The sequence below is a fragment of the Tachypleus tridentatus genome, chromosome 2, assembly GCF_004210375.1.
Source record: "Tachypleus tridentatus isolate NWPU-2018 chromosome 2, ASM421037v1, whole genome shotgun sequence".
Taxonomy (NCBI): Eukaryota; Metazoa; Arthropoda; class Merostomata; order Xiphosura; family Limulidae; genus Tachypleus; species Tachypleus tridentatus.
The window spans coordinates 155,983,782-156,055,870 of NC_134826.1; the positions used below are offsets into that span (position 1 = coordinate 155,983,782).

General features: G+C 34.0%; 3 protein-coding genes across 4 annotated transcripts in view; 1 reads left to right on the plus strand and 2 right to left on the minus strand.

The window, feature by feature from the left end:
* LOC143245437 (heat shock 70 kDa protein 4L-like) overlaps positions 1-4,779 on the plus strand; it is a 57,666-nt gene extending 52,887 nt beyond the window's left edge. The window contains 1 exon segment of the mRNA XM_076491801.1: positions 978-4,779. Within this exon segment, the coding sequence (XP_076347916.1) occupies positions 978-1,127 (150 nt within the window). The 3' untranslated portion in view covers positions 1,128-4,779.
* A 19,269-nt stretch (positions 4,780-24,048) lies between these two features.
* LOC143245438 (uncharacterized) lies at positions 24,049-46,072 on the minus strand. Of its 2 annotated transcripts, none has more exons than XM_076491803.1 (3): positions 46,023-46,072; positions 26,351-26,446; positions 24,049-25,891 (listed from the first exon to the last, which is right to left on the minus strand). In XM_076491803.1, exon 3 carries the CDS (start codon positions 25,841-25,843, stop codon positions 24,704-24,706), a length of 1,140 nt encoding a protein of 379 aa, XP_076347918.1. In that variant the 5' UTR covers positions 25,844-25,891; positions 26,351-26,446; positions 46,023-46,072; the 3' UTR covers positions 24,049-24,703. The 2 variants fall into 2 exon arrangements, with proteins under 2 accessions (XP_076347918.1, XP_076347917.1); XM_076491802.1 differs by lacking the exon at positions 46,023-46,072 and adding an exon at positions 30,194-30,336.
* LOC143245439 (uncharacterized) lies at positions 45,955-55,250 on the minus strand. Its single transcript, XM_076491804.1, has 3 exons — positions 54,199-55,250; positions 51,188-51,247; positions 45,955-46,319 (listed from the first exon to the last, which is right to left on the minus strand). Exons 1-3 carry the CDS (start codon positions 54,962-54,964, stop codon positions 46,132-46,134), a joined length of 1,014 nt encoding a protein of 337 aa, XP_076347919.1. The 5' UTR covers positions 54,965-55,250; the 3' UTR covers positions 45,955-46,131.
* Between the last annotated feature and the right edge of the window lie 16,839 nt (positions 55,251-72,089).

Genomic DNA, 72,089 nt, shown 5'->3' on the forward strand with positions numbered 1-72,089 from the left:
TGTTGATCCTTGCTGTATTCTTCTTCTGTCCAGTACGTCGTGTTGATTCTTGCTGTATTCTTCTTCTGTCCAGTACGTCGTGTTGATTCTTGCTGTATTCTTCTTCTACCTAGTACGTCATGTTGATTCTTGCTGTATTCTTCTTCTACCTAGTACGTCATGTTGATTCTTGCTGTATTTTTCTTCTACCTAGTACGTCATGTTGATTCTTGCTGTGTTCTTCTTCTGTCCAGTACGTCGTGTTGATTCTTGCTGTGTTCTTCTTCTGTCCAGTACGTCGTGTTGATTCTTGCTGTGTTCTTTTTCTGTCCAGTACGTCATGTTGATTCTTGCTGTGTTCTTCTTCTGTCCAGTACGTCGTGTTGATTCTTGCTGTGTTCTTCTTCTGTCCAGTACGTCGTGTTGATTCTTGCTGTGTTCTTTTTTTCTGTCCAGTACGTCGTGTTGATTCTTGCTGTGTTCTTTTTCTGTCCAGTACGTCGTGTTGATTCTTGCTGTGTTCTTCTTCTGTCCAGTACGTCGTGTTGATTTTTGCCGTGCTCTACTTCTGTCCAGTACGTCGTGTTAATTCTTGCCGTGCTCTTCTTCTGTCCAGTACGTCGTGTTAATTCTTGCCGTGCTCTTCTTCTGTCCAGTACGTCGTGTTGATTCTTGCCGTGCTCTTCTTCTGTCCGGTACGTCGTGTTGATTCTTGCCGTGCTCTTCTTCTGTCCAGTACGTCGTGTTGATTCTTGCCGTGCTCTTCTTCTGTCCAGTACGTCGTGTTGATTCTTGCCGTGCTCTTCTTCTGTCCAGTACGTCGTGTTGATTTTTACTACCTCTCTCTCCATTCATATATTCTAGATGTTATTGAGTCACAAACTCTTAACACTATATTTATTTAAGGGATTAAAGACAATTTGTTTGAGTACTTTCACAGAAGTCCTTGTTTTGTTATATTATTATTTAACGTAATAGACAATGTGTTTATTTTTTAGCTGTTTGAGAACACTGTTAAACCTATTCTCACCAAACCTAAACCAAAAGTGGAACCTCCTCCAGAAGAGAAGAGTGGTAGTGGTGAAGGGCAGGAACAGAAAACTGATGTTCAACAACCTTCCAGTCAAGAAAATATGGACACTAATTAAATCAAAATTAGAGCTTATGTGAATTACTGTACATATGTTCCATTTCTGCTGTGCTTTTCACGATCTTTAGATGCTGGATAGTAATGTTTCTATGGTGCAAATTATTTTTGTTCGTTATTATTATACATAATTAATTTAAGCTTGACAATATCAACTGTATTAGTAGTAGAAGTATTATCTAACTATACAAGTGTTTCTTAGTAGATCATATTAAACAGATAACAGTTTCACTGAATTGTCTCTTAAAATTTCACACTGAGTTGTCAGTATTCTGGACTTTGGGCCTTTTATTTGTGGTTGTTTATCACAAAGAAAGTAATAATATGACACTTTGTATTTTGTGGTTATGGATGCTTTTTTAAGGAGACAGTCAAATTAGGGATGGCTAGTGGAAATAGTCCTTGAATAGCTTTGTGCAGGTGTCTGAAAATTTCAGTTTATACAGCTAAGAACAGTTTAATTTTCAAATTGAACAGTACAGTTGAAACAGGTGAGAAAGGTTAGGTTAGTAGAACTGGTGTGATACTGATTGAAACATCTCAAACCCTCAGTAAGTCTGCAGGCTTACAGTGTTAGAACCAGTTTTCTTCAACTATAACAAACCGTAACATCCTGTTAAACATATTAGATATTAGAACAAGAGAGTAGAACCACCTCCTAGCTATACCATTTTAACTCAAAGCTTTCTGATTAATTTGTGTATCACCTTAATGAAAATTAAACATTGGTTAGTTAGACCTACCATGAAACTACTACTCTTGAAGATATACTGTCAGCAGAGCCTGGTGCATGTTATTGAAGATTCCAGGTTTGATTGTCTGTTTTTTTAATAGTATCTTTAAATATTTTTTGGTTCAGTATCTGCTTCAGATTGTAGATTAATATCTGTAATCCTTTATGGTTATAAGAAGAATGTAACATTTATGTGAATTATCCAACTAATCTTCCAGTACACAAATGTTCACCATAGAAATGAAGACTGACTTAATAAAAATGTCTGCCATGTATTGATATTCATAAGAAATTAACTCATACAGGTATGGATTATTGACAGTATAACTGTTATGGAAAAGGTTGTGTGAGAAAATTATTGTTATATAATAAGACGTTTTGGCTGATTGGTTTTAACTAGCCCTGTGTTGTCAAAAGGTGTAAAACTACTTGTTCTCAAAATCCTTGTAACAAAAGGTTTTAATTGGTTTCAATTTTTAGTTTAAGAAACCATTGATGTATTTACATCGTTATCTCTCAGTAATCTTGAAAATATTGGACATTGAAATAATGTCTGTACTTTAAGAACGTTTAGTATTAAAATGTAACAGATTATATAATGAATTTCTTTACTTTCTTGGAGGTGACTACACTGTGTTCACAAAAAATTAATTAGACAACAAATTATTTACTAAATGTTTAAGATCCCAACAGGTGGATGGTAAAATAAAACGTGTTCTTGTTGATGGACTTTGTATTTGTCATCAGATAAGAAAGGTCACTAATAACTTTTACTTTTCCATAATAATCTCTTCGTGATACCCATTCCTGGTGAATAAATACATCTTTACACCATGGTGTTTCCTAACTTAAGGCATGTTGTAGCATGGTCTGGTTACACCATGGTGTTTCCTAACTTAAGGCACGTTGTAGCATGGTCTGGTTACACCATGGTGTTTCCTAACTTAAGGCACGTTGTAGCATGGTCTGGTTACACCATGGTGTTTCCTAACTTAAGGCACGTTGTAGCATGGTCTGGTTACACCATGGTGTTTCCTAACTTAAGGCACGTTGTAGCATGGTCTGGTTACACCATGGTGTTTCCTAACTTAAGGTGCGTTGTAGCATGTTCTGGTTACACCATGGTGTTTCCTAACTTAAGGTACGTTGTCGCATGGTCTGGTTACACCATGGTGTTTCCTAACTTGTAGCATGGTCTGGACACTTCTCATTACTTAATGAGATTTCTCGCTGGTTATATTTGATGGAAATAAAACACTAAATCTATCACACAAGCAAAATGTTAGACACTAAACAAACCATTAGAAATTATACCAAACTTTTCACATATGTGAAAAGGTGGACAGTAAACAAACTGATGGAAGTAACATAAAGCCTTCACAGAAACAAAACAAAGACAATGAACAAGCCAGTAAAAATAACCTTTCACACAAGACAAAGAAGTGATGTCTCTCTACCATACAATTCCAACATTGCCAATTTTAATATTGGAAAAATCTAAAATGTATATTGTTGCTTGGGTCCTGAAAAAATGCATCTTTGCCTAAAGTCCCATGCCAATTGTCTGAAATCCTAAAATTGTGTATTTTGTAGCATATCGACCCCATTATTAAAAATTACAGTTTTGGTGCTTTGTGACTTACCAAAAATAAACAAGTTTACCACTTTTGTTTGTGAATGTGTGGGACTGTATTGTTGAAACAAGTCCCATGTAAAGTGGCTAAAGTATGGTTGAAATAAGTAATTGATTCAAATCTCTACAAGTTTTTTGACAGTAGTTATTGTATTCTGGAATCGCCTATTTTTATTTTCAGCATTATTGACCCTATATTGTGTCAGAGAATTGGTTGTTTGGAACCAAAACTCTTGTTATAATTCATTGAACAGTTTTTGATGAACCTATAGACTGTCAGCAGACTTGAATGTAGATTGCATTATGTTCAGTCAGGTGGGCAAGCATATGGCCAAATGCTAAAATCAGGGTTCAGTTTTTTTCAGCCTACACAGCAGATAGTCCAGTGTAGCTTTGCTATAAGGAAAACACACACATTCAAGATTTAACTGTGGGCTTGGAGTGGTGAGGGCACTTGACTCGAGTTCTAAAGGTTGCAAATTCAAATCCACATCTTTTCCAACATGCTCTCCCTTTAAGCTGTGGGGCATTATAATGTGATGGTTAGTTCTTTTATTTGTTGGAAAAAACGTAGCATGAGGGTTGGTAGTAGGTGGTGATGACTAGCCTTTCACTGCTAGTAGAGATTGCCCTCGTAGCCTTGGGTGACACTCGAACAAACAAAACTTTACTTTTGAGTAAAAGATAAACAATAGAAAAGCATAAAGAAATAGTAATTCTAAACAACAGTACTCATTCTTAATGGATTTTGAAGAAACAAACAGTCAAGGTTTGGGAATCAATTTTACCTAAATATATGCACTTTCTTTTATGGATTTCAAATGCAATTTTCTTTAATATTAAAATTCTATAACCTTAGTATTTGGTAAACTATTTTTGTTTCCTTCATTTTATATGACAAACAAAGATCAACTTTGTCTTCTTATTGTAAACTTCCTAGATTTAACTCTTGAGTAGCCATGGATGTTATGGCTACTTGTAATTTTACTTTACTTCTGTACAGAAGACAAGCAATAGCAAAATAGAAACCTACAAATAAAATTGCCAAATGTGGAGGGTTATTTTCTCCATATTTGGACTACTTTTAATTGTCACACAAGAAAATCAAGTCCTAACACCCTGTTAAACAACATTGTTTTGCAGATTTTACCTTTGACAAATTATGTAATTTTGTTGCATAACAAAAACAAAACATTTTTATGTGCATTAACTTTCTTAACGTTGTGATTTCTATTTGTTATTGTTGTATAAAAATTAGAATCTCCAATAAATGACATTGCTATACAATCCAGTTTATTTCACTCAAACAGAGATAACAGTACAATGTGGCTCTTGCAAGTATAACAATTAGAGAGATGTTTCAGTCATAGAAAGTTAACTACTACACTGCATCTGTTGAGTGTATAACATTTAGAAAAATCATATCTTTCAGTCGTAGAACGTTAACTTCTACACTGAATATGTTGTCAGTATAACATTTAGAAAAACCATTTCATTCAGTCATAGTAAGTCAACTACTACACTGAATATGTTGTCAGTATAACATTTAGAAAAACCACTTCTTTCAGTTATACAAAGTTAACTACTACACTGAATATGTTGTCAGTATAACATTTAGAAAAACCACTTCCTTCAGTCATAGAAAGTTAACTACTACACTGAATATGTTGTCAGTATAACATTTAGAAAAACCACTTCCTTCAGTCATAGTAAGTTAACTACTACACTGAATATGTTGTCAGTGTAACATTTATAGAAACCACTTCATTCAGTCATAGTAAGTTAACTACTACACTGAATATGTTGTCAGTATAACGTTTAGAAAGACCACTTCCTTCAGTCATAGAAAGTTAACTACTACACTGAATATGTTGTCAGTATAACATTTATAGAAACCACTTCATTCAGTCATAGAAAGTTAACTACTACACTGAATATGTTGTCAGTATAACGTTTAGAAAGACCACTTCCTTCAGTCATAGAAAGTTAACTACTACACTGAATATGTTGTCAGTATAACATTTATAGAAACCACTTCATTCAGTCATAGTAAGTTAACTACTACACTGAATATGTTGTCAGTATAACATATATAGAAACCACTTCATTCAGTCATAGTAAGTTAATTACTACACTGAATATGTTGTCAGTATAACATTTAGAAAGACCACTTCATTCAGTTATACAAAGTTAACTACTACACTGAATATGTTGTCAGTATAACATTTAGAAAGACCACTTCTTTCAGTTATACAAAGTTAACTACTACACTGAATATGTTGTCAGTATAACATTTAGAAAGACCACTTCTTTCAGTTATACAAAGTTAACTATTCTACTACTGCTGTGAGTATAACATTTAGAAATACCACATCTTTCAGTTATACAAAGTTTACTACAATACATCTGTTGTGGGTATAACATTAAGAAATATCACTTCTGTCAGTCATGTGTTGTGAGTATAATTTTAGAAAGACAAGTTATTTCAGTCATAGAAAGTTAATTACAACACCAGGCTTTTGGGAGTATAACATTCAGAATGACCACCTTTTTCAGACATATAAGTTTAACTATTACACAGCATCTGTAGTGACAATAATATTTAGAAAACCTATTCTTTCAGTCATACAACGTCAACTATTTTAACTATTACACTACATCTCTTGTTAGTATAACATTTAGAAATACCATAACTTGGTAAGATATAGACAATCATTGTTTGTATCTAGGAGAGACACAGCTAATGCATAAAGCAAACATTGTTACTATATAGGACAAATAGAGTTAAAGTATAAAACAAACATTGTTAGTATATATGACAAATTGAGTTAGTGTATAAAAATTGTTAGTATATAGGAGAGACACAGCTAGTGTTTAAAACAAACATTGTTTATATGTAAGACATATTCAGTTAGTGTATCAAACAGATATTGTTAGTATATAGGAGAGACTGAGTTATGGTATAAGAGAAACATTGTTAGTATATAGGACAGTCAAATTAGTGTATAAAACAAACATTGTTATTATATGGGACAGACACAGTTAGTATATAAAAGAAGCATTGTTAATATATAGGACAGACTTAGGGTATAAAACAAACATTGTTTGTATATAGGAAAAACACAGCTGATGTATAAAACAAAGTGATTGTATATATTACAGACACAGTTAGTGTATAAAAGATACACTGCTAGTATATAAGACACATACAGTTATTGTATAAAACACAGTATGTTGGAGAGATACAGTTATTGTATAAAACAAACATTGTTTATATGTAAGACACATACAGTTTGTGTATGAAACAAATATTGTTAGTATATGGAACATAAAAATTAGTGTATAAAACAAAGACTAAGTATAAAGGACAGATCTAGCTAGTATATAAAACAAACATTGTTAGTACATATGACAGACACAGTTAGTGTATAAAACATACATCGTTATTATATAGGACAAACACATTTATTGTACAAAAGAAAGTTTGTTACTATACAGGACATATACTGTTAGTGTATAGGGCAGAAAACCTAGTATATAAAAGAAACATTGTTAGTTTACTAAACAAAAAGGTCTAGTGTACAGGACTGTAAAAGTTAGGGTGTTAGGGAAACATTGTTAGCGTAGAGGACTGAGAGAGTTATTATATAAAACATTTAGTGTACAGAACAGATACATGTAGTTTATATTGCAGACAATGTATTTAGTGTTTATAGTTAAAGTTGAGGCTATTATTGATTATGTCAACCCTTTGTTTAATAGAAGAACGAAGGATACATCGATTAATGTCCGACTTTATTAGGTTTAACTGAGGTAAATAATAACATCAGGAAGAAAGTTTTTAATTCAAGTTCTTTTTTTACGACGTAACAACAACCGATACTCGAATTTAGTTATAACCTCCAAACAACAAAAACAGTTTCACGTCACGAGTTCTAGGCCTTATTCAGGGCGAAATGTTTCAGGTGTATGGTTGATCTTCGTTACCCAGCCGCGTCTTGTGTATTCAGAGGTGCGGCATTGGAAATTATACACGTCCTCTATTGCTGATGGTTGGGCTGACTCCGTATTTATTTATTGTTTTGTTTGAAGTATATGGCTAGCATAAGCTAATTCATGAGTAACTAGGAATACTTCTAAAACAAATGTTAGGTGTCGCTATTCACGCACAATGGTAATACGGTTTAGTTAATTTGGTGAAGGAGAAGATATGCAGGCCTAGTTATAGTAGTTCTGAAGAAACAGAAGGTACTCAGACTTATTTCTGTTAATTGAATGAATACGTCTGGACTCACTTGTCACTGTTTTAATTAAACTAAAAATAATCATATTTAGTTATTATTATTTTAAGATAAATTTATTGTAATTAAGCATATTTGATCCTTGTTTGTATTCAGGGCTACATTACATGTTCTAATTCTAAACTGAAGATATTCAGGGTTAGGTTACTTGTTCTAACACTAAACTGAAGATATTCGGGGTTAAATTGCCCTTTTTTTTTCAGGCTTACTTAATCCTATCCTAACCAAAGAAAAAACTAGAAAGTTAACTCTTGAGATCATCTGACTTGAGAAAGACAAGTGTTGCAGCTTTAGGGTTTGGATTGGCAGGAAACATCTTTATTGACTTATTTTTAATCTAATTCATTTAGCATGTTTCCGTTAACCTTGATGCTACAACTTTAATTACATGTAAATTACAGACGTTGATGGGATACGGCACCTCTGTTGAATAGTTTTTGTCGTCTTTAGTTGGAACTACTTCCATTAACTAAGATTGTTGGATAATGACGTGTGGAATGTCAACAATGAGAACTTCGCATCCATCTGGTGCACTGGATCACAATTCTGACTTTGTTTATATAGTGTTTTACGTTTTCTGTCTGCAATCTATATTAACTGGTGTTTATATGCAAAAACGGCTCTTTTGGGTTGAGAAAATATTTTACATAGAAGAGCGAACAACGTTTCGACCTTCTATGTAAAATATTTTCTCAACCCAAAAGAGCCGTTTTTTGCATATAAATTTCTTAACAAGTGGGTTTCTCGACATCACTAACTGGTGATTCTTTCCTTAGCTTAGATAATACAAAATAAACGATTTTAGAGTTACACGTTTCGTTTTAATCTTAAATAAATAACACTCTGTCACATTAAATATGCCCGCCCTTTCAGCCGTGGGGGCATTATAATGTAACGATTAATCCCACTATTCGTTGGTAAAATAGTAGCTCAAGAGTTGTCGGTAAGTGGTGATGACTAGTTACCTTCCATCTAGTGTTACACTGCTAAATTAGGGACGGCTAGCGCAGATAGCCCTCGTGTAGCTTTGCGCGAAATTCAAAACAAACCAAACACCATGTGTGAAAGATTTAGACAAAGTAGCGAAGTTTCTAATAGTTCTACCGCCAGTGGGAAATCTGTAGGCTTACACCGAAGAAAAACAGTAAGATGTAGTAATCACGTGTAAGAAAACTGTCGGTAAGGTTAATATCGTATTAGAAGGTAAAAGTTTTGGTTTATTTCCTTATTTGACGCTTAAACCTTGGGTGAATTTTTCAGTTGTACTGTGTAACGTTTGTTTCCCATGTTGTCAAATTTAGGTTGGTTTCTATGTTTATAAAAGTTCTTACGTATTTCTCTACTCAACCCCAGAACTTTGGGTTCACTTTACTGTTGCAATGTAGAACTCGGGTATCCTTTTCCCGAAATTTCTGATGGTAAGGGAGGTGTAGGCTTGTTTTCGTCATCTGTTTATGTAGTTGTTCTGTCGCTAATAGTATAGAGACTGTTGATAACCAAACACATAACAAATACGGTTTTAACACAACAAAGTGTCAGATTATGTGCATTCCAATTTCAAACAAATTTTTGTTCTTGTTTTCTTTTAATTCACATGTTTTCGTTATTACTGGGTGTTTCATGATGGACTGAAAACTGTTTACAGAGGTAACTGAAACAATTATTTTATTGTAATTACCAGATTTAACGTAAAATATAAGTAGGCGTTGCTTCTATTGGTTGTGGGCTTTTCCTTATAAGGTACTCTCGAAACTAAAAAAAACACAACCAATATTATACTGTTCCATCAGTTCATTTACCGTGCAAGGGCGCTAGTGTCCATGAACTAACTTAGCCTAACACCTGTATAACTTCAGAATTTGCTTGCGAGAATTCTAGGTGAATAAAATTTTATGTGTTATAAAAAGTGTAATTTGTTGATCAGAGGAGAAGACCATGTGAATAACGTGAGGTGTGTATGACTCGGACCTGAAACTTATTATGTCATCGTTAATAATTTAGTTAGGTTAGGTTTTCGGTGCGACATCGAATACGTTTGAGGTTATTTTACGTAAGATTATATATATATATACTCTACTGTACATATATATATATATGTTACAACATTAAGGGCGTAGGTGAACAGGTCCAAAGCCTTCACTCCGCCCCCTACCCCAAATTTAACCATGGCTAATATATCATAACTACATTGTAATAGGGTGGAAAAATAAGAACTACACAGGTGGCTTCCTCCTTAGAAATTTTCTTGACAGGAAGTTCCGTTCACTTACTTATAATAACACCTTTTTTAAAGCGAACCACTTGGCCTTTCTGCTGCTAACGTGCTTTCAGATAAAATCACAGAAGATGACCTTTGTTCTGTTGTATTTAAGCTGGTTATCATGTGTTTTAACCTTGTTCAACTATCATGTATTGCACAGACTGTGGAACTTTTTGACGCAAGTCTATCCTGACATCCATGTTTCTGCATAAAGTATATTTCCAATACGTATTCTTCCTCGATGTCAAAACCATGTATCATGTTGCTTTTCACCATGAGACTGACTTTTAATTCTCTTGCTGGAACGTTGTGACCACATGCCACACACTAGTCCATCTTTTTGGTTCATCTTTGATGCCAATCGTTTTAAAGTTTCTGTTACGATACACTAGGCTTAATTTGTTAGACGACTGTTAAGGTTGTGTTTAGAAACTCTAGGCCTATTTCGTTAGGATTTATTTTTAACATGTTTAGAAAATCTAGGTCTATTCCGTTAGGATCCCTTTTTAACGTTGTGTTAAGATACCCTTAGGCCCTTCAACTATTTTTACTCATTTTTTTTTCATGTATCACGGTGTATGCTACCTGATGAAAGACTTCTGCTCAAAACATTGAAAGAAATAGTAAAAACCTTTTGTTCTAAACGTGTATTTTAACATTTTTGCACATTTTTACAATGTCTGTCTTCCCACAACAACACGATCTAGCCGTACCTAGTGCTTGTCGTGGTGAGAAACAACACGATCTAGCCGTACCTAGTGCTTGTCGTGGTGAGAAACACAACACGATCTAGCCGTATCTGGTGCTTGTCGTCGTGAGAAACACAACACGATCTAGCCGTATCTGGTGCTTGTCGTGGTGAGAAACACAACACGATCTAGCCGTACCTGGTGCTTGTCGTGGTGAGAAACACAACACGATCTAGCCATACCTAGTGCTTGTCGTGGTGAGAAACACAACACGATCTAGCCGTACCTGGTGCTTGTCGTGGTGAGAAACACAACACGATCTAGCCGTATCTGGTGCTTGTCGTGGTGAGAAACAACACGATCTATTCGTACCTGGTGCTTGTCGTGGTGAGAAACACAACACGATCTATCCGTACCTGGTGCTTGTCGTGGTGAGAAACATAACACGATCTAGCCGTACCTAGTGCTTGTCGTGGTGAGAAACACAAGACGATCTAGCCGTATCTGGTGCTTGTCGTGGTGAGAAACACAACACGATCTAGCCCTACCTGGTGCTTGTCGTGGTGAGAAACACAACACGATCTAGCCCTACCTGGTGCTTGTCGTGGTGAGAAACAACACGATCTAGCCGTACCTGGTGCTTGTCGTGGTGAGAAACACAACACGATCTAGCCGTATCTGGTGCTTGTCGTGGTGAGAAACACAACACGATCTAGCCGTACCTGGTGCTTGTCGTGGTGAGAAACAACACGATTGTGTCTTAAATGTGTGTCACAACAGGAACCGATAAAGGACGTACTTTATGTGTTATTATGTTTTAAGTGTCACTGTAGTAACCTGTGAAGGACGTACTTTATGTGTTATTATGTTTTAAGTGTCACTGTAGTAACCTGTGAAGGACGTACTTTATGTGTTATTATGTTTTAAGTGTCACTGTAGTAACCTGTGAAGGACGTACTTTATGTGTTATTATGTTTTAAGTGTCACTGTAGTAACCTGTGAAGGACGTACTTTATGTGTTACTGTGTGTTATAAGTTGACTGTTATCTAGTACATACTCTTTTTGTTGAACATTTATTATTCCAGTTACTTAAGGTAGAGTTTCCCTGGACAACATTGGTTCATTATGATTAGAACAATAGAGAAGATAATTATTGTCACGATATTTTATTTTTCTGAGATAAGTATACGTTAAAAATCGTGTTTCGATACCTAGGGTGGACACTGCATATAAAACCGATTTTGTAGCTCTATGCTTAAGTACAAATAAATACACATTTTATGAAATGATTTGGTAAGTCAGATATCTAAATTATAATAACTATTGTGAGAATATACTTTTGTAGGTCGACTTAAGTGAGTCTGAATTTATTTGATGTGGTAGTGGTTATCCCGTGTAAAATAAAAGTACATGTTTAAGAGAAGTTAATACAAATTGGGAAAAGAATTTTATATTCAACTGACGTCCGGGAAACTGAGACTTCATACAATCGTGTTTTTAAAGTGCGCGAGAGGGCGCGCCAACTTAACGTACAGGTATCCGATGTAACATGTTAAAAAATACACCACAGAACGACAGGAAATAAGAATGAAATTATGTTCTATGACAAATATGGTCACGTTTCGACTTTCCAGGTGTTGTTGTTTTTATATAAAACTGTGATACTGACATACATTAACAAAGGTAAATTGGAGAAGTCGAATTTTCTTTAATATAGAACTGAAATTTCATGCGTTATGTTTGTCTCTCTATTAATTTTCCATTTGAAATGTATAAATACTCAAATTTTTACGGAGTTACCGGTATATCTGTATAAATATAATAGTAGGATTTCTTGACTGTTTTATATCCATGTAATTACTTCACAGAATATGGTTGGATCTTCGCCAAAATTTATATGAAGGTTTATTGGGAGACACAATGAAATTTTTAATTTTGTAGTTTTTATAGGTGTTTTTACAATTAGACATAAAGCAACAAATTAATCAATAATTTAAATAACTGTCGCGAATTTTCCTTTCTTAATTTTTGTATTGTGGTGACACAAAAACTGATACACTGTTTCACGTACACAAGGGATAACATATCCCGGTTCATTATGTGAATTAAAACAACTCCAGTTGTATATCCTTCTTTTGTCCTGTATCTTGTCTCCAAGAACACAGTGAATGTGTTTTAACGTTTCTGTCTGATACACCAAACGGTACAGACAATATTTTCTGACTTGTTATGCTTATATTGCACACACATATACTTTAAGACATTTTAATGCCCTCGCAGCCTAGCCAAGTAGACTAGACTACGTGTGTAGGTACATTTAGCACTGAGTCGGTTACGAACTCCCAGTACGACAAAATGGCCATGCTAAACAAATTCAATATTGTTTAGCAGTTTCTGTAATCATGCCCACAATTTATTTTGTCCTATCTGTACAGTAGTAACTAAACACCTGATCGTACAGCAATAACTAAACACCTGATCGCACAGTAGTAACTAAACACCTGCTCGCACAGTTTTAACTAAACACCTGATCGTACAGGAGTAACTAAACACCTGATCGTACAGTAGTAACTAAACACCTGATCGTACAGTAGTAACTAAACACCTGATCGTACAGTAATAACTGAACACCTGATCGTACAGTAGTAACTAAACACCTGATCGTACAGTAGTAACTAAACACCTGATCGTACAGGAGTAACTAAAAACCTGATCGTACAGTAGTAACTAAACACCTGATTGCACAGTAGTAACTCAACACCTGATCGTACAGTAGTAACTAAACACCTGATCGTACAGTAGTAACTAAACACCTGATCGTACAGCAATAACTCAACACCTGATCGCACAGTAGTAACTCAACACCTCATCGCACAGTAGTAACTCAACACCTCATCGCACAGTAGTAACTAAACACCTGCTCGCACAGTTTTAACGAAACACCTGATCGTACAGTAGTAACTAAACACCTGATCGTACAATAATAACTAAACACATGATAGTACAGTAGTAACTAAACACTTGATCGCAGAGTAGTAACTCAACACATGATAGTACAGTAGTAACTCATCACATGATAGTACAGTAATAACTAAGCACCTGATGGTACAGTAGTGACTCAACACCTGATCGCACAGTAACAACTGAACACCTGATCATAAGTAGTAACTCAACACCTGATAATACAGTAGTAACTCAACACATGATAGTACAGTAATAACTCAACACATAATAGTATAGTAGTAACTCAACACATGATAGTACAGTAGTAACTCAACACCTGATCGCAGAGTAGTAACTCAACACATGATTGTACAGTAGTAACTCAACACATGATAGTACAGTAATAACTAAACACCTGATGGTACAGTAGTGACTCAACACCTGATCGTACAGTAATAACTGAACACCTGATCGTAAGTAGTAACTCAACACCTGATAATACCGTAGTAACTCAACACATGATAGTACAGTAATAACTCAACACATGATAGTACACTAGTAACTCAACACCTGATCGCAGAGTAGTAACTCAACACCTGATCGTACAGCAATAACTGAACACCTGATCGTACAGTAGTAACTCAACACCTGATCGTACAGTAGTAACTAAACACATGATAGTACAGTAGTAACTCAACACCTGATCGTACAGTAGTAACTCAACACATGATAGTACAGTAGTAACTCAATACCTGATAGTACAGTAGTAACTCAACACATGATAGTACAGCAGTAACTCAACACCTGATAGTACAGTAGTAACTCAACACATGATAGTACAGTAATAACTCAACACATGATAGTACAGTAGTAACTCAACACATAATAGTATAGTAGTAACTTAACACATGATAGTACAGTAGTAACTCAACACATGATAGTACAGTAATAACTTAACACATAATAGTATAGTAGTAACTCAACACATGATAGTACAGTAGTAATTTAACAATGATAGTACAGTAGTAACTCAACAATGATAGTACAGTAGTAACTCAACACCTGATCGTACAGTAGTAACTAAACACCTGATCGTACAATAATAACTAAACACATGATAGTACAGTAGTAACTAAACACTTGATCGCAGAGTAGTAACTCAACACCTGATAGTACAGTAGTAACTCAACACATGATAGTACAGTAGTAACTCAACACATGATAGTACAGCAATAACTAAACACCTGATGGTACAGTAGTGACTCAACACCTGATCGTATAGTAATAACTAAACACCTGATCGTACAGTAATAACTCAACACATGATAGTACAGTAATAACTGAACACATGATAGTACAGTAGTAACTCAACACATAATAGTATAGTAGTAACTTAACACATGATAGTACAGTAGTAACTCAACACATGATAGTACAGTAATAACTCAACACATAATAGTATAGTAGTAACTCAACACATGATAGTACAGTAGTAACTCAACAATGATAGTACACTAGTAACTCAACAATTATAGTACAGTAGTAACTCAACAATGATAGTACAGTAGTAACTCAACAATTATAGTACAGTAGTAACTCAACAATTATAGTACAGTAGTAACTAAACACCTGATCGTACAGCAATAACTCAACACCTGATCGCACAGTAGTAACTCAACACCTCATCGCACAGTAGTAACTAAACACCTGCTCGCACAGTTTTAACGAAACACCTGATCGTACAGTAGTAACTAAACCCCTGATCGTACAATAATAACTAAACACATGATAGTACAGTAGTAACTAAACACTTGATCGCAGAGTAGGAACTCAACACCTGATAGTACAGTAGTAACTCAACACATGATGGTACAGTAGTAACTCAACAGATGATAGTACAGTAGTAACTCAAAACATGATAGTACAGTAGTAACTCAATACCTGATAGTACAGTAGTAACTCAACACATGATAGTACAGTAGTAACTCAACACCTGATAGTACAGTAGTAACTCAACACATGATAGTACAGTAATAACTCAACACATGATAGTACAGTAGTAACTCAACACATAATAGTATAGTAGTAACTTAACACATGATAGTACAGTAGTAACTCAACACATGATAGTACAGTAGTAACTCAACACATGATAGTACAGTAATAACTCAACACATAATAGTATAGTAGTAACTCAACACATGATAGTACAGTTGTAACTCAACACCTGATCGTACAGCAATAACTCAACACCTGATCGTACAGTAGTAAGTCAACACCTGATCGTACAGTAGTAACTAAACACCTGATCGTACAGTAGTAACTCAACACCTGATCGTACAGTAGTAACTCAACACATGATCGTACAGTAATAACTCAACACCTGATCGTACAGTAGTAACTCAACACATGATAGTACAGTAATAACTCAACACCTGATCGTACACTAGTAACTCAACACATAATATTTCTACTGATAACGTGTTACTGTTGAACTGTTTCCAAGTAATTGTTGATTACCGTTAGTTTTAGCTCATGTAAAGATTTACTTTTTATATTCATCATTGGTAGCTGGACTTAGTACCACGGTTTTTTATATTCTGCAATCTGTTGCACACCTAACGTTGTAAAGCGATAAAACTTTACAGGTGATGAAAACGGAAGATAATTTATATTTCCTGGAAACCGTTATTAAGTTGGACACGAACACTTGGGCTATCAGTAAGTTCAGATCGAAACCCGGGACTAGGAGCTTCACTACGACCATGCTCTTTATCGTAACCCGGGACTAGGAGCTTCACTACGACCATGCTCTTTATTGTCATGTCTTTAACAGCAACGTTTCCGTTAGAACTTCCTCTCACTCGTGTATTGTGCAGCTTAACTTGGTCTAACGATTCTACTCCACTCTCAATATATTAGTGCTGTAACCAGAGAATTTTAAAATGTTATCGAGAAAAGTAGCTTTTCAGTAAACTTCTGTTGTATTTTTCATCAGATCATCCCTTTAGATGCGTTCGTTTTTAAAACTTTGAATTCCTTGTTTATTATCTTTCTGGATCGAAAGATTCATCATTGTAACAATAGCAATCATTCTGCAGAAGAAATAATTGATTCTGATTGGTTTAGAGAGTACTGGGGAAAACCAGTTTTAATTTAACCTCTTTACTGCATGAATTTTTCTTTACATTAATGAAAAATCAAAGATTTTGTTGCTCGAAATTTTGTGTCTTTGGTTAACGTTTAACAACTCAATGTAGGAATATTTCATTTTGAGAAAAACCGGTTACAGGCCGGGAATTTCTGGGATAGATGCCTGGAGTTCTACAGCAATCGAGACACTTGCACACGACCAGCTGCAATATACACGTTTCTAAAACATACAAACGAATATTTGTATAAAAATACTGATATTAATCAATGAACACCATACAATACATTAATGTTATTCTAGGTACTGTGTAAAACATTACATAGATATTACACTGGTACTGTGTAAAACAGTACATAGATATTACACTGGTACTGTGTAAAACATTACATAGATATTACACTGGTACTGTGTACAACAGTACATAGATATTACACTAGTACTGTGTAAAACATTACATAGATATTACACTGGTACTGGGTAAAACATTACATAGATATTACACTGGTACTATGTAAAACATTACATAGATATTACACTGGTACTGTGTAAAACAGTACATAGATATTACACTGGTACTGTGTACAACAGTACATAGATATTACACTAGTACTGTGTAAAACATTACATAGATATTACACTGGTACTGGGTAAAACATTACATAGATATTACACTGGTACTGTGTAAAACATTACATAGATATTACACTGGTACTATGTAAAACAGTACATAGATATTACACTGGTACTGTGTAAAACAGTACATAGATATTACACTGGTACTGTGTACAACAGTACATAGATATTACACTGGTACTGTGTAAAACAATTACATAGATATTACACTGGTACTGTGTAAAACAATTACATAGATATTACACTGGTACTGTGTAAAACAGTACATAGATATTACACTGGTACTGTGTAAAACAGTACATAGATATTACACTGGTACTGTGTAAAACAGTACATAGATATTACACTGGTACTGTGTAAAACAGTACATAGATATTACACTGGTACTGTGTAAAACATTACATAGATATTACACTGATACTGTGTAAAACAGTACATAGATATTACACTGGTACTGTGTAAAACAGTACATAGATATTACACTAGTACTGTGTAAAACAATACATAGATATTACACTGGTACTATGTAAAACAGTACATAGATATTACACTGGTACTGTGTACAACAGTACATAGATATTACACTGGTACTGTGTAAAAACAATTACATAGATATTACACTAGTACTGTGTACAACAGTACATAGATATTACACTGGTACTGTGTACAACAGTACATAGATATTACACTGGTACTGTGTAAAACATTACATAGATATTACACTGGTACCGTGTAAAACATTACATAGATATTACACTGGTGCTGTGTACAACAGTTACATAGATATTACACTGGTACTGTGTACAACATTACATAGATATTACACTGGTACTGTGTAAAAACATTACATAGATATTACACTGGTACTGTGTAAAACAGTACATAGATATTACACTGGTACTGTGTAAAACATTACATAGATATTACACTGGTACTGTGTAAAACATTACATAGATATTACACTGGTACTGTGTACAACAGTACATAGATATTACACTGGTACTGTGTAAAACATTACATAGATATTACACTGGTACTGTGTAAAACAGTACATAGATATTACACTGGTACTGTGTAAAACATTACATAGATATTACACTGGTACTGTGTACAACAGTACATAGATATTACACTGGTACTTTGTACAACATTATATAGATATTACACTGGTACTGTGTACAACAGTACATACAGACTTGTGATAAGTAAATTAATGTTATAGAAATCTGTCCAATGACTTGTGAAAAGTAAATTAATGTTATAGAACTATGTCCAATGACTTGTGATAAGTAAATTAATGTTTTAGAACTATGTCCAATGACTTGTGATAAGTAAATTAATGTTATAGAACTATGTCCAATGACTTGTGATAACTAAATTAATGTTTTAGAACTATGTCCAATGACTTGTGATAAGTAAATTAATGTTTTAGAACTATGTCCAATGGCTTGTGATAAGTAAATTAATGTTTTAGAACTATGTCCAATGACTTGTGATAACTAAATTAATGTTATAGAACTATGTCCAATGACTTGTGATAACTAAATTAATGTTTTAGAACTATGTCCAATGACTTGTGATAAGTAAATTAATGTTTTAGAACTATGTCCAATGGCTTGTGATAAGTAAATTAATGTTATAGAACTATGTCCAATGACTTGTGATAACTAAATTAATGTTATAGAACTATGTCCAATGACTTGTGATAACTAAATTAATGTTTTAGAACTATGTCCAATGACTTGTGATAAGTAAATTAATGTTTTAGAACTATGTCCAATGGCTTGTGATAAGTAAATTAATGTTATAGAACTATGTCCAATGACTTGTGATAACTAAATTAATGTTATAGAACTATGTCCAATGACTTGTGATAAGTAAATTAATGTTTTAGAACTATGTCCAATGGCTTGTGATAAGTAAATTAATGTTATAGAACTATGTCCAATGACTTGTGATAAGTAAATTAATGTTTTAGAACTATGTCCAATGACTTGTGATAAGTAAATTAATGTTATAGAACTATGTCCAATGACTTGTGATAAGTAAATTAATGTTTTAGAACTATGTCCAATGGCTTGTGATAAGTAAATTAATGTTATAGAACTATGTCCAATGACTTGTGATAACTAAATTAATGTTTTAGAACTATGTCCAATGACTTGTGATAAGTAAATTAATGTTTTAGAACTATGTCCAATGGCTTGTGATAAGTAAATTAATGTTTTAGAACTATGTCCAATGACTTGTGATAAGTAAATTAATGTTATAGAACTATGTCCAATGACTTGTGATAAGTAAATTAATGTTATGGAAATATGTCCAATGACTTGTGATAAGTAAATTAATATTATTGAAGTATCCAATGACTCTTCTCTTCTCTGACGTCTTTTGTTGACTTTATCTACTTTGTTCGTTTCTATCTTCTATTTAGTTAATTTCAATACTAGAAATCAAACAAAAATTGTTCTCATCTTGACAGGTTTAAAGTTTACTGTCGTTTACTAGTTAAATAATTTTTTATTTTACTTGATTTCGTTTTGAACGTATTTATTTTACAAATACCTCTACTTACTGCAAGACAGTTTACTGGTAACACACAACTGATATTGCAATTACTGTGCGACAGTCAACTGTTAACACACACGTCACATGTAATTACTCCATGCCTCTCTACTGTTAACAGGTAAGCCACTAGTATCAGTCTCATGTTGTGTAATAAAATTACGCCTATTTTATATTACTAAGAGTGCATAATTCTTCTTAGATATATTTATCGGCTGATAGATAGATGATTTTGTTAATTTTGCGAGTAGTGGATTACATGATGTAACTGTACTTACATATAATGTAACTATATGATAGGGAAATAAGTTTGTTTTTTTGAGCGTGTAGTGAATTAGTTTACATTTTACACATCGCGTTCGACATCAAGTTGAAATAAAAAAAAAACGTTATCGATAGAATAAAAAGAGAAACGACTCGTGTATTAATATTTTGTTACCTATCCGAATCTTCAAACTGGAAACTTTATTCAGACTGTGAAGGTCACATGCACATGGCAGGTGTTTCGGTAGAATACCAGTACTCTACACTTAACCTGATCTCTTTCACGTCGGTACTCACATTTATATTCATGTGAATATATACCATATTCTTCATTTGGTGTTGCACATTACATACATGACGAGCAGTTCCACACGTATTTATCGCATACATTATACTAACACACAGTTATACCGATTCCCTGCTGTCACATTAACTCAAAACTAAAGTCGGATTTTTAGTCTAGTATTTGGTAGCCTGGTTGATTTTAACATATTTTACAGTTGTGAAATATCTAGGACTACCTTCATCATATATGTACATATGTATATTTACTGGTGTTTGGTATCTAGGACTACCTTCATCATGTATGTACGTATATATACTTACTGTTTTGAGGTATCTAGGAATACATCATGTATGTACATATATATATTTACTGGTGTGACGTATCTAAAGCTACTTCATCATGTATGGTCATATACATATTTGCTGGTGTGAGGTATCCAGGACTACCTTCATCATGTATGTACATATATATATTGGCTGGTGTGACGTATCTAGGGATACCTTTATCATGTATGTAGACATAGATTTACTGGTGTAAGGTAACTGGGACTACGCTCATCATATATGTATATATATATATTTACTGGTGTGAGGTATCTAGCAGTATCTTCGTCATGTCTGTACAGATATATATATATGTATATATACACTGCTGGCCAAAATCTTAAGGCCAATGAACATAAAGAAAAAATATGCATTTTGCATTGTTAGATTCAACCACTTATTAGCTTCGAAAGATAAAAATAAAAATAAAAAGCTCTTTTTTTAGCATTTAACAGGGAAAATATGAACACTATGAAATTAGTCTAAATATTAGCTGGTTAAAAGTTTAAGACCATACTGAAACGAAGCATTAATCGGTAAACACGTAACGAAACTTAGTCATTTGTGTTCAAGCATCAGCGTTGTCAACATCTCCCACTGACATCTCCTGTGTTACATTGGGTAAAAACATGACAAAGGCTAAAAAGTTGACAGAGTTTGAACGTGGCAGAATTGTCGAGCTGCAAAAGCAATATCTCTCTCAACGTGCCATCACTGATGAGATTGGATGTAGTAAAACTGCTGTTGCAAATTTTTTAAAAGACCCTGATTGATATGGAACGAGAAATTCAAGTGGTCGGCCCAAGAAAAGTTCACCGGCGTTGAGCAGGAGGATTCGACGGGTTGTCAGACAAGACACTAGCCGATCGTCGAATCAGATTAAGGCCCTTACGAACGCAGAATGCAGCTCAAGAACAATAAGACGGCATCTACGATAGAAAGGCTTTAAAAACCGTAAACGTCTTCTAAGGCCACGCCTCCTTCCACACCACGAAACAGCTCGGTTAAACTTTGCTGAGAAGCACCCAACATGGGACGTAGAAAAATGGACGAAGGTTTTGTTCTCTGGTGAGAAAAAATTAAACCTGGATGGTCCAGATTGCTTCCAACGTTACTGGCATGATGAGGATATCCCACTGGAGACATTTTCTACACGATACAGTGGAGGAGGTTCCATCATGATCTGGGGTGTTTTCTCCTTCCATAGAACAATGGAGCTTTAGGTTATACAGGAGCGTAAAACAGCAGCTGGCTACATTGGCATGTTGGAGAGAGCATCCTTATTGACGGAAGGCTCTCGCTTATGTGGTCAAAGGACTTTTTCATGGCGAATAACGTGATTCTTTTGGACCATCCAGCGTTTTCGCCCGAACTGAACCCCATTGAAAATGGTTGGGGTGGATGGCAAGGAAGGTCTATAGAAATGGACGTCAATTCCAAACAATGCATGATCTTCGTGAAGCCATCTTCACCACTTGAATTTACATTCCAGCCAGCCTTCTGCAAAAGCTTATATCGACCATGCCAAAACAAATGTTTGAAGTTATTCACAATGATGGCCGTGCAACTCACTACTGAGACCTCTTGTTGGGCATTTCCTACCCTGTTTAGGAGTTCTTTTTGTTATGGTCTTAAACTTTTGACCTAGTATTTAGGCTAATTTCATAGTGTTCACATTTTCCATATAAAATGCTAAAAAAGTTTTTCTTTATTTTCCCTTTTCTTATTTTCATCTTTCGAAGCTCTACTCAAATAAGTGGTTGAGTCTAACAACGCAAAATGCATATTTTTTCTTTGTGTTCATTTGCCTTAAGATTTTGGCCAGCAGTTTATATATATATACATATATAGTTGTGTGAGGCATCTACGACTAAATTCAACATATATGTATTTACTTGTGTGAGGTATCGAGGACTTCGTTCTTCACGTATGTACATATATATTTTCTGGTGTGAGGTATCTAAAGGTACTTCATCATGTATGTATATATATATGTTTACTGCTCTGAGGTATCTAGGACAATTTCGTCATGTAAGTACATGTATTTATTTGTACTGGTGTGATGCATCTAGGACTATCATCATCATGTATACATATATATATATATTTAATGATGTGAGGTATGTTGGACTACCTTCATTATGTATGTACGTATATATTTACTAGTGTGAAATATCTAAGACTACCTTCGTCATGTATGTACATACACGTGTTTACTTTTGTGAGTTATCTGGGAGTACCTTCATCGTGTATGTACATGTATATATTTACTTGTGTCTAGACCAATCTTCATCATGTTCGTACAAAAGGTCATTTTGTGACAGTCGTTCCCGAAATAATTTAGCGTATTATGTCGGAGTCTATCAGATATTGTTTGTAACTTTGCATATCTGTGAATAAATTTAGATGAAATGGATATGCCTATTTTGTAGTCAGTAATGAATTTGTATTGTTTGTAGTTGGTTGATATGTTTTGATTCTAGGGTTATCCATGCTCGATATGCATATTTAATTACTGAACGTATGTGTGTTTTGTACATCTTAATTATGTTCTCAGCTGAAGTTCCAATATTGTGGCCCATTACACTTCTGGCATGAATCGTGTTACTAAACTTTAGTTAGAATATTACTAATGTGTTCAGTCCATGTTAATCATAGGTTAGTCCTTGTAATATGATCTGGAAAAGTGTGGTCCAGTTATATATATATTTTGTGCAGGTCCTTTTTACAGTTTTATGATGATTACCATTTGATTTGGGGGGGGGCATTTACTGTAATAAACAGTATTCCACGGTATTATTTAATTGGGGTCTGTGTTTTTGTTGCTAATTTTAAGAGAGTAGGTAAACTTTTCTAGACTGCAACATCGTGTTGTGAAGATAAGCCTAGGTTTCAATCTAACTAATAGTGAATAAGATAGGGTTAACTTAAGGGACACTTTCTGCAAGAGTAAATTACTCAAAAAAGGCTTCCCTTACACTTATTTTATATTTACTGTTCGTTCAGAAACTTTGGTAAGCAATGAATAATAAATACCACAAGGTAACTCCACTTCTAACGTATGGAAGCTGATATCATAGAGCGAAATGTGTACGTGTTGATGACTGTGAGATAGATAAAACAAGACTGCTGGTATATAAATGCAATAAACTACCTATTTTAATATCCATAAGGCATGAAATATTGGTAACCTTTTTATTGTTGGATAGGATAACATACAAATTACGAGTTAAATCTCAAGTAATGTGTTACTGTTTGGAAGAACATTGTACTAATATAATAGCAAATTAACAAACAATGGTTTATTAATATAATGAAGACACTTAAAATAAGAAGATTGGCTAATGTTTTGTTGGATGTAGTATATAGAAGAGGTTTGGAAACAGCTATATGTGAGATATATTTATTTCTATTTCATGTCTAAGAATGAGACATGATCACGTACATTAATTAAAGACTTGTAGTTCAAATGTTGTGTATGTTGATGTCTCTTTGTTAGAGAACAAACTCTGTAGAGAAATAAACATATCTCTCCAAACTTCATTTTGTTCGTAAATTAAATGGGTTCCCCTTTAAAAGTAAACTAAATAGTATTCTTTATTATGTTTATAAATCATTGTTTGTCAATTAATAAACATAATAAAACTTCTCAGCTGATGTGTGCCTAGTTGAAAGTGACCAAGGTTTATCTTCTGCACCGGTGAGGAGAACAAGCTCACAATGTGATTTAGCGAAAGTAAATTCAGCAGTGGGTTAAATGATGGTTAGACCTTGTTCGGAATCCTGCCTATATTACTGACGTAGCTGGTTCACGAGTGCTTGACGTATTTGGTTGGTAGCAGTATTGGCCAATAGTTGTCTAAAATAATCCCTGAAATTTCTTATATTATTTAAAATTAAAGATAAACGATTTTGACGAAACACGTTGATATTAATATTTTCTACGCTAGCCAAGTCGAATAGCTGTAAAACTGGGGTCAAGTTGCCCTGATGCACCGCTAGCTGGACTCGGACAGTCAAGCTGGACAAAGTTCCCGTCATTCGCAAGAGATAGAAAAAGCGAAAAGAACGAAATAGAAAATTCTGTTGAAGTCGAATGTTCGAAACCATAAGATTGAAAGTTAAAATATCTCGTCCATCTGTTGTATTACACGAGAGCTGGATTTCACCAACCCTTCTAATGTTAGAGAAACCGCTAAGCTGGCCGCTATTTACAAATACAAACACAAACCGATATGAACTAAGAGAAACCGGTTCTACAGCTCTAAGACGAGCCTGCAGGTTCGCCACCAAACTGTCCAGGTATCCACTAGCATTCTTACAAAGTACCGAAATGTCTGCTTCACCTCCGGAAAGGTTACCAACAGCTGGACTTAGGAATAATATTGTAGAATTATCTATTAATAATTCCACACCAGGTGACAGAACATCAAAAAAGAATTGTGCAATTTGTAATTCGACTAATGGCTTGAAAGCCAAAACAACACCTTGGATCAGAGCGTCATTAACAGGTGAAGTGATAATTGGAATGTCCAGAGACGTAAAGTTGGTCCCAAACACGAACTGAGAAACAACGTTAAGTAGTGTGAACGTGTTGTTTACGTCGTAAGAAAGTGAGAAATCCAACAGAAGAGAGGTGTCATTTGAACCCACGGATAGATCGCCAGAATAATTAAAAGGAATAGTAGAAACATTACCACTTATCTGTCCCATTCCGATGATTAAAATGTCTGAAGCAATCAGAGTGGCTCTTCCTGTTATTGTGGATGCATTCGTAAGTTGAATATCTTGTATTTGTATGGCTTGTAATCCCGTCAAGTTTAAATCGGATAACGTAGTGACAATTGGTCCAAACGTCACGTCAATGGCGAAGCTTACGTCTTCGAGAGGCACGGACTGGGGAAGATTAGCTACAGCTTTTTTGTATAGCATCTGTTATTACGTTCTCCAACTGGTCAAAAGTAGCCTGCGTAAAGGTGCCTTTATAGAAAGAAATAATCTTATAAGTAAAAGCAAACCGTCTACAGCTAAATCAACTAACTAATGTCAACAAAATCTCTGACATATGAATTGGAAATCAAAATAAATCGTACTGAAGCGTAGGATACAAACAGTTTGTTCTAACAGTGTATAATATTTTAGTTACTAAATCATGTAACATTTTATTGAAAATAAACGGTACAGAAACAGTGACGATGTACAAACTTTCTGTCAGTAACATAAACTTCGTTAATATCCTGTTTTCTTAAACACTGACTTTGTAAATACCTTTAATTAAATTGTAAATATGGCAATTTATTATTTTCTTCTCATCAGGCGAACAGTCTTAAATCATAAATTTTTTAGCAATGTAGCAAATATTTAAAACTTGTCTTAAAAGTAGAATGCAAAGAAATTTATCACTGTTGTTAAACTACAAAACAAAACGGTCGGACTCACCTTCCGGACAACAGGCAAGAATAACGATGAAAAGCCATAAGAAAAACACTTGTTTTTCCTCCCTGCTTTTGGTACCATTTTTATAACGAAGAAATCCTGAAAGTAATGGAAATACACTTTAAAATATTCGAAGATATTACATTCAGTCGGTAACCAAATTCTTCATTACTACAGAGTACAGCCCAGAAAAAAAAGGTTATTTTCACGCTCTAGTAGTTACAAAGTTCAACAAAGAAACAGGTCTTCGTTTTTAACCTCTTGTAATTATGAGGCACAATAGTTTTAGTGAGACTTGCATCATCACAAATAACTGTAATCCGCCTACACATACATAAAGCGGTTGTTAGATAATCTTTCTTGACCACGACGTTTTGGAAGATCTGAGTTTGGTGTATCACAAAACAACAAACCCAACAATCAAAGCACTTTCGGAAGAATGTATACTCTTAATCAGGGGGTCAAACAGTAACGAATAGAAAGAGTAAAGTGTTTACTGATTATTTCGCTTCTTTTGATTTTATCACGTCCTGCTCATTTTCCACCCACCCCTTAAAATAAAAGTTTTACCTTCCAAATTGCGAAAACTGTCAAGTGTCATGTTTTCTGCTTCATTTAACATTTAAATTATTTGTAGCACAATTTACAGCTAAACAGTGTTTGGCCTCCTAAAAAAGTAGTTGTATGGGATGCCTACAAGTTCTATAAACTACTAGATTATACATAAAAATGTCTGAAGTTATTTATGACATTGTATACTCTTCAGTTTTCAGTGTGTTATATTAGTGAAGTAAGAAAAATAGTGTATATAATTTGCATTTTTGCCATACTTATAATATATCTTTATTTATATATAAGTACAATTATAGTTCAATGAATGAAGATATTTCTTTAAAATATTAAGCTTCACTGAAAGTAAAGGTTCAGAATTAATAAGAAGACGCAGAGTATTCAATACAGCAATGGACTTTCTGTTAAATTTATAAATAAACTTTTGCACCTTAAAGTCAATTGGCTTATAGTTAAAGTAATGCGTCTAAAGATATCTTAGACAAGAGATAATGTAACAAAAAATTGCAAAAAGCAAGGATCACGTAAGGACAGTAATACCAAAAAACGCCGAAATAGAGTAAACGTGAATGGAAATTATGAAACAAATATCTCCAGTCAATCTGACTAGTATTCAGTTTAAATCATTTATTTCAAACCTGAACTCACACAACTGACACGGATTTAGTTGGAGATAAAAGTTATCTTTGAAAATATTTAGCTATTTATATGTGATTTGAATCAGGTTTATTGTATATATCGCGATCTTGTTTCTATACTTTTTGTCACTGTTATCCTCACATCATTTTATATTTACAAAATGTTTTTTTAAATTATTTTCTCACCTTTGTTCCCTTCACTGAAAGCAAATGTCTTCTATGAATGTGTGTAATAACATTTAATGTTATATTTACTGACTTCTTTTTTTTTCACTCGTTCACTTCATACATAATATATGGTTTGGTTCCCTAAAGACATCGACTGTATTGTGTACAAATCATTGAATATTCTACATGTTCTAATGTTCTCCTGCTATTAACTGGTAATTCTTGTTTCACCCTGTGATTAAGCTTTTTAAAGGAACATCAAATTTCTCTAAGAAAGCCAACTTTAAGGGATAAAAATAATGTAGTTTACACTAGATTTCTTCAACTACACAAGGGCTATCTGCGTTAGCCATCGCTAATTTTGCAGTGTAAGACTAGAGTGAAAGAAACTAGTCATCACCACCTACCGCCAACTCTTGGGTTACTCTTTTACCAAAGAATAGTGGGATTGTCTGTCGCATTATAGTGCCCCCACGGCTGAATGGGTGAGCATGTTTGATGTGACGGGAATTCGAACTCGTGACCATTGGATTACAAGTCGTTCACCCTAACCACCTGGCTATGCTTGGCCTCTTTAACTGATAGAAAACACCACCATGCTTAGTGAAAAACTGTTGTTAAGAACTCTTTAAAATTATCTTCTGTCGTACGAAAGTCATTACGAAAGCTTCATTTATTTTTTGGTTAACCTGGAATAATGAAAAAAGGAAGATGACCACTTGGCTATTTAGCTAGTCTACAGTTCTCCACCTTAGCAGCACTTTTCTATGATACTGGAAGTCTCACAAGCTGCGAAACACTCAATAATGATAATTATGTGGTCGAGTAAGGCTATAACTGAGGTTTAGCATGATAGAGTAACAGACCAAATTAAGCAACCATTATGCCTCTTTGCCCTCTAAGCACCACTGTAATTGGTAGTAGGTTAACATCTGTGCAATGACTGTTAGCATTATTTGATTTGCAAATAAAGCAACAACGATATCACAGAACCCGTTGATGGTGATTCTTACTGTTAACTTTGTTATAATATACACCCTTGTGCAAATTAATTGAAACAAGGCAGAAAATTACGATTTTTCAATTTTTGCGTTTTATTTCTGAGAAGCCAAAAATTACTCACAAATTAATACATGATATGACTGCCTTTATTTTTCAGAAGATCACTAATCCGCTTTGGCATCGAGTCCACGAGTTGACTGCAATCTTTACTAATTTTTGGATCGCGGCACCACACCTCAATTATGGCCTCAATTAGCTTATCTTTCGTGGTACAGTCTTTTCCTAGAAGCCTTTCTTTACAAATCACCCAAAGATTTTCAATAGGATTTAAGTCCGAAGAGTTTCCAGGCCAGTCCAGCACCTTTATTCGCGTTGTAGTCATAAAATTCTTCACAAGTTTCGATGTGTGGCACGGAGCCAGATCTTGCTGAAAAAGGCAGATCCATCTGGAAATCTCTTTTTCAATTCTGGAATGACTCTTCTCTGCAAAACTTTGATGTACTGTGGTCCTCGCATCATACCTTCTACGATATGTATGCCTCCGACGCCATAGTAGCTGAAAAAGCCCCAAAACATCTTCAAGGGATGTTTTACAAACTGATTGATGTGAGATTCTCGAAGTTTCTCACCTGGAGATCTGCAAACATGCAGACTTCTTTGACCCTGTACGAAGAAATGAGTCTCGTCACTGAATAACACTTTCCTCCATTGTTCTTGCATCCAGTTTCTATATTTCAGACCCCATTGATACCGTTTTTTCTTTATTGAGTTGGTAAGTTGTTTTTTGACTGGTCTCCTTGCCCTTTGATCGACATCAAGCCTACGACGAACCGTTGAAGAGCTGACTTTTATTCCTTTGACTTCGAAATCTCTTTTTTATGGCGTCACTTGTCTTCCGTGGATCTTTCACACTCTCCATAACCACGTAAACGTCGTCTCTTGGTGTTGTTTTCCTTTTTCGGCCACATTTTCCTTTACGTTTCGGACTGATAGACTGACCTTGGCCTTGATCACACGGTCGATAGGCTAACACCAACGACGTTCGCGATTTCCCTGTAAGTCATGCCGGTGTGCTCGTGCAGTGTCACAATCTTTGTACGCTTTCTAGGAGTCATAGTGTATGATGGCTGAAAGAGAAAGTCTAACGTACTTTCGAATAACGTAATATTCCTCAAAATTTCGTCATATATCCCAAAAACAGACCACAGCAAATGACGCCGTCTATGTAAATAAATGACTATTAAAGGAAATCAGCGGGTCCAGCGAGCCGACACCGGCCACCATGCTGAAAATATTGTAAAATGACCATTTGTTTCAATTAATTTGCACAAAGGAGTATAAACATTAAGGTTTTAAAAAAAATTAACTCATTGTGTGTTTCTTACAATTATAATTAAGATACGATACTGTTGTTCATAACTGAGATATTATCCCAAACTAAACTTGTATCACTAATAGAAATACGTACCTGACTTAATAAACTTGTAGATTTTTTCAATGCGGGTTTAGAAGATTTGTTCAACATATATAGGGAGCCTCATACCGATAAACAACTACATTTACGTGCTGTTCTCTACTAAACGGCATTTATATTGGGCGTGCAATAGTGAAGTTTTATGTGAGCCACGTGCAACGTGTCATCTTCTAAAGGAAGTTTCATTCATAAATAATTTGTGCTTTACAAGCTGAAAACGCCGGAAGTGGCATCTTGTGGTGTTCAGTCATTAGATGTCACAATCATTTTAATAGTTTCTATTATTCAGTAAGGACTGGTTCATGTAACCGTAACTACACCTTGTTTTACAAAATCACATCACATATAAATACCTCGACAGCATGTTTGAAATGAATAATTATCAACGATTCTTAGGCTTACCGTTTCGTCATCGTTGGTTAAAATTGTAAGTGTAATGTTTTGTTTATTTGATAAATGTAGTATTTTTATTTTTTAGGGGGAAATGCCTTACATTTCCAGTAAGTAACAGAACAAAGGGTTGTACAATAATAAGAAGGAAGTGACAAACAGTTTTCACGTTTCCTGTGCTAGTAGGCCTCAAAGCCGATTTTGTGTCATATTGGTTCTTTTTCTCCTATATTCCTGATTAAAGAATGTTATTACGCATCTGATACTGGTTCTTTTTTTCGTGTTTCTGATATATAAAATGTTTTTATACGTCTAATATTGGTTCTTCTTATATTTTTTATTTAAAGAATGTTTTTTTATATAAATCTGATATTGGTTCTTCTCATGGTCGAGATTAAAGAATGTTTTTGCATCTCATATTGGTTCTTTTTTCCTATTTTCTAATTTAAAGAATGTTTTTGTACATCTGATATGGGTTCTTTTTTCTTATGTTTGTGATTTAGAAAATGTTTCTATGCATCTGATATTGGTTCTTCTTATGTTTCTGAGTAAAGAATGTTTTTATAAATATGATATTGGTTCTTTTTTTCTTATATTCCCTATTTAAAGATTGTTTTTATATTGGTTGTGTTTTCCTGTTTCTAATTTGAAGAATGTTTTTATAAATCATATATTGGTTCTTTGTTTCCTATGTTCCTCATTAAAGATTGTTTTCACACATCTCATATTGGTTCTTTTCTCTCATGTTCCTTGTTAAAAAATGTTTTTGTACATCTGATATCGGTTCTTCTGACTTCCCTGATTAAAGAATGTTTTTATAAATCTGATATTGGTTCTTTTCATAATACGTTCCTGATTTAAGAATGTTATTACCCATCAGCTATTGGTTCTTTTCTTCTTCTTTTCCTTATTCAAGACTGTTATTAGGCATCTAATATTGGTTCTTTTTTTCGTGTGTTTGGATTTAAAGAATATTTTAGACATCTAATGTTGGTTCTTATTATGTTCCTGATTTAAATAATGATTTTATACATCTGATGTCGGTTCTTATTATGTTTCCGATTTAAAGAATGCTTTTATACATCTAATATTGGTTCTTCCTATATTTCTGATTTCAAGAATGTTTTTATACATCTGATATTGGTTCTTTTTTCCTATGTTCCTGATTTAAATAATGTTTTTATATTGGTTGTTTTTCCTCTGTTTCTAATTTGAAAAATATTTTGTTAAATCTGATATTGATTTTTTTCCCAATATTCCTGATTAAAGAATGTTATAACGCATCTGATATTGATTCTTCTTTTCCTATGTTTCTGATATAAAGAATATTTTTATACATCTGATATTGGTTTTTTGATGTTAATGATTTAAATAATGTTTTTATACATCTGATATTGGTTTTTCTGATGTTAATGATTTAAATAATGTTTTTATACATCTGATATTGGTTCTTCTTATATTTCACAATTAAAGAATGTTTTCATAAATCTGACATTGGTTTTTCATATGGTCCTGATTAAAAAATGTTTTTATGCATCTGATAGTGTTCTTTTTTCCTATTTTTCTAATTTAGAGTATGTTTCATAATCTGATAATGGTTCTTCTTATATTCCTGATTAAAGAATGTTTTAATAAATATGATATTGGTTCTTTTTTCCTATGTTCCGTTTTGAAGAATGTTCTTATGCATTTGATATTGTTTTTTTCCCACGTTTCTGATTTAAAGAATTTTTTATACACATGATATTGGTTGTTCTTATGTACCTTATTTGAAGAATGTTTTTTGCATCTAATATTGATTCTGTCTTTCTTTTGTTCCCGATTTAAAAATGTTTTTTATCTATCATATTGGTTCATTTTTCATAAGTTTTTAATTTAAAGAATGTTTTTATACATCTGATATTGGTTCTTTTTATATTCTTGATTAAAGAACGTTTCTATAAATTTGATATTGGTTCTTTTTTCATATGTTCCTGATTAAAGAATGTTATTACGTATCTAATATTGATTTTTTTTCCAACGTTTCTGATTTAAAGAATGTGTTTTATACATCTGATGTTGGTTCTTCTTATGTTCCTCATTTGAAGAATGTTTTGTACATCTAATATTGATTCTTTCTTTCTTATGTTCCTAATTTAAAAATGTTTTTTATCCATCTGATATTGGTTCTTCTTATATTCTTGATTAAAGAATGTTTCTATAAATCTGATATTGGTTCTTTTCCCTATGTTCCTGATTTAAAGAATGTTTTTATACATCTAATATTGATTCTTCATATAATTCACATTTGAAGAATTTTTTATACGTATGATATTGGTTGTACTTTTGTTCCTATTTGAAAAATGTTTTTATAAATCTCATATTGGTACTTTCTATCTTATGCTCCCGGTTGAAGAATGTTTTTATAAATCTGATATTGGTACTTTCTATCTTATGCTCCCGGTTGAAGAATGTTTTTATAAATCTGATATTGGTACTTTCTATCTTATGCTCCCGGTTGAAGAATGTTTTTATAAATCTGATATTGGTACTTTCTATCTTATGCTCCCGGTTGAAGAATGTTTTTATAAATCTGATATTGGTACTTTCTATCTTATGCTCCTGGTTGAAGAATGTTTTTATAAATCTGATATTGGTACTTTCTATCTTATGCTCCCGGTTGAAGAATGTTTTTATAAATCTGATATTGGTACTTTCTATCTTATGCTCCCGGTTGAAGAATGTTTTTATAAATCTGATATTGGTACTTTCTATCTTATGCTCCCGGTTGAAGAATGTTTTTTATAAATCTGATATTGGTACTTTCTATCTTATGCTCCCGGTTGAAGAATGTTTTTATAAATCTGATATTGGTACTTTCTATCTTATGCTCCCGGTTGAAGAATGTTTTTATACATCTAATATTGGCTCTTTTTTCTTATGTTTCTGATTAAAGAATTTGTTATACATGTGACATTGGTTTCTTTAGGAATTTCGCACAAAGCTACACAAGGGCTATATGCCCTGCGCTAGCCGTCACTAATTTAGCAATGTTATTCTCGAGGGAAGGCAGCTAGTTAACACTATGCACTGCCAACTCTTGGTCTTCTCTTTTACGAACGAATAGTGGGATTGACTGACACATTATAACTCCCTCATTGCTGAAAGGGCGAGCATGTTTGGTGCAACGTGGATTCGAACCCGCGATCCTCAGATTACGAGTCGAACACCTTAAACCATTTCGCCATGCCGGGCTTCTGATATTGGTACTATTATCTATCCTACGTTTTTGATTAAAGAATGTTCCTAAACATCTGATATTAACTCGTTTTTTCTTCTTATATTCCTGATTTAAGGCATGCATTTATATTGGTTGTTTTTCCCTATCTTTATAATGTGAAGAATGTTATTACTCATGTAATATTGGTTCTTTTTTCTTATATTTCTGATTTAATGAATGTTTTTATATATCTAATGTATTCTTTCTTTCTTATGTTCGTGATTGAAAAATGTTTTTATGCATCTGATAGTGGTTCTTCTTTTTTTCTGTTTTTAAAAATGTTTTTATGAATCACATATTAGCTCTTTATTTCCTATGTTCCTCATTAAAGTTGTTTTTATACATCTGATATTGGTTCTTTTTTGTCATGTTCCCTATTAAAGAATGTTTTTCCCTCTGATATTGGTTCTTTTTTTTCCTATGTTTCTAATTTAAAGAATGTTTTTATACATATGATATCGGTTCTTTGATGTTCGTGATCAAAGAATATTTTTATATATCTTATATTGGTTCTTTTCTTTCTATGTTCCTGATTGAGGAATGTTTCTATGCATCTGATATTGGTTTTTCTTATGTTTCTGATGAAAGAATGTTTTTATAAATCTCACATTGGTTCTTTTCTTCCTATTTTACTTATTAAAGAATGTTATTACGCATCTGATATTGATTCTTTTTTTTCTTATGTTTCAGATATAAAGAATATTTTTATACGTCTGATGATGGTTTTTCTAATGTTCCTGTTTAAAGAATGTTATTGTTGGGTTTTTTTCCACACATTTCTGATTTAAAGAATTTTTTTATACATACGATATTGGCTGTTCTTTGGTTCCTGATTAAGGAATGTTTTCCTTCGTCTGATATGTTTTTCCTGTGTTGATGAATAAAAGGGTTTTTATGCATCTGATGTTGATTCATTTTATGTTCCTGATTTAACAAATGTTTTTACACATCTGATATTGATTCTTCTTATGTTCCTGATTAAATAATGTTCATGTAGATATGAATCTTATTTTGTTCCAGATTTAAAGAATGTTTCTATAAATCTGATATTGGCTCTTTTTTCCTACTTTTCTAATTTAAATATTGTTTTTATACGTCTGATATTGGTTCATGTTATGTTTCTAACGTGAAGAATGTTTTTTTATAAATCGGATATTGTGTCATCTTAAGTTCCTGATTTAAAAAATGATTTTATACATCTAATATTGATTCTTTCTCTGTGATGTTCCTCATTAAAAAAAATATGCATCTGATATTGGTTATTCTTGATTAAAGAATGTTTTTATAAATCTGATATTGGTTCTTTATTTCCTATGTGCTGATTAAAGACTGTTATTATGAATCTAATATTAGTTCTTTTTTTGTATGTTATTGATTTAAAGAATCTTTTTATACATGTGATATTGGTTCTTCTGATGATCCTAAATAGGGAATGTTTTCATAAATCTGATATTGTTTTTTCCTTTGTTCCCGATGAAAGAATGTTAGTACGCATCTGATACTGGAAACGCAAACGAACTTGGCAGGGGTTTAGTTTAGAGAGGGAGAAATCAGAAGAATGATCTCCCCAACAGGGGCGGTTAGGAGGAACGTTGTGAAGTCAGAAGAATTCTCTCCCCAACAGGGGTGGTAAGGAGGAACGTTGTGGTTCCTCTTCTTCTCCTCACATGAAAGATTATTTAATTCTGCTTGGGAATTTACCTGTATCTTACTTTGATTTGTTTGAAGTTGAATCTGATATTGGTTCTTCTTATGTTTTTATAAATCTGATGTTGGTTCTTTTTTGTTATGTTCCTGATTATAGAATGTTATTTCGCATCTGATACTGGTACTTTTTTTCCTATTTTTCTGGTTTAAAGAATGTTTTTATATATCTGATATTGGTTCTCTTTTCCTATGTTCCTATTCAAGGAATGATTATAATATGGCTTGTTACTGTAGAAGGAGGGATTATAGTGTGGTGTAACACTGTAGAAGGAGAGATTATAGTGTGGTGTATAACTGTAGAAGGAATGATTATAGTATGGCTTGTTACTGTAGAAGGAGGGATTATAGTGTGGTGTATTACTGTAGAAGGAGGGGTTATAGTGTGGTGTGTTACTGTAGAAAGAGGGATTATAGTGTGGTGTGTTACTGTAGAAGGAGGGATTATAGTGTGGTGTGTTACTGTAGAAGGAGGGGTTATAGTGTGGTGTGTTACTGTAGAAGGAAAGAGTATATTATGGCTTGTTACTGTAGAAGGAGGGATTATAGTGTGGTGTGTTACTGTAGAAGGAGGGATTATAGTGTGGTGTGTTACTGTAGAAGGAATGATTATAGTATGGTGTGTTACTGTAGAAGGAATGACTATAGTGTGGTGTGTTACTGTAGAAGCAATGACTATAGTGTGGTGTGTTACTGTAGAAGCAATGACTATAGTGTGGTGTGTTACTGTAGAAGCAATGACTATAGTGTGGTGTGTTACTGTAGAAGCAATGACTATAGTGTGGTGTGTTACTGTAGAAGCAATGACTATAGTGTGGTGTGTTACTGTAGAAGCAATGACTATAGTGTGGTGTGTTACTGTAGAAGCAATGACTATAGTGTGGTGTGTTACTGTAGAAGGAGGGATTATAGTATGGCTTGTTACTGTAGAAGCAATGACTATAGTGTGGTGTGTTACTGTAGAAGCAATGACTATAGTGTGGTGTGTTACTGTAGAAGCAATGATTATAGTGTGGTGTGTTACGGTAGAAGGAGAGATTATAGTGTGGTGTGTTAGTGTAGAAGGAGGGATTATAGTGTGGTGTGTTAGTGTAGAAGGAGGGATTATAGTGTGGTGTGTCACTGTAGAAGGAGGGATTATAGTGTGGTGTGTCACTGTAGAAGGAGGGATTATAGTGTGGTGTGTCACTGTAGAAGGAGGGATTATAGTGTGGTGTGTTACTGTAGAAGGAAGGAGTATAGTGTGGTGTGTTACTGTAGAAGGAAGGAGTATAGTGTGGTGTGTTACTGTAGATGGAGGGATTATAGTGTGGTGTGGAGGGATTATAGTGTGGTGTGTTACTGGAGAAGGAAGGAGTATAGTGTGGTGTGTTACTGTAGAAGGAGGGATTATAGTGTGGTGTGGAGGGATTATAGTGTGGTGTGTTACTGTAGAAGGAAGGAGTATAGTGTGGTGTGTTACTGTAGAAGGAGGGATTATAGTGTGGTGTGTTACTGTAGAAGCAATGACTATAGTGTGGTTTGTTACGGTAGAAGGAGAGATTATAGTGTGGTGTGTTACTGTAGATGGAGGGATTATAGTGTGGTGTGGAGGGATTATAGTGTGGTGTGTTACTGTAGAAGGAAGGAGTATAGTGTGGTGTGTTACTGGAGAAGGAGGGATAATAATGTGGTGTGTTACTGTAGAAGGAGGGATTATAGTGTGGTGTGTTACTGTAGAAGGAAGGAGTATAGTGTGGTGTGGAGGGATTATAGTGTGGTGTGTTACTGTAGAAGGAAGGAGTATAGTGTGGTGTGTTACTGTAGAAGGAATGATTATAGTGTGGTGTGTTACTGTAGAAGGAAGGAGCATATTGTGGTGTGGAGAGATTATAGTGTAGTGTCACTGTAGAAGGAGGGATTATAGTGTGGTGTGTTACTGTAGAAGGAATTATTATAGTGTGGTGTGTTACTGTAGAAGGAATTATTATAGTGTGGTGTGGTTCTGTAGAAGGAGGGATTATGGTGTGGTGTGGTTCTGTAGAAGGAGGGATTATGGTGTGGTGTGTTACTGTAGAAGGAAGGAGTATAATGTGGTGTGGAGGGATTATAGTGTGGTGTGTTACTGTAGAAGGAAGGAGCATATTGTGGTGTGGAGGGATTATAGTGTAGTGTGTTACTGTAGAAGGAATGATTATAGTGTGGTGTGTTACTGTAGAAGGAGGGATTATAGTGTGGTGTGTTACTGTAGAAGGAATGATTATAGTGTGGTGTGTTACTGTAGAAGGAGGGATTATGGTGTGGTGTGTTACTGTAGAAGGAGGGATTATAGAGTGGTGTGTTACTGTAGAAGGAAAGGGTATATTGTGGTGTGTTACTGTAGAAGGAAAAGGGTATATTGTGGTGTGTTACTGTAGAAGGAAAGGGTATATTGTGGTGTGTTACTGTAGAAGGAATGATTATAGTATGGCTTGTTACTATAGAAGGAATGACTATAGTGTGGTGTGTTACTGTAGAAGGAATGATTATAGTATGGCTTGTTACTATAGAAGGAAAGAGTATATTGTGGTGTGTTACTGTACAAGGAGGGATTATAGTGTGGTGTGTTACTGTAGAAGGAGGGATTATAGTGTGGTGTGTTACTGTAGAAGGAGGGATTATAGTATGGCTTTTGTTACTGTAGAAAGCAATGACTATAGTGTGGTGTGTTACTGTAGAAGCAATGATTATAGTGTGGTGTGTTAGTGTAGAAGGAGGGATTATAGTGTGGTGTGTTACGGTAGAAGGAGAGATTATAGTGTGGTGTGTTAGTGTAGAAGGAGGGATTATAGTGTGGTGTGTTAGTGTAGAAGGAGGGATTATAGTGTGGTGTGTCACTGTAGAAGGAGGGATTATAGTGTGGTGTGTCACTGTAGAAGGAGGATTATAGTGTGGTGTGTTACTGTAGAAGGAAGGAAGTATAGTGTGGTGTGTTACTGTAGAAAGGAAAGGAGTATAGTGTGGTGTGTTACTGTAGATGGAGGGATTATAGTGTGGTGTGGAGGGATTATAGTGTGGTGTGTTACTGGAGAAGGAAGGAGTATAGTGTGGTGTGTTACTGTAGAAGGAGGGATTATAGTGTGGTGTGTTACTGTAGAAGCAATGACTATAGTGTGGTTTGTTACGGTAGAAGGAGAGATTATAGTGTGGTGTGTTACTGTAGATGGAGGGATTATAGTGTGGTGTGGAGGGATTATAGTGTGGTGTGTTACTGTAGAAGGAAGGAGTATAGTGTGGTGTGTTACTGGAGAAGGAGGGATAATAATGTGGTGTGTTACTGTAGAAGGAGGGATTATAGTGTGGTGTGTTACTGTAGAAGGAGGGATTATAGTGTGGTGTGTTACTGTAGAAGGAAGGAGTATAGTGTGGTGTGGAGGGATTATAGTGTGGTGTGTTACTGTAGAAGGAAGGAGTATAGTGTGGTGTGTTACTGTAGAAGGAATTATTATAGTGTGGTGTGTTACTGTAGAAGGAAGGAACATATTGTGGTGTGGAGAGATTATAGTGTAGTGTCACTGTAGAAGGAGGGATTATAGTGTGGTGTGTTACTGTAGAAGGAATTATTATAGTGTGGTGTGGTTCTGTAGAAGGAGGGATTATGGTGTGGTGTGTCACTGTAGAAGGAGGGATTATAGTGTGGTGTGTTACTGTAGAAGGAATTATTATAGTGTGGTGTGTTACTGTAGAAGGAATTATTATAGTGTGGTGTGGTTCTGTAGAAGGAGGGATTATGGTGTGGTGTGGTTCTGTAGAAGGAGGGATTATGGTGTGGTGTGTTACTGTAGAAGGAAGGAGTATAATGTGGTGTGGAGGGATTATAGTGTGGTGTGTTACTGTAGAAGGAAGGAGCATATTGTGGTGTGGAGGGATTATAGTGTAGTGTGTTACTGTAGAAGGAATGATTATAGTGTGGTGTGTTACTGTAGAAGGAGGGATTATAGTGTGGTGTGTTACTGTAGAAGGAATGATTATAGTGTGGTGTGTTACTGTAGAAGGAGGGATTATGGTGTGGTGTGTTACTGTAGAAGGAGGGATTATAGAGTGGTGTGTTACTGTAGAAGGAAAGGGTATATTGTGGTGTGTTACTGTAGAAGGAAAGGGTATATTGTGGTGTGTTACTGTAGAAGGAAAGGGTATATTGTGGTGTGTTACTGTAGAAGGAATGATTATAGTATGGCTTGTTACTATAGAAGGAATGACTATAGTGTGGTGTGTTACTGTAGAAGGAATGATTATAGTATGGCTTGTTACTATAGAAGGAAAGAGTATATTGTGGTGTGTTACTGTACAAGGAGGGATTATAGTGTGGTGTGTTACTGTAGAAGGAGGGATTATAGTGTGGTGTGTTACTGTAGAAGGAGGTATTATAGTGTGGTGTGTTACTGTAGAAGGAGGGATTATAGTATGGCTTGTTACTGTAGAAGCAATGACTATAGTGTGGTGTGTTACTGTAGAAGCAATGATTATAGTGTGGTGTGTTAGTGTAGAAGGAGGGATTATAGTGTGGTGTGTTACGGTAGAAGGAGAGATTATAGTGTGGTGTGTTAGTGTAGAAGGAGGGATTATAGTGTGGTGTGTCACTGTAGAAGGAGGGATTATAGTGTGGTGTGTCACTGTAGAAGGAGGGATTATAGTGTGGTGTGTTACTGTAGAAGGAAGGAGTATAGTGTGGTGTGTTACTGTAGAAGGAAGGAGTATAGTGTGGTGTGTTACTGTAGATGGAGGGATTATAGTGTGGTGTGGAGGGATTATAGTGTGGTGTGTTACTGGAGAAGGAAGGAGTATAGTGTGGTGTGTTACTGTAGAAGGAGGGATTATAGTGTGGTGTGTTACTGTAGAAGCAATGACTATAGTGTGGTTTGTTACGGTAGAAGGAGAGATTATAGTGTGGTGTGTTACTGTAGATGGAGGGATTATAGTGTGGTGTGGAGGGATTATAGTGTGGTGTGTTACTGTAGAAGGAAGGAGTATAGTGTGGTGTGTTACTGGAGAAGGAGGGATAATAGTGTGGTGTGTTACTGTAGAAGGAGGGATTATAGTGTGGTGTGTTACTGTAGAAGGAGGGATTATAGTGTGGTGTGTTACTGTAGAAGGAAGGAGTATAGTGTGGTGTGGAGGGATTATAGTGTGGTGTGTTACTGTAGAAGGAATTATTATAGTGTGGTGTGTTACTGTAGAAGGAAGGAACATATTGTGGTGTGGAAAGATTATAGTGTAGTGTCACTGTAGAAGGGAGGATTATAGTGTGGTGTGTTACTGTAGAAAAGAATTATTATAGTGTGGTGTGGTTCTGTAGAAGGAGAGGATTATGGTGTGGTGTGTCACTGTAGAAGGAGGGATTATAGTGTGGTGTGTTACTGTAGAAGGAATTATTATAGTGTGGTGTGTTACTGTAGAAGGAATTATTATGGTGTGGTGTGTCACTGTAGAAGGAGGGATTATAGTGTGGTGTGTTACTGTAGAAGGAGGGATTATAGTGTGGTGTGTTACTGTAGAAGGAATTATTATAGTGTGGTGTGTTACTGTAGAAGGAATTATTATAGTGTGGTGTGGTTCTGTAGAAGGAGGGATTATGGTGTGGTGTGGTTCTGTAGAAGGAGGGATTATGGTGTGGTGTGGTTCTGAAGAAGGAGGGATTATGGTGTGGTGTGGTTCTGTAGAAGGAGGGATTATGGTATGGTGTGTTTCTGAAGAAGGAGGGATTATGGTGTGGTGTGGTTCTGAAGAAGGAGGGATTATAGAGTGGTGTGTTACTGTATAAGGAGGGATTATAGAGTGGTGTGTTACTGTATAAGGAGGAATTATAGAGTGGTGTGTTACTGTATAAGGAGGGATTATAGAGTGGTATGTTACTATAGAAGGAATGACTATAGTGTGGTGTGTTACTGTAGAAGGAGGGATTATAGTGTGGTGTGTTACTGTAGAAGGAGGGATTATGGTGTGGTGTGGTTCTGTAGAAGGAGGGATTATGGTGTGGTGTGGTTCTGTAGAAGGAGGGATTATGGTGTGGTGTGTTTCTGAAGAAGGAGGGATTATGGTGTGGTGTGGTTCTGAAGAAGGAGGGATTATAGAGTGGTGTGTTACTGTATAAGGAGGGATTATAGAGTGGTATGTTACTGTAGAAGGAAAGAGTATATTGTGGTGTGTTACTGTAGAAGGAAGGAGTATATTGTGGTGTGGAGGGATTTTAGTGTGGTGTGTTACTGTAGAAGAAAGGAGTATGGTGTGGTGTGTTACTGTAGAAGGAAGGAGCATATTGTGGTGTGGAGGGATTATAGTGTAGTGTGTTACTGTAGAAGGAATGATTATAGTGTGGTGTGTTACTGTAGAAGGAGGGATTATAGTGTGGTGTGTTACTGTAGAAGGAATGATTATAGTGTGGTGTGTTACTGTAGAAGGAATGATTATAGTGTGGTGTGTTACTGTAGAAGGAGGGATTATGGTGTGGTGTGTTACTGTAGAAGGAGGGATTATAGAGTGGTGTGTTACTGTAGAAGGAAAGGGTATATTGTGGTGTGTTACTGTAGAAGGAAAGGGTATATTGTGGTGTGTTACTGTAGAAGGAATGATTATAGTATGGCTTGTTACTATAGAAGGAATGACTATAGTGTGGTGTGTTACTGTAGAAGGAATGATTATAGTATGGCTTGTTACTATTAGAAGGAATGACTATAGTGTGGTGTGTTACTGTAGAAGGAGGGATTATAGTGTGGTGTGTTACTGTAGAAGGAGGGATTATAGTGTGGTGTGTTACTGTAGAAGGAATGATTATAGTATGGCTTGTTACTATAGAAGGAATGATTATAGTGTGGTGTGTTACTGTAGAAGGAATGATTATAGTATGGCTTGTTACTATAGAAGGAATGATTATAGTGTGGTGTGTTTCTGTAGAAGGAGGGATTATGGTGTGGTGTGTTACTGTAGAAAGAGGGATTACAGAGTGGTGTGTTACTGTAGAAGGAAAGAGTATATTGTGGTGTGTTACTGTAGAAGGAAGGAGTATATTGTGGTGTGTTACTGTAGAAGGAAGGAGTATATTGTGGTGTGTTACTGTAGAAGGAAAGAGTATATTGTGGTGTGTTACTGTAGAAGGAAAGAGTATATTGTGGTGTGTTACTGTAGAAGGAAGGAGTATAGTGTGGTGTGTTACTGTAGAAGGAAGGAGCATATTATGGTGTGGAGGGATTATAGTGTAGTGTGTTACTGTAGAAGGAATGATTATAGTGTGGTGTGTTACTGTAGAAGGAATGATTATAGTGTGGTGTGTTACTGTAGAAGGAATGATTATAGTGTGGTGTGTTACTGTAGAAGGAATGATTATAGTGTGGTGTGTTACTGTAGAAGGAATGATTATAGTATGGCTTGTTACTATAGAAGGAATGATTATAGTGTGGTGTGGTTCTGTAGAAGGAGGGACTATAGAGTGGTGTGTTACTGTAGAAGGAAAGAGTATATTGTGGTGTGTTACTCTAGAAGGAATGATTATAGTGTGGTATGTTACTGTGGAAGGAATGATTATAGTGTGGTGTGTTGCTGTAGAAGGAATGATTATAGTATGGCTTGTTACTATAGAAGGAATGACTATAGTGTGGTGTGTTTCTGTAGAAGGAGGGATTATGGTGTGGTGTGTTACTGTAGAAATAGGGATTATAGAGTGGTGTGTTACTGTAGAAGGAAAGAGTATATTGTGGTGTGTTACTGTAGAAGGAAGGAGTATATTGTGGTGTGTTACTGTAGAAGGAAGGAGTATATTGTGGTGTGTTACTGTAGAAGGAAGGAGTATATTGTGGTGTGTTACTGTAGAAGGAAGGAGTATATTGTGGTGTGTTACTGTAGAAGGAAAGAGTATATTGTGGTGTGTTACTGTAGAAGGAAAGAGTATATTGTGGTGTGTTACTGTAGAAGGAAAGAGTATATTGTGGTGTGTTACTGTAGAAGGAATGATTATATTGTGGTGTCTTACTGTAGAAGGAAAGAGTATATTGTGGTGTGGAGGGATTATAGTGTGGTGTGTTACTGTAGAAGGAATGATTATAGTATGGCTTGTTACTATAGAAAGAATGATTATAGTGTGGTGTGGTTCTGTAGAAGGATGGACTATAGAGTGGTGTGTTACTCTAGAAGGAATGATTATAGTGTGGTATGTTACTGTAGAAGGAATGATTATAGTGTGGTATGTTACTGTAGAAGGAAAGAGTATATTGTGGTGTGTTACTGTAGAAGGAAAGGGTATATTGTGGTGTGTTACTGTAGAAGGAAAGGGTATATTGTGGTGTGTTACTCTAGAAGGAATGATTATAGTGTGGTGTGTTACTCTAGAAGGAATGATTATAGTGTGGTATGTTACTGTGGAAGGAATGATTATAGTGTGGTGTGTTACTGTAGAAGGAATGATTATAGTGTGGTGTGTTTCTGTAGAAAGAGGGATTATAGAGTGGTGTGTTACTGTAGAAGGAAAGAGTATATTGTGGTGTGTTACTGTAGAAGGAAAGAGTATATTGTGGTGTGTTACTGTAGAAGGAAGGAGTATATTGTGGTGTGTTACTGTAGAAGGAAGGAGTATATTGTGGTGTGTTACTGTAGAAGGAAAGAGTATATTGTGGTGTGTTACTGTAGAAGGAAAGAGTATATTGTGGTGTGTTACTGTAGAAGGAAAGAGTATATTGTGGTGTGTTACTGTAGAAGGAAAGAGTATATTGTGGTGTGTTACTGTAGAAGGAAAGAGTATATTGTGGTGTGGAGGGATTATAGTGTGGTGTGTTACTGTAGAAGGAATGATTATATTGTGGTGTGTTACTGTAGAAGGAAAGAGTATATTGTGGTGTGGAGGGATTATAGTGTGGTGTGTTACTGTTGAAGGAAAGAGTATATTGTGGTGTGGAGGGATTATAGTGTGGTGTGTTACTGTAGAAGGAAGGAGTGTGGTGTGTTGCTGTAGAAGGAAGGAGTATATTGTGGTGTGGAGGGATTATAGTGTGGTGTGTTACTGTAGAAGGAAGGAGTATGGTGTGGTGTGTTACTGTAGAAAGAGAGATTAAAAAGTGGGATGTTTTAAAAGGTTTGTTTATTAACAAAGTGGGAGATCAAATGTGTGAACATGTAAACTAAAACAAAGGATATAGATGTTAGTGGATTTTTTTATATACATTATGAGAATCTAATCCACTGAAAATATGTCCTTCGAATGTTCTCTAGAATCAATTTAAAAAGAACAAGATACACGTCTTGCTACACCAGTTAAAGATACTTCAACTTTCATTACATGTTAGGCATTATATACAAACATGGAAAATGGAAAAGAAAATTGCAAAAAAATGTTATTGGAATTGTGTGTATAACTGAAATAAACTTATATAAATGACAACAACATGTCCGTGTTTCTCAAACATTGGATAACTTTGATTTTGGTACTGGAAGAAACAGCATTAGTTTTATATAAAATAAAACATGGTGAAAGACTTCAGTGTTAGTACAATACCATGAATCAGTGTGTTTATGAAACAGATATGTTTCTAACTCTGTGGTGTAAGTGTTAGTACAATACAAGTTACAGTTGTTAAATTGTACTTCTAGTTAAAGGTGTTTTTCACTCAATTAATAGCTTTGAAGTTTGCATTCATTTAAACATAATATGACTAGAAGATAGGAGAGTATTAACAACTGTAATTCTGGGAATGGTTTATCTTGTGTTATCATCACATTGTGACTAGAAGATAGGACAGTATAAACAACTGTAATTCTGGGAATGGTTTATCTTGTGTTATCATCACATTGCAACTAGAAGATAGGACAGTATTAACAACTGTAATTCTGTGAATGGTTTATCTTGTGTTGTCATCACATTGTGACTAGAAGATAGGACAGTATTAACAACTGTAATTCTGGGAATGGTTTATCTTGTGTTATTATCACATTGTGACAAAAGATAGGACAGTATTAACAACTGTAATTCAGGGAATGGTTTGTCTTGTGTTATCATCACATTGTGACTAGAAGATAGGAGAGTATTAACAACTGTAATTCTGGGAATGGTTTATCTTGTGTTATCATCACATTGTGACTAGAAGATAGGACAGTATTAACAACTGTAATTCTGGGAATGGTTTATCTTGTGTTATTATCACATTGTGACTAGAAGATAGGACAGTATTAACAACTGTAATTTTGGGAATGGTTTATCTTGTGTTGTCATCACATTGTGACTAGAAGATAGGACAGTATTAACAACTGTAATTCTGGGAATGGTTTATCTTGTGTTATCATCACATTGTGACTAGAAGATAGGACAGTATTAAAAGCTGTAATTCTGGGAATGGTTTATCCTGTGTTATCATCACGCTATGACTGGAAGGTGTCTTAAAATCATTAAACGTATTGCGATGTGTTACGGTTTAAACGGTAGACACAAGAGCCAGTTTATTTTATCTCTTGTACGATAAACCATAAAAGTACCTGTAAACACTACGCTAATTTCTGTGTCTTAGTCTTTCACAGTTCAGTTCACATGTTTCTGGCATCCCATGCTTGCATAGTTGAATTCTTCAATGAATCCAGCTACAGTTCATTTTACTTTCGGTAGATGTCGCTTCATGTGTAGAGCTAAGTGGTCCGACCGAGCGAAAGATCGTTCACACACATTGCACTTGAACGGCTTGGCTCCAGTGTGTTTCCTGTAGTGGCGAGTAAGTTCGTCCGACCGAGCGAATCGCCACTGACACTCCGGCCAGTGACATGTATAGGGCTTTTCTCCTGAATAAAACAAATACATGTATGTATATCACAAGTAGCATACATTAGGAAGTTAATCAACGTATTTGTCTACATCGGAAAACATTAAGCCTCTTATTTAACATGCACTAATAAATTAGTAGTTTTAAAACAAATTACGTTTCAGTTTCTCACGAATGATCAAAATAAGCAACTTGTGAATGTCCATAACAATAGGGCAATAAGCAGTTTATGAATATTCTAGCAAGAAGGCACAGACAGATTATAATGTAAGGCGAGGTTCTTTGTCTAATCGATATGTACTGTCACACGAATGACTGTTCCTGCAGTTGTGGGCAGTTGACCTGAAATTACGATCGTCTACAGATAAGTTAGCTCTTGAGTTAGATGGTCAGAAAAATTGCAGCATTATGTGTGACCACTTAAAGTCGATATCTGAAACCCATCCCTTTAAGCTGGTGTTTTATGTGACCAATCAGACTTGATTTATTTGTTTGTAGTAAAGCATAGAGTACATACACCACGGATATCGAAACCCTGCTTTTAACGTAGTAACTCCACAGACATTAAAGTTCATTAATGGTTCTTCTGATCTGATGTTATTAACAACTTTAAACATCAACCTTCTCTCTTCAAGTCATATATTTACTATTTCCAAATTGCTTAGTATTTCTGTGCCGTGTTGAAACAGTAACTCTGTCAATAAGCCGATAACGTTGTTGTCCAATCACCAACTCACACGTCAGGTGAAGGTCTTGTTGACTGACACTTTCAAAGCTATACAATATACTTACTGACTAAAACGTCCACATTGTGTTAAAGCTACTGACCTTGGCCTGAACTTTGTTCGTTACACACGTGCAGTACAGCTTCACAGTTGTATGTAGTGGTAGGTACAACCAGCTTTGATTTACTACCTTTAAGCCAATGTTTACTCTGTAAACCGTTAGGAGGCGGCTTTTGTTAAAAGAAGCGCTGTTAGCACGACATATGTTGTAAAATAACGTCCGCTTTAGAAAACTGACTCAGTCATAAAATCCTGCTCTAAGTTCGGATTGTATGGCCGAATTGGAAAGGAAAGCCATTTGAGAAAACGATAAGTGAATAATTGTAAAATAAGAGATCGTTCAAAGAGCTTTCCTTATTAAAACAGGCTCACTGTTTTTAGAAACGAATTATACTTTCACGCCAGCGGCTTTAACTGCTGTATATCTCAGTGTATTTACGAAGTTCTTACTTTTCCCAAAAATATGTCGTTCCAAAGTAACACAACGTAATACGTAGATGACTGTTTTGAAAGAATATGAAACCAAAATATTACCAGGCTGTAGAGATTTTCTTCACCATGAACCGTATTGCCATATAGCGATTATTAAATGCGATTTATCTTCAATTATGTAAAGTGACACAATTTAATATTCAAAAGAACAGATATAAACGTTTTTTGCTCATATTTTACGGATTAGTTGGACTAAACACATAAACTGTTATTTTCAAGCTCATTATATCAAAATTTAAAACAGATAAACTGCTATCTTCAGGCAGTGTTTTACATCTGTTTTTTTCAGACCGATAGGTCATAAAACAAAAGCCGTACATGTACTTCCACAGACTGTGTCCCAGAATGCATTATTTATTGAACATTTTAAGATTGATAAATACAATACAAATTAAAGGTACAAATATAATACAAATTGGAGTATAAATACAATCCCAATAAAGTTATAGTTTATCTGGTTATTTACTTAGTACTGAAATTATTAACATTTAATTATGAAAATTATTGTTTTACTTTAAATAAATATTGTGTTTTTATTGTTAAACAGAAATCATCTCGTAGTTAGTGTTATACAGTAAGTAAGGTTTCTATTATATTACAAGTTAGTGTTATACAGTAAGTAAGGTTTGTATTATATTACAAGTTAGTGTTATACAGTAAGTAAGGTTTGTATTATATTACAAGTTACAGTTTCTACAGTAAGCAAGGTTTATATTATAATACAAGTTACAGTTTCTACAGTAAGCAAGGTTTATATTATATTACAAGTTACAGTTTCTACAGTAAGGTTTACATTATATTACAAGTTACAGTTTCTACAGTAAGGTTTGTATTATATTACAAGTTACAGTTTCTACAGTAAGGTTTGTATTATATTACAAGTTACAGTTTCTACAGTAAGTAAGGTTTGTATTATATTACAAGTTACAGTTTCTACAGTAAGTAAGGTTTGTATTATATTACAAGTTACAGTTTCTACAGTAAGTAAGGTTTGTATTATATTACAAGTTACAGTTTCTACAGTAAGTAAGGTTTGTATTATATTACAAGTTACAGTTTCTACAGTAAGTAAGGTTTACATTATATTACAAGTTACAGTTTCTACAGTAAGTAAGGTTTGTATTATATTACAAGTTACAGTTTCTACAGTAAGTAAGGTTTGTATTATATTACAAGTTACAGTTTCTACAGTAAGTAAGGTTTACATTATATTACAAGTTACAGTTTCTACAGTAAGTAAGGTTTACATTATATTACAAGTTACAGTTTCTACAGTAAGTAAGGTTTACATTATATTACAAGTTACAGTTTCTACAGTAAGTAAGGTTTACATTATATTACAATTTACAGTTTCTACAGTAAGGTTTGTATTATATTACAAGTTACAGTTTCTACAGTAAGGTTTGTATTATATTACAAGTTACAGTTTCTACAGTAAGTAAGGTTTACATTATATTACAATTTACAGTTTCTACTGTAAGGTTTGTATTATATTACAAGTTACAGTTTCTACAGTAAGGTTTGTATTATATTACAAGTTACAGTTTCTACAGTAAGTAAGGTTTACATTATATTACAATTTACAGTTTCTACTGTAAGGTTTGTATTATATTACAAGTTACAGTTTCTACAGTAAGGTTTGTATTATATTACAAGTTACAGTTTCTACAGTAAGTAAGGTTTGTATTATATTACATGTTACAGTTTCTACAGTAAGTAAGGTTTGTATTATATTACAAGTTACAGTTTCTACAGTAAGTAAGGTTTGTATTATATTACAAGTTACAGTTTCTACAGTAAGTAAGGTTTGTATTATATTACAAGTTACAGTTTCTACAGTAAGTAAGGTTTGTATTATATTACAAGTTACAGTTTCTACAGTAAGTAAGGATTGTATTATATTACAAGTTACAGTTTCTACAGTAAGTAAGGTTTGTATTATATTACAAGTTACAGTTTCTACAGTAAGTAAGGTTTGTATTATAGTACAAGTTACAGTTTCTACAGTAAGTAAGGTTTGTATTATATTACAAGTTACAGTTTCTACAGTAAGTAAGGTTTGTATTATATTACAAGTTACAGTTTCTACAGTAAGTAAGGTTTGTATTATATTACAAGTTACAGTTTCTACAGTAAGTAAGGTTTGTATTATATTACATGTTACAGTTTCTACAGTAAGTAAGGTTTGTATTATATTACAAGTTACAGTTTCTACAGTAAGTAAGGTTTGTATTATATTACAAGTTACAGTTTCTACAGTAAGTAAGGTTTGTATTATATTACAAGTTACAGTTTCTACAGTAAGTAAGGTTTGTATTATATTACAAGTTACAGTTTCTACAGTAAGTAAGGTTTGTATTATATTACAAGTTACAGTGTTATACAGTATATAAGGTTTGTATTATATTACAAGTTACAGTGTTATACAGTATATAAGGTTTGTATTATATTACAAGTTACAGTGTTATACAGTATAATATCTTTAATGCCTTTACTGTAGTTAGTAGTAGACACTTGAGGCTGTATAATATCTGTAAAGTCATTAGTGGTAGACACTTGAGGCTGTATAATATCTGTAAAGTCATTAGTGGTAGACACTTGAAGCTGTATAATATCTGTAAAGTCATTAGTGGTAGACACTTGAAGCTGTATAATATCTGTAAAGTCATTACTGGTAGACACTTGAGTCTGTATAATATCTTCAATGTTTGTATGATATCTGTAATACTTTTACAGTAATTACCACTACAGTTAGTAAACTGTTTAATGTGTTTTTTGGTTTTTTGGAGTAGTGTTTTTACAGTAATTACCACTACAGTCAGTAAACTGTTTAATATGTTTTTTAGTTTTTTGGAGTAGTGTTTTTACAGTAATTACCACTACAGTCAGTAAACTGTTTAATATGTTTTTTAGTTTTTTGGAGTTGTGTTTTTACAGTAATTACCACTACAGTCAGTAAACTGTTCAATATGTTTTTTAGTTTTTTGGAGTTGTGTTTTTACAGTAATTACCACTACAGTCAGTAAACTGTTTAATATGTTTTTTAGTTTTTTTGAGTAGTGTTTTACAGTAATTACCACTACAGTCAGTAAACTGTTTAATATGTTTTTTAGTTTTTTGGGTTGTGTTTTACAGTAATTACCACTACAGTCAGTAAACTGTTTAATATGTTTTTTAGTTTTTGAGTTGTGTTTTTACAGTAATTACCACTACAGTCAGTAAACTGTTTAATATGTTTTTTTAGTTTTTTGAGTTGTGTTTTACAGTAATTACCACTACAGTCAGTAAACTGTTTAATATGTTTTTTAGTTTTTTGGAGTTGTGTTTTTACAGTAATTACCACTACAGTCAGTAAACTGTTTAATATGTTTTTTAGTTTTTTGGAGTTGTGTTTTTACAGTAATTACCACTACAGTCAGTAAACTGTTTAATATGTTTTTTAGTTTTTTGGAGTAGTGTTTTTACAGTAATTACCACTACAGTCAGTAAACTGTTTAATATGTTTTTTAGTTTTTTGGAGTAGTGTTTTTACAGACTACAGTAGCTCTTTTCCATTGATCTACACAACAATAACTTTATCACTTGAACTGAGTTAATGAAGATGATTTACCTGTGTGGATACGTTGATGAGCTTTCAGATGGCTGCTTTTTGTATATACCTTGGAACAACCTAGAAATACACAGTAAAATATCAAAGATGGCTGCTTTTGGTGTGCACCTTGGAACAACCTAGAAATACATAGTAAAATATCAAAGATGGCTGCTTTTGGTGTGCACCTTGGTACAACCTGGAAATACATAGTAAAATATCAAATATGGTTGCTTTTGGTGTGCACCTTGGAACAACCTAGAAATACATAGTAAAATATCAAAGATGGCTGCTTTTTGTATATACCTTGGAACAACCTGAAAATACACAGTAAAATATCAAAGATGGCTGCTTTTTGTATATACCTTGGAACAACCCAGAAATACACAGTAAAATATCAAAGATGGCTGCTTTTTGTATACACCTTGGAACAACCTGAAAATACACAGTAAAATATCAAAGATGGCTGCTTTTTGTATATACCTTGGAACAACCTGAAAATACACAGTAAAATATCAAAGATGGTTGTGTGCACCTTGGAACAACCTAGAAATACATAGTAAAATATCAAAGATGGCTGCTTTTGGTGTGCATCTTGGTACAACCTAGAAATACATAGTAAAATATCAAAGATGGCTGCTTTTGGTGTGCACCTTGGTACAACCTAGAAATACATAGTAAAATATCAAAGATGGCTGCTTTTGGTGTGCACCTTGGAACAACCTGTAAATACACAGTAAAATATCAGATGGCTGCTTTTGGTGTGCAACTTGGAACAACCTGTAAATACACAGTAAAATATCAAATATGGCTGCTTTTGGTGTGCACCTTGGAACAACCTGCAAATACATAGTAAAATATCAAAGATGGCTTATTTTGGTGTGCACCTTGGAACAACCTGTAAATACACAGTAAAATATCAAAGATGGCTTATTTTGGTGTGCACCTTGGAACAACCTGTAAATACATAGTAAAATATCAAAGATGGCTTATTTTGGTGTGCACCTTGGTACAACCTGTAAATACACAGTAAAATATCAAAGATGGCTTATTTTGGTGTGCACCTTGGTACATCCTGTAAATACATACTATAATATCATCAAGTAACTATATCAAGTATTAGAAAACAGTGAAATAATTTCTATAAATAATGTCTATAAATGCATATTCAAATGATGACATGTAGAGTTTAATCTAGTAGTCTGACTATATAATGTAGTTTGAAGTTACAAGGTTGTCTGTACAATGCAGTAATCAGTTCAAGGTAGTCTGACACTACAATCTATTCTGTCTCTACAGGTTAGCCTGACTATAGAATGTAATCTGACATTACAAGATACTCTAACTGTACATGATAGTTTGTTTGTACAATATAGTCTGAACGTAAAGGGTATTCTGTCTGTTCAGTGTACTCTGTTTATACAAGGTAGCTTGTTTGCACAATGTAGTTGTTGTTAAAAGGTAGTCAGACTGTACGATGTAGTTGTTGTTGAATGGTAGTCTGACTGTACAGTGTCCTCTGTTGGTACAAGGTGGTCTCGCTGTACAGTGTCATCTGTTGTTACAAGGTAGTCTGACTGTACAGTGTCCTCTCTTGGTACAAGGTGGTCTCGCTGTACAGTGTCATCTGTTGTTACAAGATTGTTCGATTCTATAAGTTAGTGTATCTGTACGAGATCTTACTGACAAGGGTTGTACAACTAAACAAGATATTCTGATGAGTGTATTGTAGAAACCATGCTCTGGAAAACAAGCTGGTAAATACATAGATATACAAATTAATATTTAAACAAACTGTTGAAACTATACATTGACAAATAAGTTGGCAAGTAATCAGATATACAAATTAATATTTAAACAAACTGTTGAAACTATACATTAACAAATAAGTTGGTAAGTAATCAGATATACAAATTAATATTTAAACAAACTGTTGAAACTATACCTTGACAAATAAATTGGTAAGTAATCAGATATACAAATTAATATTTAAACAAACTGTTGAAACTATACATTGACAAATAAATTGGTAAATACATAGATATACAAATTAATATTTAAACAAACTGTTGAAACTATACATTGACAAATAAATTGGTAAGTAATCAGATATACAAATTAATATTTAAACAAACTGTTGAAACTATACATTGACAAATAAATTGGTAAGTAATCAGATATACAAATCAACATGAAAACAAACTATTGAAACTATACATTGACAAATAAATTGGTAAGTAATCAGATATACAAATCAACATGAAAACAAACTATTGAAACTATACATTGACAAATAAGTTGGTAAGTAATCAGATATGCAAATCAGCATGAAAACAAACTATTGAAACTATACATTGACAAATAAGTTGGTAAGTAATCAGATATGCAAATCAACATGAAACAAACTATTGAAACTATACATTGACAAATAAGTTGGTAAGTAATCAGATATGCAAATCAGCATGAAAACAAACTATTGAAACTATACATTGACAAATAAGTTGGTAAGTAATCAGATATGCAAATCAACATGAAAACAAACTATTGAAACTATACATTGACAAATAAGTTGGTAAGTAATCAGATATGCAAATCAACATGAAAACAAACTATTGAAACTATACATTGACAAATAAGTTGGTAAGTAATCAGATATGCAAATCAACATGAAAACAAACTATTGAAACTATACATTGACAAATAAGTTGGTAAGTAATCAGATATGCAAATCAACATGAAAACAAACTATTGAAACTATACATTGACAAATAAGTTGGTAAGTAATCAGATATGCAAATCAACATGAAAACAAACTATTGAAACTATACATTGACAAATAAGTTGGTAAGTAATCAGATATGCAAATCAACATGAAAACAAACTATTGAAACTATACATTGACAAATAAGTTGGTAAATAGATAGGTATAGAAATGAACATGAAAAGAAAGTAAATGTAAACGAACTATATTCATAGCCAAAGTTACCACATATACTAGTAAGACTAGACTGGGTATTGAAACCTCAACTTACCTCCGTAATTACAGTGGTGAACTCGTCTCTTTTCAAGGTCCGGATTCTTTCGTCCGTTAAAGCACGTGCTCATTATGACTGGTGGAACATCAGTGTCAGAGCTCTGAGTAAGAATTTCGTACGGCAGTGGGGGTGATCGTAGTGAGTACTTCTCTGTCGATGGACGACCTTGGTGTGAATGTGGTGGAAGGGAAGGAAATGCACAGTAAGGATCCACGGAAGAGCTGCACGTTTGTATATCACGTTCCGATCTCGTGGTCATTGTGTCCAGTGATGTCACTGGAGTTGATATGCACATTTGCATAGAGCTCGTGACGCCATCAGGAGAAAACTGAGATGCCCATATGTGCATGTTTTCTTGTTTAATGGAGAGTTGAGCCAGGTCAGAGATCTTATTTCTATATAAACAAGAAACGAATTCTGGACTTTCGTCGTCCAACTTCATAATGTGAGACAAAGTGGGCTTGAGAAATATTTTATCATCAGACAACTCACTACCGAAGCTTGGACTCGAACCTTCGTTTGATAGGTGGCGGTGATAGAAATGACTGTAATATGACGGATGGTCACTTCGAACCTCGGAGCTAATCCTGTTTTTCCCGTGACTAGTTGGAGCAGACAATCTGTTCATTGCGACGTCAAAGCAGTTTGTCGGTAGGAATTCGGTATATTCCTCAGAAAACTCATCTACTTCAGAGACACTTTCTCGCCGAGGATTCTGTGACATTGTTTTCAATGGTTCATTTGTTCCTAGGTAAATGTCCATTTCACTCTTGGTCTGGGGAAACGTACAAGAGAGGTGTAAGCACCGCTAGTTCTGAAACATTTCGGTAAAGTAATACTATAAAGTGAAGTGTGTACAAAATGCCTCTCTGATCTATCAATATGAATATGGAAGCCCTATGTACCACACGTAAACCCCTTCGACGTATTAATTAGACACGAATAGTAAATAGTCAATTATATTATTGCAAAATCTGTATCTCACACGACAACCACTTTACTTGTCGACTACACATTCCTTATAGATGTTGAGTTTTTTACTGTGTTTCATTATTTCTGTGGTTTCTCTACTAGTTCTAGTTGAGTACTCTGATAATATTACATTAAAGCAAGAAATAATTCCGTCTGAAAGAAGAATGAACATCAGAAAGTAAGTACATCTTGTTTACATCAGTAAACCAACGGTCACATGACCTTGTTTTTTAAATATTTACATTGAGTTTAACGTCTTGTTTACATCAGTAAACCAACGGTCACATGACTTTGTTTTTTAAACATTTACATTGAGTTTAACGTCTTGTTTACATCAGTAAACCAACGGTCACATGACCTTGTTTTTTAAATATTTACATTGAGTTTAACGTCTTGTTTACATCAGTAAACCAACGGTCACATGACCTTGTTTTTTAAACATTTACATTGAGTTTAACGTCTTGTTTACATCAGTAAACCAACGGTCACATGACCTTGTTTTTTAAATATTTACATTGAGTTTAACGTCTTGTTTACATCAGTAAACCAACGGTCACATGACCTTGTTTTTTAAACATTTACATTGAGTTTAACGTTAAGGATGTTGAAAATACAGAGCGTCTTTTAACAATAGAAGTTTAATTGTATGTACAATTAATTATTGAGTATTGTAATATATTTAACAGTAACCACAACAACAAGTCTGTGAACTGGAAAAAAGAACAAGAATAGCGTGGAAGCTTCTAACACTCTACTATATCATACGAGGTCTGTTCAAAAAATATGCGGACAGACGTCATAAAACAAAATGTACTGTACATGTCTGGAACCCCTTCAAAGTACTCTCCTCCCCAACGCACACATTTTTCCCAACGGTGTTTCCACTTGTTGAAACAGTCCTGGTACGCTTCTTTTGTAATGTCCTCCAGCTCCTTTGTCTCATTTGCCTTAATCTTGGGAATCGTCTCAAATCTTCTTCCTTTCAAGGGTCTTTTGAGTTTGGGGAACAAGAAAAAATCGCAAAAAGCAAGGTCAGGTGAGTAGGGGGGGTGGGGAAGAACAGTGATCGAATGTTTGGCCAAAAACTCACGAGTTCTGAGGGCTGAATTTCGCAGCAACGCGGTGCATCTTCTATTTTTCGGTCAAAATCTCGTAACAAGATCTAACAGATATCCCACACTCTTCAGCAAGCTCCCTGACAGTCAGACGTCGATTTGCCAGCACGAGGGTGTTGATTTTGTCGACATATGGGTCGTCAGTTGACGTGGAAGGACGCCCAGGACGCTCATCATCTTCAATGGACTGTCGACCATCCTTAAACCGTTCATGCCACTTGAAACATGCCGTACGATTCATAGCAACATCACAGTAAGCCGTGTTAAGCATAGCAAAAGTTTCAATCGCAGATTTTCCAAGTTTAACACAAAATTTCACAGCAAGTCGTTGCTCCTTCAGGTCATTCATTCTGAAATCTGCCAAACGAAAAAAATCGCACTTCACTTAAAACCGCGTAGCTAATACACAAATGAAGATATCTACAATCGGGAAATGGCGTCGTAATCAGCTGATCTGTGCGAATCTAGCGACACCAAACGGATTCCCCTGGAACCAACTGGAGCCGCGCAATTCAAACAGTCCGCGTATTTTTTCAACAGCCCTCGTACATAACGTTATATAACAGAAACACTCTACTATATCATACATAACATTATGTAACAGAAACACTCTACTATATCATACATAACATTATGTAACAGAAACACTACTATATCATACATAACATTATGTAACAGAAACACTACTATATCATACATAACATTATGTAACAGAAACACTCTACTATGTCATACATAACATTATATAACAGAAACACTCTACTATGTCATACGTAACATTATATAACAGAAACACTCTACTATATAATACATAACATTATATAACAGAAACACTCTACTATATCATACATAACATTATATAACAGAAACACTCTACTATATCATACATAACATTATGTAACAGAAACACTCTACTATATCATACATAACATTATGTAACAGAAACACTCTACTATATCATACATAACATTATGTAACAGAAACACTCTACTATATCATACATAACATTATGTAACAGAAACACTCTACTATATCATACATAACATTATGTAACAGAAACACTACTATATCATACATAACATTATGTAACAGAAACACTCTACTATGTCATACGTAACATTATATAACAGAAACACTCTACTATATAATACATAACGTTATATAACAGAAACATTCTACTATATCATACATAACATTATGTAACAGAAACACTCTACTATATAATACATAACATTATGTAACAGAAACACTCTACTATATAATACATAACATTATGTAACAGAAACACTACTATATCATACATAACATTATGTAACAGAAACACTACTATATCATACGTAACATTATATAACAGAAACACTACTATATCATACGTAACATTATATAACAGAAACACTACTATATCATACGTAACATTATGTAACAGAAACACTACTATATCATACGTAACATTATGTAACAGAAACACACTACTATGTCATACGTAACATTATGTAACAGAAACACTCTACTATGTCATACATAACATTATATAACAGAAACACTCTACTATGTCATACATAACATTATATAACAGAAACACTCTACTATGTCATACATAACATTATATAACAGAAACACTCTACTATGTCATACATAACATTATGTAACAGAAACACTCTACTATATCATACATAACATTATGTAACAGAAACACTACTATATCATACATAACATTATATAAGAGAAACACTCTACTATATCATACATAACATTATATAAGAGAAACACTCTACTATATCATACATAACATTATATAAGAGAAACACTCTACTATATCATACATAACATTATATAACAGAAACACTCTACTATATCATACATAACATTATATAACAGAAACACTACTATATCATACATAACATTATATAACAGAAACACTCTACTATATCATACATAACATTATGTAACAGAAACACTCTACTATATCATACATAACATTATGTAACAGAAACACTCTACTATATCATACATAACATTATGTAACAGAACACTCTACTATGTCATACATAACGTTATATAACAGAAACACTCTACTATGTCATACATAACGTTATATAACAGAAACACTCTACTATGTCATACATAACGTTATATAACAGAAACACTCTACTATATCATACATAACGTTATGTAACAGAAACACTCTACTATATCATACATAACGTTATGTAACAGAAACACTCTACTATATCATACATAACGTTATGTAACAGAAACACTCTACTATATCATACATAACGTTATATAACAGAAACACTACTATATCATACATAACGTTATGTAACAGAAACACTCTACTATATCATACATAACATTATATAACAGAAACACTCTCTACTATGTCATACATAACGTTATATAACAGAAACACTCTACTATATCATACATAACGTTATGTAACAGAAACACTCTACTATATCATACATAACGTTATGTAACAGAAACACTCTACTATATCATACATAACGTTATATAACAGAAACACTACTATATCATACATAACGTTATGTAACAGAAACACTCTACTATATCATACATAACATTATATAACAGAAACACTCTACTATGTCATACATAACATTATATAACAGAAACACTCTACTATATCATACATAACGTTATGTAACAGAAACACTCTACTATGTCATACATAACATTATATAACAGAAACACTCTACTATGTCATACATAACGTTATGTAACAGAAACACTCTACTATATCATACATAACATTATATAAAGAAACACTCTACTATATCATACATAACATTATATAAGAGAAACACTCTACTATATCATACATAACATTATATAACAGAAACACTCTACTATATCATACATAACATTATATAACAGAAACACTACTATATCATACATAACATTATATAACAGAAACACTCTACTATATCATACATAACATTATGTAACAAAAACACTCTACTATATCATACATAACATTATGTAACAGAAACACTCTACTATATCATACATAACATTATATAACAGAAACACTCTACTATGTCATACATAACATTATATAACAGAAACACTCTACTATATCATACATAACATTATATAAGAGAAACACTCTACTATATCATACATAACATTATATAACAGAAACACTCTACTATATCATACATAACATTATATAACAGAAACACTACTATATCATACATAACATTATATAACAGAAACACTCTACTATATCATACATAACATTATGTAACAGAAACACTCTACTATATCATACATAACATTATGTAACAGAAACACTCTACTATATCATACATAACATTATGTAACAGAAACACTCTACTATGTCATACATAACATTATATAACAGAAACACTCTACTGTGTCATACATAACATTATATAACAGAAACACTCTACTGTGTCATACATAACATTATATAACAGAAACACTCTACTATGTCATACATAACATTATATAACAGAAACACTCTACTATATCATACATAACGTTATGTAACAGAAACACTCTACTATATCATACATAACGTTATGTAACAGAAACACTCTACTATATCATACATAACGTTATGTAACAGAAACACTCTACTATATCATACATAACGTTATATAACAGAAACACTCTACTATGTCATACATAACATTATATAACAGAAACACTCTACTATATCATACATAACGTTATGTAACAGAAACACTACTATGTCATACATAACATTATATAACAGAAACACTCTACTATGTCATACATAACATTATATAACAGAAACACTCTACTATGTCATACATAACATTATGTAACAGAAACACTCTACTATATCATACATAACATTATATAAGAGAAACACTCTACTATATCATACATAACATTATATAAGAGAAACACTCTACTATATCATACATAACATTATATAACAGAAACACTCTACTATATCATACATAACATTATATAACAGAAACACTACTATATCATACATAACATTATGTAACAGAAACACTCTACTATATCATACATAACATTATGTAACAGAAACACTCTACTATATCATACATAACATTATGTAACAGAAACACTCTACTATATCATACATAACATTATGTAACAGAAACACTCTACTATGTCATACATAACATTATATAACAGAAACACTCTACTATGTCATACATAACATTATATAACAGAAACACTCTACTATGTCATACATAACATTATATAACAGAAACACTCTACTATGTCATACATAACGTTATATAACAGAAACACTCTACTATATCATACATAACGTTATGTAACAGAAACACTCTACTATATCATACATAACGTTATGTAACAGAAACACTCTACTATATCATACATAACGTTATGTAACAGAAACACTCTACTATATCATACATAACATTATATAACAGAAACACTACTATATCATACATAACGTTATGTAACAGAAACACTCTACTATATCATACATAACATTATATAACAGAAACACTCTACTATATCATACATAACATTATATAACAGAAACACTCTACTATATCATACATAACGTTATGTAACAGAAACACTCTACTATATCATACATAACGTTATGTAACAGAAACACTCTACTATATCATACATAACATTATATAACAGAAACACTACTATATCATACATAACATTATATAACAGAAACACTCTACTATATCATACATAACGTTATATAACAGAAACACTCTACTATATCATACATAACATTATGCAACACAATTTTTACTTTTTGTTGTTCCTGGGCAGAAAGTGTTATTTCCCAGTTGCTTTTGCCTAAAGTAAATGGAAAAGACTTATTTTTTCTCTTCAAACTTTGCTTTTGTGACCTGGGTAATGAAATTTTCAAATTTATCCATTTTCCAGAATATTCCAGGTAGATTCAGTGCTGAGTAGTATAAAGATTAAAAGCCTCTCTACTAGGACAAGAAGGTAGTAGATTTCAAAATATAAAGCCCTTTTAGTAGGATAAGAGCACAGTTGATCTGAACATTTAGGCATTTTCTACAGCGTAGTAAACCAAAAGATTTCGGATAAAAGTGTAGTCGACCTAAAGAATTCAGTTATCTTTATTAGTTATCTTTTACTGAACAGAGATTTCATATTGAAATTAAATATAACACATGAACGAATACTGCATTTCACATGAAGTAGGAGACAAATACGGGAACCTGAAGTAGGATACAAATACGGAAACCAGCAATATCTTCACCTCACTTTCTTGCCAAAAAGAGAAACAATTCGGTACCTAATATTACACTCAAGAAGAAAGAGGGTTTTTGAATTTCGCGCGAAAATACTCGAGGGTTATCTACGCTAGCCGTCTCTAATTTAGCAGTGTAAAACTAGAGGGAAGGCAGCTAGTCGTCACCACCCACCGCCAACTCTTGGACTACTATTTTACCAATGAATAGTAGGATTGACCGTCACATTATAACGCCCCACGGCTGAAAGGGCGAGCATGTTTGGTGCGACGGGATTCAACCCGCGACCTTCATATTAGAAATCGAGGGCTTAACCCACCTGGCCATGCCGGGCCCTCAAAAAAGAGGGCTAAAACAAAACTACAATATACGAATATATAGGATTTGTTAACCTATACAAGTGGAAGATTCAAGTTAGAATGTGTTAAATACAAGTTCAGGTTCATTTTAATCCTCGGTTTTCTCTTCAACTGTATAAACTACTAGTTATCCATCATCCGAACTTGTTTTCAGTTGATACCTCCATTAACTGACATTCAACTATATGTGAGCTTCTTGTGCACGAGGCAGCGCTGATCCTCTCTTTATCTTACCGTTTTCAACAGTTTTTCAAAATACTGACGAATTGTGATAACTAATTTTTAATCACGTGACGTTTTCGTTATACTGCATGAAAGGACGATGATACGCAAGGATCACATCGAATAAAACTGACATCATCCAATAAGTTTAGTTTACATATTAAATATTACATGACATCATCCAATCAGTTTAATTTACATATTAAATATTACAGCTTTTCACTGTATTTTTTAAATTAATTCTCATATTTTAACCTCAACTCAGACACACATGAGGTAAATGCCCCAATTCTATACGACAGTGTTCCAAATGCTCAGTTCGTGTTCTGAAAAGTCAAAATAAGAAAACTATGATCGATATCAAACGCTGAAACTTCCCGCACCTATGCACTCAAACCCTGAATCTTTAGTTACCTAGTAACATGTATGATCATAACGTCTTACCAATGATAAAGAAAGTATAACATAGAATTGACTATTGGTGTGCTTTTAATAAACCAATAGTTATACAATTAGAAGTTGGTTTCGTTCTACCTAACACAGCAAGATTTAGTTAAATATAACCTGTGAAGTGATAAAGACTAGGTTAAGTTTATAACCTGTGGATGATAACAATTTGTAAGGAAATTACCGTTATAACTTTATTTTAGTGCTTCTGTATAGTTTTTTTGTGTGCATGTTACGTGCTTTCTTGACTGTGTATTGCGCATGTCGTGCCTGTTATCGGAATTGGTAGAGAATTCTTGAATGTTAGAATCTTGTTTACGAAAATGCGCTAGATCACTGTTGAAATTTCTAGAAACTCGTGTGATTGGTTTATAAAAACCGACTCGTCCTAGAGACAGAGAGAATATAATAGGACAGGTACAATCAGTACGCTACAGGCCTAGGAAGCTACAGTTGTAATTAACGCTTATTAATCGAAAAAGCACAGAATATTAGGAACTTTTCCAGATTTTGAACGTTACAGAATGTTCAACTTCAGTGATGTTCTTCACACTTTTTCTTCTTTGTAAGGAGTGAACTTATGAATGATATGAGGTCAATCGAGCCTTAAGCGAGATGTGACATTATTAACTCAGAATTAATTTGCTTATCGTGGACGTGGGTTATGAATAAAATATTCAGCTCTATACCGGATATAAGACTCAGTATTGTCTGTAAACTTGTAAAACTGTTGTATATAAATCATCATTTGTAATAACTACTAGTACTGACCGTTATTATAAATTGTATTGTTTTTATGTTTGTATATTCAAATTCAAATTTCCAACTGTTTGAAATAGTAATACGTAACGTATGTAACATAATAAATCGGAAACTCGTCAGAAATAAGTTATATCTTTTCATGACTGTATTGTTAAAGATAAGTTTCGTGCGCAGTCATGGTTCTCGACAAATGCTGCCTATAGTAGGTTCTTGGTTTTCGATAAATGGTGACTATACCAGGTTCTTGGTTCTCGACAAATGCTGGCTATAATAGGTTCTTGGTTCTCCACAAATACTGACTGTAATAGATTCTTGGTCCTCAACAAATGCTGGCTATAATAGCTTTATGGATCGTCTTCATCAATAAAACTATGTCGGATTGAATGTCTGGTTAAGAAAGTATGTGTAGACGCAGTGGATTGCTTGAACTTTATGTTGAGATATAGGGAAGTGTGTATTTATATCAATAACATTTAACTACAGTGAACATAAATAAATAAACAGTAATGACGAGAAAACCCACTTGTAGAAAAAAATACATATGTAAAATCGGCTGGTTTGGAACGAGAAAATTTTTTTATCCAAAGGAGCGAACAACGTTTCAACCGTCTTCGGTCATCGTCAGGTTTGTGAATTCAAAACAAGTCTTTCGATGTATTAAAATAGTCTGTTTGTACTTTCACAAATGTTTTCCACGAGGCCACAGTTGGAGACGTTTTGGTTTAAATATTACTTCACTTCGAAAACACGATGCGCCCCAGGCGGTAACTGATTAATTAGGATGATTTAAATAATTTCGAACTGAACCTTCTGCGTTAAACTACGTCTAACGTAATAAACAGAAAATTGTTCGTGAGTCACGAGTTAATAGTGTATGGAAAATGTCTTCACTGCAAGTTAACAACTTGTTTTTCAGTTGGAGACTCAGTTCTGTAGTTCGATAAATTGGCACAATCCACATAACTACATACGATGTGCCTGTAAATCTTTCGTTTTCCATATTAAGTCAACTCTGTGACGTTATTCAAACAAGCGAAACGTGCGTCATTCATGTAATACATTAAGTAATCAATAAGCTATCACGCAGGAAATATTAAAAGCAAACCTAATTGGCAGGCTTATTTAAACGGTCCATTATGACCTGCCTTCTTAGAAACTTCATGAAGATTGAATGATATACAAAATGAAAATCAGAAATTCCGTTTTAACCACATTCAATTTCAGCGAATTTTGTAATGGTGGCAAGGAGTTTGTTTTTAACTTAGTTTGAAAATGTCTAATAATTTTCATAAATTAAGAACATGTGTGTCTACATGAACGGCCTTTCGAAGTCATGACTGGTGATATTATGTAAACATACGTGTCGCCTGTAGGTTTGTCATTAGAAGTCATGACTGGTGATATTATGTAAACATACGTGTCGCCTGTAGATTTGTCATTAGAAGTCATGACTGGTGATATTATGTAAACATACATGTCGCCAGTAGGTTTGTCATTAGAAGTCATGACTGGTGATATTATGTAAACATACGTGTCGCCTGTAGATTTGTCATTAGAAGTCATGACTGGTGATATTATGTAAACATACATGTCGCCAGTAGGTTTGTCATTAGAAGTCATGACTGGTGATATTATGTAAACATACGTGTCGCCTGTAGGTTTGTCATTAGAAGTCATGACTGGTGATATTATGTAAACATACGTGTCGCCTGTAGGTTTGTCATTAGAAGTCATGACTGGTGATATTATGTAAACATACGTGTCGCCTGTAGGTTTGTTAATTGTGTTTTTAATGTATGCGTTTCCATCATTTACTTTGGTAAATCTACCAGCCACTCTTTTTCTATAAAAACGTTACATATTGGTTAAAATACATTATTTAATACTAACAACATTTACTCTCTAAATACTAAGAACATCTGCCAAAACTGATGCCGAAGAGACAATTTGATAACTACCAGTAAGATACAACACAGATATCATCAGTTTTCTTGTCTGTGTAAGTAAATATTCAGAGAGATTACACTGAACATATTTCCTGTTGTTGTTTCTCTAGAACCACTAGACAGACACACACAAATAAATCTAACACTCCTGGGAAAAACAAAAATCCCACACTAATCTCCTGGTGGGTTAGTGGGGAAGTTTATGCCGGGCTGGTTTCTCGCATGCCAACAGGTGGCACAACGATCGATCATACGTTGCTGGTAAAACAGATGAGTTGGGCAAACGTCCTGCTCGAGATGTTTATACGTGACACTAGTAACGTGATACTCGAACCACACAATGTTCGTCAAGACAAATCAATAACACTGTTTACTGGTGGATAGAAGAGAACGTAAAGCACAAAAAGAAGTAGAAAAAACGATGGCAAAGGATATATTTAGTGGTATACCGGCTGATGGGGCAAGACATATAGGTTCCGTCATTAACTATGACACACCATATTCACAAACCGAACACTAGGATTCTGTAGATGACGTCATGAAGAAATGTTCTAAGCCTTCATTTTGACTTGTTTACGCTTGGAAAGGTAAACTTTATGTCCGTGTATGTCACCCCAGTAGAGAATACGTTTTAAACGGACGCTCTATGTAATGTGCTGCATATATTCAGTGTACTTCAACTTTATTTTATGCTAAGTAATAATAAGAAATATATGATAAAATATTTTGAAAGAAAACATGAAACATTTAATAACTTTTGTCGTCGTTATGTTCAGAACGATCGTAAACCCGTTTCTGTCTGTTTCACTCCACTGACATCACTTTATATATTATTATTATTTATATGGTGAACTTTGTTCAATCAACTGACATCACTTTATATAACACTATGTAACAAAATTTGTACTTTTTGTTGTTCCTGGGCAGAAAGTGTTATTTCCCAATTGCTTATGCTTAAAGTAAATGGAAAAGACCTATTTTTCTCTTAAAACTTTGCTTTTGTGACCTGGGTAATGAAATTTTCAAATTTACCCATTTTCTAGAACATTCCAGGTAGAATCAGTGCTAAGTAGCCGATAGAGAATTTTCTCAAACTTACAAGACCTTTCTAGAATGTTGTAGAACTTACGAGAATTTTCAAGAACCTTTTAGAATTTTCTGGAACTTTCTACAGTAATCTAGATACAGAGGCTCACCACTCACCATTTCAGTTTAGTTTTAGCTGCCTAAGTGAACACATAGACCTATCTGAGTTTATCAGAGATGGCATAAAGAAGCTGTAAGCATTCTCCATATGGATTCTGCAATGTACGTGGCCAATTTATCAAGACAAGAGCGAAAAAGTACTCTGTGACAGCATCTGTTAAAATGTGTGAAGCCTACAAGACATATTTCGGCATGTCTGTTGGGTATCAAGACAAACCCTGGGCACCTCATTTTACCTGTGAGTTCTGCAAAAAAACTCTAGAAGGACAATTTCTGCTTGCTTGAATAGTAAGATTTTATATTCTACAAACGTCAGACCTTTTAAAATTTAAATATATTTCAGTGCACCTCAAAGAGGAATACAACAGTGTCAAGACCTTGCTAGATGCCTTCAAGTATGATGAGTATGGCTGGGAGGTTATTGAGACTTCAAAATGGTGGCATTCCTGATGGTCTCTAAAGATGCTTTACCAAGTTTCCCTGTTATCTTTGCCTTTGAAACAGCAGACACCGCAGCGCACTACAACAGGAAGCACTGGCCACAACGGACTGAGTTCTCTGTGAGGGAGGCATAATGTCAAATGTGAGTCATTAGTGGACCTCCATAAGGCACCATTGCACATAAAATTAGGTCTTATGAAACAATTTGTCACAGCTCTTGATAAGGAGTCTACAGTCTTCAAGTATCTTCGAGACTTCTTCCCTAAGCTGTCTGAGGCATAGGTCAAAGATGGTGTCTTCATTGGACCACAAATAAAGAAGATCCTGGAGTGCACAGAATTCCCCAGAAGCTCAGTAGGAAAAAAAAAAAAGCTTGGAGCAGCTTTGTCGCAGTGGTTCAGGGCTTCTTGGGCAATCACAAGACCGAAAATTATGTGGAACTGGTTGAGGCTTTGGTGAAGAACTACATCAAAATGGGCTGTAAGATGTCCCTGAAAGTCCATATCCTTGACGCTGAGGTGATTCAAGATTATGGGATCAGAGGAGGAAGGCGAGCACTTCCACCAAGATATACTAGACTTTGAACGTTGCTACAAAGTAATGTATAACGAAAACATGATGGGAGACTATACTTGGGGGCTGATATTGTGAAAGCGATTTACATTACAGTCGAAAATCATATGTTGTTTTATTCAGACCTCATGTAAATGAAAATGCGCAAATTTGCCTCTTTTTACACAGAAAATAGGTTAATTTCTAAATTCCATTATCCAGGTCACAAAAGCAAAGTTTGAAAGGAATAATGACCATTTTATGTACTTTTACAACATAAACAATTAAGAAATAATAGATACTATACAGTAACAAAATTTATTATTTTATTTTTATTATTATTATATTATGTTACATCACTTTATATATTATTATTTATATGGTGAACTTTGTTCAGTTTACTGGCATCACTTTATATAATATTATTTATATGGCAAACTTTACTCAATTACTGACGTCACTTTATATAATATTTATATGATCTTTGTTCCTTGTACCAACTGACGTCAGTGGTAAAGTACTTGTACAGTTACCTGTATTGAAACAAGAAAGATGAACAATTTGATTGGTTTGTTAATTTCTAGTGATGTGTCTTAACGATGGTTCCTTGTTTTTTTTTTTTTACCCAAGAAGACTTGCCATCGAACATGTTTGGCGTCTGAGCTGTCAATCACATTATTAGTTGGTGATGTTGATTATATGTTTTATCTCATTGTCTCTGGTCTGTTAATCGAAAATTAGGAATGGTCAGTGAAGAAAGGTCTGGTGAACTTTGGACAAATTTCAATAATCATAGAAATAAATATAATTTGTAATATTTTGTTTAGAAATATCTGAAATGAAATGTCTTCGCCTGGCTTACTTTTAGTACCCCGCTGGTATAGGACTACGGATTTACAACGCTAAAATCAGAGGTTTGATTTCCCTCGGTAAAATCGGCAGATAGCCCGATGTGGCTTTGCTTTAAGAAAATACACACAAGCTTACGTTTATTTTTTTTTCTAACCTATTTAAAAAGAATAGTTGAAGTCTTGTTAGAAGCTTGGGAGTAGAAAATGGTAAAATTACTGGAATTAGTTCATAGAAATCACTAGATTCAAGAATCCATTTTATCTGGTTCTTGGTTAAAAATCTGTGAATATTAATTGACTTTAAGAACTTCGGTTTTTCACTCGGCGTAGTACATATTATTTACGACGTCAGCACATAGAGAAATGTGGGCATTTGTGGAAAGCTGTTAATTATGAGTGTTTCTGATGAGGGTGGCGCTGCCTTCTACTTCAGACAATTACTAACTAGTCCACTAAAATGGTCCTGCGCATAACATATACACAGGCTGGTCAATAATTGTCCTTCCACTCACGACTTCATGAAATAACATTGACTTTACTTTCTGGTGGTATAGTAGGTCTGTATTGTTGTCGCAGTATATTAATTTGATACTATTGTTCTGATGTATTAATTCTATACAACCCTAGTAACGTATTGATTATTGTTTTTTAACAAATCGAGCCAATACTAGTAACGACAAACAAAAGCGTATTTTGAGATTCCAATACTTGACAGGTGGGTCCTTTCACGTAAAATGTTGTTACCTGTAGGATACATTGTACGAATTGTTATGAGCTTCATGAAACAAGATTGTGTTTGTTTTCTTTGTTGATGAACTAATAAAAAACATTTCACCCTTGAAAAGCTAAACTAAGTTTTATGAAAAATCACAAATAGTTTGGTTCAGTTACTTCCTTGGTATGAGTTCCAATAATATCTACCGGTACTCGATCCCGAACAGTAAAGGTCCACTTCGATCATTAACCTAAGGTCTCATGAAATAAGGTCAGTGAAAGTAGAGATAAATAAATATATAGGTAAGGTTAAACTTAAAAATGTGACAGTGAGAAAAGCTGTAGATGGACAAGTGATGTGATCCAGCTTGGAGAATTCAGAATGTTCATTTTGTTAAACACCAATAACGAAATCTTGCCTACCTGCTGACCACACACGCCACATTCCCGCTACGGGCTGTGTCCTGAATCGGGTACCATTTGGTCAGCTTCGAACGTCTGGCAATGTTTGCTATTCATAAGTTAGGCACGCGCACTGGCACTCAAGACGTAGAAAGTTACTGCACATACCAATGAAACTTGTTCGTTATCAATGAATATCCTTCCGCAAGCGTGACAGAGGTTTGATCAATGGATTTGCGCTTTCTCAAGCTCCAGGCAGGCGCAAATGTATACACTTCCTTATTTGGAAGATAAGTGGTCTCCGTTAGCCTCGGTTTGACAAGATCATTCGTCATTGGCTAGAAGAATAAGGACGCTCCGTGATTTGCTTATGAATGAGTAAGGCCTAATTCGTCTTGTTTTCTCTAAGAAGGGGTCATAAAAACGTGCAGGCATTCCGGGAGTTTATTAAATAGATCATATGTCTGCCCTCTGGCTTAATTATTCCACACAACTACAAGGTTTTCCTGACAATTACAAAACAACAAGAATATAATATAACAACCATAGTCCTGGTATTATTTTCACAATAACAATAATAGTCCTAGTATTGTCTTCACAATAAGATTAATAATAATATTTTTTAATAGTCCTAGAGCTGTCCTCAGAACAACATTAATAATAGTAACAATATCCCTGGCACTGTCATCACAGCAACATTAATAACAATAACAGTAGCCCTAGTACTGTCCTCACCCAATAGCAGCAATAGTCCTCATTATCCTCCAATAATAACAATAGTCCTAGTACTGTCCTCAGTAACAGCAGCAATAGTCCTCGTATTATCCTCCAATAATAACAATAGTCCTAGTACTGTCCTCACAGCAATAATAATAGCAATACCCTGGTATTGCATTTATAAAACATTAATAATAAGAATAGTCCAGCATTGTCATGACAACAGTCTAGTACTGTCCTCACAACAACAATAGTCCTAATGGTTATTCCACCAAAACAATAATAACAGGAACTGACCATAATATTTCAAAAACATTAATAATAATAACAACAGTGGTCTAGTTTCTGTCATCACAACATTAGTGTACAATAACAATGGTCCTTTGTCCTTACAATAATAACAATGGTCGCTGTCCTTGTAATAATAATAACAATTATAATAACATCACTATTCCTGGTGCGCAACCACAAATAACATTAATTAACAACCCGTGATTCCAAAAGTACACCATCACAATAACATAATAACAACAATATTCCTAGTATTATTATAGGAATAGCATTAATAATAATAATAGGTCCTAGTACTGTCTCTCACAATAAAAATAATAATAATACTAGTACTGTCTATACAACAAACTAATAATAATAACAGTATACCTGGTACTGTCCTTGCAAACATTAATAATAATAACAATATTCCTATCAAGAATAAGATTAATAATAACAACAATAATAATAACAGTATTCTTGGAACTGTTATCACAGTAACATTAATAATAGCAATAGTCCTAGTACTGTCTCACAATAACATTAATAACAACAATATTCCTAGAACAGTCCTCAGGAACAACATTAATAATAATAACAATATTCCCTAGTTGTGTCTTCAGGAACATTAATAACAATAACAATATTCTTGGAACTGTTATCACAATAACATTAATAATAGCATAGTCCTAGTACTGTCTTCACAATATTAATAACAACAATATTCCTAGTGCTGTCCTCACAACAATAATAACAATAACCCTAGCAGTGTCCTCACAACATTAATAACAATAGTCCTGGTACTGTCCTCACGTAATATTAGCGACAATAATTTCTAGTCCATGATGGAAGAAAAGTCACTTGTAAGAAAATACTATGTAAAACAGCTGTTTGGGTAGAGCTCTATGAAGGAGATCAATCTTTCGAGCTTTCTTGGTCATTTTCAGGTTCACTGATATTCTTAGTACTATCATCAGATAACATTAATAACAACAATATTCCTAGTACTGTCTTAAGAATAATATAAATCCTAGTAGTGCCCTCCAACATTAGTAACAACAACATTCTAGTACTGTCCTCAGAACAATAACAACAATATTTGTAGAAATGTCCTCACAACAATAATAACAATAAACTAGTAGTGTCCTCACAACAATAATAACAATATTCTAGTACCTGTCCCTCACAACAACATTAATATTAACTTTTTTAACTTATATTGGCAACCTAAACAGAACACAGTTGTTAAATAAGTTATACCTGAACACTACTTATAAGTTCCAGTACTTGGATATCTAGAGTTGGCTTCTATACAGTTTTTTAGGATCCAGGGCAAAGATTGTCCATGATCACTGAGTTTTGCTTTTAAGCAAACTAACTGATCTTGCATTCCTTTATATAGTGACAGAGTTTTGCAAAATGTGACTGGCATTACTTTGATAGTTTACATACTGTGAAAAATTATAACTATAATACTAGAACATGGTAATAAAAATTCTAATTATATACATTTGTTTGTCATTTTGAGCTGCTCAGAGAATAATATTCACTAGCTGTTGTTTTGAAGAGGTATATTAAAGGAAGAGATATTTTTATAAATTATTTACTGTGGTAAAATAAAACATGACTCAAACTTTATTAA

Coding starts and splice junctions, on each gene's coding strand:
- LOC143245438 (XM_076491803.1), bottom strand. CDS start 25,843: ATGCTATACAAAAAAGCTGTAGCTAATCTTCCCCAGTCCGTGCCTCTC.
- LOC143245439 (XM_076491804.1), bottom strand. CDS start 54,964: ATGGACATTTACCTAGGAACAAATGAACCATTGAAAACAATGTCACAG. Junction 51,248..54,198: donor TCACCACTGTAATTACGGAG/GTAAGTTGAGGT, acceptor GTGTATTTCTAG/GTTGTTCCAAGGTATATACA. Junction 46,320..51,187: donor TCATCAACGTATCCACACAG/GTAAATCATCTT, acceptor TGTTTTATTCAG/GAGAAAAGCCCTATACATGT.